The sequence below is a fragment of the Pelophylax lessonae genome (assembly GCF_965119305.1).
Source record: "Pelophylax lessonae genome assembly, chromosome: 6".
Taxonomy (NCBI): Eukaryota; Metazoa; Chordata; class Amphibia; order Anura; family Ranidae; genus Pelophylax; species Pelophylax lessonae.
In genome coordinates this window covers 155,514,911-155,586,999 of record NC_138773.1, presented here as the reverse complement: position 1 = coordinate 155,586,999, position 72,089 = coordinate 155,514,911, and positions in this window count along the sequence as shown.

Genomic DNA, 72,089 nt, shown 5'->3' with positions numbered 1-72,089 from the left:
GTTAGAAAAGCATTGTCTGTCTAAACACTGTATGTCAAAGTAAAATATGCACACGTACAGATACAGACTAGGCCGCAATTTAATATTTTTTCCCTAAATGGGTGTTTATTGAATAGCGGAATAGAACAACAGTATACAACGGGTGTATCTCACACGTACAGATACAGACTAGGCCACAATTTTCTTTTTCCTAAATGGGTGTTTATTTGATAGCGGAATACAACAACAGTATAGATGGGGTGTATCTCACAGTAAAATATGCAGACAGGGCCGCAATTTTTTTTTTTCCCCTAAATGAGTTTGTATTGCAAAGCGGAATACAACAGTATGCAATGGGTGTATCTCACTGTAACATATGCAGACAGGGCCGCAATTAACTTTTTATCCCCTAAATGGGTTTTTATTGCAAAGCGGAATACAACAATATGCAATGGGTGTATCTCACTGTACCATATGCAGACAGGGCCGCAATTAACTTTTTATCCCCTAAATGGGTTTTTATTGCAAAGTGGAATACAACAGTATGCATTGGGTGTATCTCACTGTAACATATGCATACAGGGCCGCAATTAACTTTTTATCCCCTAAATGGGTTTTATTGCAAAGTGGAATACAACAGTATGCAATGGGTGTATCTCACCGTACCATATGCAGACAGGGCCGCAAATAACTTTTTATCCCCTAAATGGGTTTTTATTGCTAAGCGGAATAAAACAGTATGCAATGGGTGTATCTCGCTGTACTATATGCAGACAGGGCCACAATTAACTTTTTATCCCCTAAATGGGTTTTTATTGCAAAGCGGAATACAACAGTATGCATTGGGTGTATCTCACTGTAACATATGCATACAGGGCCGCAATTAGCTTTTTATCCCCTAAATGGGTTTTTATTGCAAAGCGGAATACAACAACAGTATGGAATGGGTGTATCGCACTGTAACGTATGAATGAAAATCTGAAAAATAATTGTCCCCTTAATTGGTGCTTGTTGAATAGCAGATTTGAAATGCAGTGTCTAAACGCTGTAAGTCACAGTAAAATATGAAGGAAAAAAGTTTTTTTCTTTTTTAAATGCAGATTAAGCAGACACATATGCACCTAGCTTGCATGAAATGGCCACTACACACCGCACGCCTAACAGGTTGGATACTGTTGTTGTTCTATTCCGCTATTGAATAAAAAAAACCCATTTGAATGAAAAACTGAAAAAAAAATTTTCCTCTAAATACTGAAAAATAATTATTTTCCCCTTACATTGGTGCTTTTTGAAGAGCAGGTTAGAAAAGCATTGTCTGTCTAAACACTGTATGTCAAAGTAAAATATGCACACGTACAGATACAGACTAGGCCGCAATTTAATATTTTTTCCCTAAATGGGTGTTTATTGAATAGCGGAATAGAACAACAGTATACAACGGGTGTATCTCACACGTACAGATACAGACTAGGCCACAATTTTCTTTTTCCTAAATGGGTGTTTATTTGATAGCGGAATACAACAACAGTATAGATAGGGTGTATCTCACAGTAAAATATGCAGACAGGGCCGCAATTTATTTTTTTTCCCCTAAATGAGTTTGTATTGCAAAGCGGAATACAACAGTATGCAATGGGTGTATCTCACTGTAACATATGCAGACAGGGCCGCAATTAACTTTTTATCCCCTAAATGGGTTTTTATTGCAAAGCGGAATACAACAGTATGCAATGGGTGTATCTCACTGTACCATATGCAGACAGGGCCGCAATTAACTTTTTATCCCCTAAATGGGTTTTTATTGCAAAGTGGAATACAACAGTATGCATTGGGTGTATCTCACTGTAACATATGCATACAGGGCCGCAATTAACTTTTTATCCCCTAAATGGGTTTTATTGCAAAGTGGAATACAACAGTATGCAATGGGTGTATCTCACCGTACCATATGCAGACAGGGCCGCAAATAACTTTTTATCCCCTAAATGGGTTTTTATTGCAAAGCGGAATACAACAGTATGCAATGGGTGTATCTCACTGTACCATATGCAGACAGGGCCGCAAATAACTTTTTATCCCCTAAATGGGTTTTTATTGCTAAGCGGAATAAAACAGTATACAATGGGTGTATCTCACTGTAACATATGCATACAGGGCCGCAATTAACTTTTTATCCCCTAAATGGGTTTTATTGCAAAGTGGAATACAACAGTATGCAATGGGTGTATCTCACCGTACCATATGCAGACAGGGCCGCAAATAACTTTTTATCCCCTAAATGGGTTTTATTGCAAAGTGGAATACAACAGTATGCAATGGGTGTATCTCACCGTACCATATGCAGACAGGGCCGCAAATAACTTTTTATCCCCTAAATGGGTTTTTATTGCTAAGCGGAATAAAACAGTATACAATGGGTGTATCTCACTGTAACATATGCAGACAGGACCGCAATTAGCTTTTTATCCCCTAAATGGGTTTTTATTGCAAAGCGGAATACAACAACAGTATGGAATTGGTGTATCGCACTGTAAAGTATGAATGAAAATCTGAAAAATAATTGTCCCCTTAATTGGTGCTTGTTGAATAGCAGATTTGAAATGCAGTGTCTAAATGCTGTAAGTCACAGTAAAATATGAAGGAAAAAAGTTTTTTTCTTTTTTAAATGCAGATTAAGCAGACACATATGCACCCAGCTTGCATGAAATGGCCACTACACACCGCACGCCTAACAGATTGGATACTGTTGTTGTTCTATTCTGCTATTGAATAATAAAAACCCATTTGAATGAAAAACTGAATTTTTTTTCCCCTAAATACTGAAAAATAATTATTTTCTCCTTACATTGGTGCTTTTTGAAGAGCAGGTTGGAAAAGCAGTGTCTGTCTAAACAATGTATGTCAAAGAAAAATATGAAGGAACATTTTGTTTTGTTTTTTAAATACAGATTAAGCAGACACATATGCACTGAGCTTGCATTAAATGTGCAGCACCGCACGCCGCCCACCTAACAGACTGATAAAAGTTTTTTTTTTCTCCTCCTCATAACTGGGCTCAGGTCAGGGCATAAAGATTGTGCACTGCACCCCCACACAATACAATCAATGTAGATCGCTGTCTGATTAAAGAAGATTCTTCCTATTCTTTCCCTCAAAGCAATCTCCAGCCTGACCTTACAATAATCTCCTATCTTTCCCTCCAGGGAAAAAGATCGTGCACTGCACCCCCACACAATCAAATCAATGTAGATCGCTGTCTGATTAAAGAAGATTCTTCCTATGCTTTTCCTCATAGCAATCTCCAGCCTGACCCTACAGTAATCTCCTATCTCTCCCTCAGCAAAAGTATCAGGAACCTCTCCCTAGTATATTTTGAGCAGAGTGACACGCGGCGCTATGTGACTCCAGCTTATATAGACTCTGGGTCACATGCTGCACTGGCCAATCATAGCCATGCCATTAGTAGGCATGGCTGTGATGGCTTCTAGGGCACACTAGTTAAACGCTTGCTGATTGGCTGTCTTGCACCTGTTGAAACCGTGTCATTAAAACTGCGCCAAAACATCAAATAACATTACCGAATAATAGACAGTACCCAAACATACAGTGAAATGTTCGGGTCCGTGTCCGGGTACCGAATACCCAAAAGTCCGGTACAAACCCAAACAATATAGTCTGGGTTAACTCAACCCTATGACAAACACATCCAGGAAAGTGACTGTGTGGGGATCAAAGGTCATGGTGAATGTAAGATTGTAAAAGTTGGACTTCATGGACCTGAGACAAAGATGTAATAGATCAACAGGGCCATCCCATAAAATAAAAATATCATCTATGTAACAGAGCCATAAAAGAATGTGCTCTGAAAACATTAACCTCCCTGGCGGTATGATTCTTTTGGATTTTAGGTGCTGAAAGCGGTACCATTATTTTAGGTGCTGAAAGCATGTAATTCTTGTGAATGAGCAGCCCAAACCAACTGTATACATTTATTATACATATTATATATATATATATATATATATATATATATATGTATGTATACATATATTATGTATACATATATTATATATATATTATATATATATATATATATATATATATATATATATATATATATAATGTATACAGTTGGTTTGGGCTGCTCATTCACAAGAATTACGTGTATATATATATATATATATATATATATATATATATATATATATATATATATATATATATAAATATACATATATATGTATATATATATAATGTGTGTGTGTGTGTGTGTGTGTATATATATATATGTGTATATATATATACGCATATATATATATATATATATATATATATATACTGTATATATATGTATATATATATATATACATATATTTACATAAAAAGTACAGTAAAACTGCAGGAAAGGGCACTGGGGGGTAATGTAATGTGATTTTATTTTATTTTGAACGATATCAGTGTGTTTGGTGCATTTTACATTCGAATTTGCCGCCGGTTCCACCCCCCGGCGGACGTCACGTCGCCGGAGACGGAAGCCGGGGCTCGAAGACGATCGGGAGAGAGCTCCGCCGCCGCACACCGCTCGCAGTCTGCGCTGGATCCCGGAGAAAAGGTAAGTAAAACCTCCTCCAGCATCCAGCGATCTTCTTAGCGCTACCCCGAGTGTGACTCGGGGTTACCGCTTTTGGCACTAAAATCTTACCCCGAGTCACACTCGGGAATACCGCTAGGAAGGTTAAATGATCATAGGGCAGCAAAAAAAGATGTTCCCATTTTCCCAGGTACAAATTTGCATAGAATGGGGCACAGCATATCCCCATCGCTATGCCCTGTACCTGGAGGAAAAAGGGAATAGCTGTTGGAGAAGGATGACGAATAGGAGAAGAAAACCTATTGATGATGTATGGTCTAAGGAGAGAAACATGAAAACATTGGGGATTTTTAGATGTGATGGGAGACAGGATCAGTGTCATTACGTGGGTCACCTGCTGGTGGCACTGCTGTTCCTGGAACTGAAGGGCGCAGTTCCAAGGCCCACCAGTGGGTGTCTCTCAGCAGCTGAACTGTACTTGTAATTAGGCTGCACCTGATAAGGACTGCTGAGGCAATATAAACCCGCCCTTCACTGAGGTTCAGTGCTTCAGTATTTTCTCTGCTAGTCGTGTCCCTGTCTGAGCTTGATCCTGAAACCTGCATCCTGAAACCTGTATTCTGATCCTGTTCCCTGTATCCTGCTTCCTTTACCTGGCTCCCTGCTTTCCTTGTCTCCTGTCCCTGTCCTGTCCTGCTATTGTTTGCTCCATCCTTTTGTATATAGTTTGTTAGGTTCTATTGGGGTTTTGTACTGTTTTCATTTATATTTTGTTTACTTGGTTATGGTCTACTGGTGTTGGTATTGGAGTGTGTCATTTTGCTTAATAAACGTATTTACACCTTTATCCGTGCCCGCTACTCAGACTGTTGTTCCAGTGCCTGCTGTTCCATTGCTTGCTGTTCCATTGCCTGCTGTTCCAGTGCCTGCTACTCGGCCTGCTGTTCCAGTGCCTGCTGTTCCGGTGCCTGCTATTCCAGTGCCTGCTGATCCAGTGCCTGCTACTCAGCCTGCTGTTCCATTGCCCCCTGTTCCGGTGCCCGCTGTTCCATTGCCTGCTGCTCCATTGCCTGCTACTCGGTCTGCTGTTTCGTTGCCTGCTGTTCCAGTGCCTGCTGATCCGGTGCCTGACACTCATTCTGCTGTTCCAGTGCCTGCTACTTGGCCCGCTGTTCCAGTGCCCGATTTTCCAGTGCCCGCTATTCCAGTGCCTGCTACTCAGCCTGATGTTCCAGTGCCTGCTGTTCCAGTGCCTGCTACTCAGCCTGCTGTTCTGGTGCTCGCTGTTCCAATGCCCGCTGTTCCAGTGCCCACTGTTTTGGTGCCTGCTACTCAGCCTGCTGTTCCAGTGCCTGCTGTTCCATTGCCTGCTACTCGGCCTGCTGTTCCGGTGCCTGCTGTTCCAGTGCCTGCTGTTCCGGTGCATGCTATTCCAGTGCCTGCAGATCCAGTGTCTGCTACTTAGCCTGCTGTTCCGGTGCCTGCTGTTCCATTGCCCGCTGATCCAGTGCCTGCTACTCAGCCTGCTGTTCCAGTGCCTGCTGTTCCAGTGCCTGCTGTTCCAGTGCCTGCTGTTCCAGTGCCTGCTGTTCCAGTGCCTGCTGTTCCAGTGCCTGCTGTTCCAGTGCCTGCTGTTCCAGTGCCCGCTGTTCCGGTGCCCGCTGTTCCATTGCCTGCTGCTCCATTGCCTGCTACTCGGTCTGCTGTTTCGTTGCCTGCTGTTCCAGTGCCTGCTGATCCGGTGCCTGACACTCATTCTGCTGTTCCAGTGCCTGCTACTTGGCCCGCTGTTCCAGTGACCGATTTTCCAGTGCCCGCTATTCCAGTGCCTGCTACTCAGCCTGATGTTCCAGTGCCTGCTGTTCCAGTGCCTGCTACTCAGCCTGCTGTTCTGGTGCTCGCTGTTCCAATGCCCGCTGTTCCAGTGCCCACTGTTTCGGTGCCTGCTACTCAGCCTGCTGTTCCAGTGCCTGCTGTTCCAGTGCCTGCTTCTCGTCCCGCTGTTCTGGTGCCTGCTGTTCCGGTGCCTGCTGTTCCTTTGCCTGCTGATCCGTTGCCTACGGTTTCAGTGCCTGCTGATCCCATGCCTGCTACTCAGCACGCTGTTCCACTGCCCGCTGTTCCAGTGCCTGCTGTTCTGTATTTTATTTTCCCTTGTTTTTTTTTTCTTCTTGTGGTTGCTCCTTAACCATCCCCCCCCCCCCCGGGTCCTCTATGTCCTATTGGCAGCACCCGACATGCATAGCCCCTTTGTCACTTTGGCAGTAAACTGGGTAATTTTTTTGCCCTGTTCTCTGCACTCAGGAACTCTATGCTGACTACAGCATTTGTGTTTCCGGGGTTTACACGTTTCCGGGCCACTCTCCATTTTCGCCTTTTTCCAACATGGCGGTATGGCCGCTTCCATTTCTGGAAGTCACATTTTAGTCAGTGCCTGGCTGCATTTGTTTACATTGCCGTGTGCGCTCGTCGCACCGGCTGTGATGTCATGCACGACCTGGGCAAGCATACCGAGATGTCGGCGGGGGGAATCATGGAGACTCTGGGTCTCCTCCGGCAGGGAGGAAATCCTATTGAATTACAGGTGTGATTGATTGCCCTTATAATTGGATTGGTCATCTCATTCCCATTTGATCTTTTGGCACAGCAATATATATCTGCCTCTAGATACCTCTGCTTTGTCAGGCTCTGGTTAACTGCAGGTATGGCTCTGCTAATCAATTATATTATCCTTTTTTTTTTTACCTATATGTTAATTTATATTTTTTATTAAGGCTTTTTCCCATCTTTGATAATAAAAATAAATATTGCTAAATATAAAGTTGCGCTCAACCAAAGTACACTAAATAGATAAACCAGAAAATAGTATAATAAATATAAAGTGCATAAGTGAAAATAAATTAAATAAAGTAAAATTGCAAATATGAATGCAAATAAATATATGTGACTTATGCAAATATGTGATCCACAATAAATATAAATAAAAAATGACAGTCCACAGTATATATATATGTGACTTATACACATGTGTGATCCACGGTGAATGTGAATAATTATGACAGTCCACAGATTCTATTAATTCAGTAGATGACAATCCATGGGATGAAATCCTATACTGGGTATTATGGATTGATCATAGCAACAAAAACACCAACTCTTGATGTGGATCTCCAACACCTCCACTAGAAAACCAAAAACACCCAGTGCACACTAGAGGCTTACCAGATGGAGCAGACCCCTTGGTTATAGGGGATCAGTTCAGCCAGGGAATAACAGACCATCGATACCAGGTTCAAATTGGCACCTCCTATACACCTCCAGATATGCCTCCTTATCGCCGATGATAGATTTATATGGAAGACTTGTTTCAAGCATGTGAAATGCAAAGCCGCGGTCTCCGAGTGAAAACGCCGCTTCCGCGTTCCACCTGCGTTTCACCAGGACCAGGAAGTGACGAGGTAGCGTGATTGCAGTCCAACGTCCTGGCGCGTTTCGTCAGCACGTAACTGACGTCATCAGGCCATGTGACCGCAATCACGTCTAGAATATTTATGCTACCAAGCCTCGATTTAGTAACCAATCGGCCTCCATTGCACAAACACCTCCCACCTGGAAGTAGATGCCGATGCTTAAAACCTTTTGCCAGTACAGAGATAGAGTAATAATATATAAACTCCTGGCATAATTCAAAAAATATTTATGCGGCTTAAACCCAATTATATATTAGCATACAAAGGAGGGCAAAGGACCAGTTTAAAATTGGAGGCTTGAAACATTACACCATAAATTATCAAAAATGAATCGGTATTACAAACATATCATAATTATACTAAAATAAAAATAAAAAATATTTAATTCAAATAAATGTTAAAAAGTTGTAAAAAATTATTAGTAAGAACACATTTTTAATCATAAATAAATGAGTTAATAAATACTAATTATTATATTAATAATGTTTGCTTTTTGCCTAAAATTAGAAAAAAAAATGTTATTATTAAAATTAAAATTGGGGGATTAAAGCGGAGTTCCACAATGGGAATACTTTTTTTAATAAAAATACCCCCGGGACAGTCAGGGCTAGTACATTCCACAATGGCTAGCCTCTGATCTGTCCCGGGTTGCACTTACCTTTTAGAAGAAATACTTACCTTGAAAAAGTATTGTCCAGCGCTGCCATCTCAGGTGTGGGCAACTTGAAGCCAGCGTGATCCTCTTCTGTGTCCTCTTCCATCTTCTTCGGTCCCACGATGCACTGCACCAACCCCGCCATCACTTCCGGTGTCGCAGCGTCATCCCTGCACAGCTTCTGGGCATGCCCAGAAGCTGTTTAGCAAGGTATGATGGCGCCTGGCCTGGAAACTGACGTCGGGGCCGGTGCAGGCGCATTGATTCCTGGGAGCGATGACGTTCAGCTCCCAGGAATCATTGCAAAGCCAGGAAGTGACAAATCGCCGTGGCCGCCGAGGGGAGGAAGAGGAAGTAAGGTGAGTATATTCCCGGACTTTTTCCGAACTTTACCCGGACACCGAACCCCATTGAAGTCAATGGGGACCCAAACCTTCAGGCACTAAAATGGCCCTAAAACACCAAAGGAAAGGGCTAGAGTGCTGAAAATGGCAGCAAAACATAGTTAAGAGCATGGCAAGTGATCTGCAAACAAATGTGGATAGGGAAATAACTTAAAACAAAAAAAAACTGAAAAATAAAACAATGTTCTTCATCTGTGAAGGACGAGGCCCATATGGAGTAGGAGGGAGGTTGAGGTGGTGGTGGATGTGGCGGCGTCATAGGCGTGCGCACAGGGTGTGCCGGGTGTGCCTGTGCACACCCTAATAACCTAGGGCACATTAGCATTATCGCTCTGTTTGCCAGTGAGGAGATGGGAAAGATTTCCCTCGGACCTGCTCTGCCATAAGAGAAGTGCCACACACTTCTATTTCACTTTGCCAGCAGGGAGAGTAATGTATCGGGGCCATGTACATGTAGGCAAACACATGCATGTGTATTTAAACTTTGGGGTGCACACCCTAATGCAATAGGCTGCGCACACCTATGGGCGGTGTAGGTGGAAGCGGCGGTGGAGGAGGACGAGGTAGACAACACTGCTTTTTTTCAGTCATTTTAAATGAGGGTACACCCCAAAAGAGTGAGAAAGAGCAAAAATAGAACAATGGCTGGGTAAGGTCGGTATCCATCTCTATTCTGCACAAGGTACGGAAAAGTCCCGTGGGATCCATGCCTGGTTCATTTTAATGAACGTGAGCTTGTCCACATTGTCTCTGGACAGGCGGCTGCGCTTGTCTGTGATAACGCCCCCTGCCGTGCTAAATACCCGTTCAGATAATACACTGGCTGCAGGGCACGCCAGCACCTCCAAGGCGTAAAGGGCAAGCTCAGGCCATGTGCCCAATTTGGAGACCCAGAAGTTGAAGGGGGCAGACCCGTCATTCACTACATGTAGGTGTGTGCACACATACTGCTCCACCATGTTGGTGAAATGCTGCCTCCTGCTAAGACGTTCCATATGAACTGCTGGTGCTGCTGTTTGTTGTGGCGTGCTGACAAAGCTTTTCCACATTTCGGCCATGCTAACCCTGCCTTCTGAGGTGCTGGCGGTGCCCTGGTTGCGTTGGCGACCTCTTCCTCCTCCTCCTCCTCCTCTGCCTTGTGCTTCCACTGTGGCCCCGCTGTCAGGTGGGAATGCCAGCAGCATCGCGTCTACCAGCGTGCGCTTGTACTCGAGCATCTTGCGATCGCGCTCCAATGAGTGAATTAAGGACGGTACGTTGTCCTTGTAACGGGGATCCAGCAGCGTGGCCACCCAGTAATCAGCACAAGTTAGAATTAGGGATGATCGAACGGTTCGGGTCCACCATCGGTTCGGCCCGAACATTGGGTGTTCGAGGTTCGGCCGAATTTAGAACTTTTTGCCCAAAAAGTTCGGAATTCGGCAACCAGAACCGCCCAAAATGCAATGCTTCAGGAAATGGGCTTTAAAAGCCCGTGATTGGACCAGAACCATTAGCAAAAGCCAATTGAGGGGACAGGAGAATGCTAGGAATGTGATTGGAGTGACTAGGGGGTCCCTAGACCAATCATTAGTGAATACGCCCCCCAGTATATAAGATCGCCCCCGCCATATTCCCAGCATTGTTATACTGGACATGGAAGAGAGTGGAAGCAGTTCTGTTAATTTTACTTTAAAAGTGTCATTTAGCTATTTTTAGTGTGAGGAAAGGGATATCTAGTGTAGTTAGAGTGCTCCTTTACACTTAAGTTAGCTTCAAAAATTTAGTTTCTGTAGGGAAAGTGTTAAGTGTCAGGGGACCGTAGTGTAGTGTAGGGTTAACTGACAGTGACTGCTATGGCAGGGTGACAAAACCCTTCCATAGCAGGGTGACCGCTATAGAGAAATGATCATTTCTCTGAGTTGCTTCGGGACAGGCATGTGGCTTCTCACCAGCAAGCATTTTTTATGCTGCAGGGGCTGCCACTGCCAGTGCTTTTTTGAGGACATGTTTGATGTCAGACATGACATCTGAATATGTGTATAGGGGGAATATATAGACATATATGTCTGAATATATACCCCTAGACATATATAGGTGTGATAGTAGCAGAAATAAATGCTTGCGCTAATGAAATCATTTACAGTAATATATTTCTGCTACTATCACACCTATATATGTCTAGGGGTATATATTCAGACATATATGCCTATATATACCCCCTATACACATGTTCAGATGTTTTGCCTGCCTCAAAAGAACCCCAAAAAATGCCAAAAAAACGCTAGCGTCAAAAAAAAAAGATGCCCAGGTGTGTTTTTGCTGGCATTTTTTGGGGGGTTTTGGAGGCAGGCAAAACATCAGAACTTGTGCACAGTACCACTATACACAAGTTCAGATGTTTTGCCTGCCTCAAAAGAACCCCAAAAAATGCCAAAAAAACGCTAGCGTCAAAAAAAAAAAATGCCCAGGTGTGTTTTTGCTGGCATTTTTTGGGGGGTTTTGGAGGCAGGCAAAACATCAGAACTTGTGCACAGTACCACTATACACAAGTTCAGATGTTTTGCCTGCCTCAAAAGAACCCCAAAAAATGCCAAAAAAAACGCTAGCGTCAAAAAAAAAAAATGCCCAGGTGTGTTTTTGCTGGCATTTTTTGGGGGGTTTTGGAGGCAGGCAAAACATCAGAACTTGTGCACAGTACCACTATACACAAGTTCAGATGTTTTTCCTGACTGCAAAGAACCCAAAAAAATGCCTGCTATTAAACCGGCAAGGTGTTACAGCAGAGAAGCCATATTCCTGTGCTTAAAGTTTTCTAATACAAACGAACTTTTTTTTTTATGGTTCTGGACATGCTACAGAGCTGAAACTTCACATGTGCACTTTTTAGACCCCCCAGATACTAAATCCAAAGTAAAAATCAAAAAATCTCTTTTTTTTTTTTTTTTAATTTTTCAATAATTGGCTTTTTTATCAAAAATGACAATTTTTAAGAACTTTTTTTGTGTGATTTTGTGTCTGGGGGGTCTAAAATGTGTACCTGTGAAGTTTCAGCTCTGTAGCATGTCCAGAACCAGAAAAAAAGATCATATAGGTGTTAAAGTTAAAGGAGGGTCCCGACCCACATCCCTGTTCTACTGAAAATTTATCTTTTTTTTTTCATGGTTCTGGACATGCTACAGAGCTGAAACTTCACATGCACACCTTTTAGACCCCCCAGATACTAAATCCAAAGTAAAAATCAAAAAAATCTCTTTTTTTTTTTTTAAATTTTTCAATAATTGGCTTTTTTTTATCAAAAATGACAATTTTTAAGAACTTTTTTTGTGTGATTAATAGTTAATGGGGCATGACCCAGAACCCTAGGCACTTTTTAGGGGCATTTATTGGGTTTTAGGGCTTAAAAATGGTGTTTTTTGATTACAGAAGTTCGGGTCCCATTGATTTCAATGGGGTTCTGAAATCCGGGCCGAACTTTCGTGAAGTTCGGGTGTTCTGGTCGAACCGAACTTTTCAAAAGTTTGATCATCCCTAGTTAGAATGTGGGCAACTCATCGGTCGTTGTGGAGACACTGCAGCATGTAATCGCTCATGTGTGCCAGGCTGCCCAGAGGCAACGAAAGGCTGTCCTCTGTGGGAGGTGTATCGTCTGTGTCCTCTGTATCCCCCCAGCCACGCACAAGTGATGGCCATGAGCTGGCCTGGGTGCCACCCTGCTGTGAACATGGTTCCATCTCCTCCTCCTCATCTTCCTCATCCTCCAGAACTGTGCCCCTGCTGGACAATTGTTACCCTGGCGTTTGTGTGTGCAGGAACCCACCCTCGGAGCCCCTTGCGAATGACTGCCCTGAAAGCCTTGGAAATGTTACCTCTTCATCCTCCTCCTCCTCATCCTGTGCCACATCCTCTTCCATCATCGCCCGAATTGTTTTTTGAAGGAGGCATAGAAGTGGGATAGTTAAGCTGACAACGGCGTCATCGGCACTGGCCATGTTGGTGGAGTACTCAAAACAGCGCAACAAGGCACACAGGTCTCGCATGGAGGCCCAGTTATTGGTGGTGAAGTGGTGCTGTTCCGCAGAGCGACTCACGCGTGCGTGCTGCAGCTGAAACTCCACTATGGCCTGCTGCTGCTCGCACAGCCTTTCCAGCATGTGCAAGGTGGAGTTCCACCTTGTGGGCACGTCACATATGAGGCGGTGAACGGGAAGGCCGAAGTTACGCTGCAGCGCTGACAGGCGAGCAGCAGCAGGGTGAGAACGCCGAAAGTGCGCACAGACGGCCCACACTTTCTGCAGCAGCTCTGACATATTGGGGTAATTTTTAAGGAACCTCTGCACCACCAAATTCAGCACATGCGCCAGGCAAGAGATGTGCGTCAAACGGGCTAGGCCCAGAGCTGCTATGAGATTTTGCCCGTTATCGCACACCACCAGGCCGGGCTTGAGGCTCGCTGGCAGCAACCACTCATTTGTCTGCTGTTCCATGCTCCTCCACAACTCCTGCGCAGTGTGTGGTTTTTCCCCAAACAGGCAAGTTTTAAAACTGCCTGCTGTCGTTTACCCCTGGCCGTGCTGAAGTTGGTGGTGAAGGTGTTACGCTGACCGGATGAGGAGGCGGTAGAGGATGAGGAAGCAGAGTAGGAGGAGTTAGGAACAGGAGGCAAACTGAAGCGCCCTGCAATCCTCGGTGGTGGAAGGACATGCGCCAAATTGCTATCCGCCTCAGGCCCATCCGCCACTGCATTTACCCAGTGTGCCGTTAGGGAGATATAACGCCCCTGACCGTGCTTACTGGTCCACGTATCAGTAGTTAGGTGGACCTTGCCACAGATGGCGTTGCGCAGTGCACACCTGATTTTTTCCCCCACTTGGTTGTGCAGGGAAGGGATGGCTTGCCTGGAAAAGTAGTGGCGGCTGGGCACGACGTACTGTGGGACAGCCACCGACATAAGGTTTTTAAAACTGTGCGTCTCCACCAGACGGAATGACAGCATTTCAAAGGCCAAGAATTTTGAAATGCTGGCATTCAGGGCCAGGGATCGCGGGTGGGTAGGGGGGTACTTCCTCTTCCTCTCAAGTGTTTGGGAGATGGAAAGCTGAACGCTTCCACGGGACATTGTGGAGATGGTTGGTGACCCAGGTGGTGGTGTTGCTGACAGATCGTCTGTTTGCGGGGTGGCAGGTGCCGGTATCACTACAGATGTGGATGGAGAGGCCGAGACAGCAGCAGAAGAGGAAGCAGGATGAGCCAGAGACGTTTCTTGGTTTTGAAGGTGTCTACTCCACTGCAGCTCGTGCTTTGCACTTAGATGCCTGATCATGCAGGTTGTGCTCAGGTTGAGAAGGTTTATGCCTCGCTTCAGGCTCTGATTGCACAGGGAGCAAACCACTAGTGTCCTGTCATCAGCACATTTTCTGAAGAACTTCCACGCTAGAGAACTCCTTTGAGCTGGCTTTGCTGCGCTCGTTCCCTTGCTGCATTGGGCAGTAGCAGGCGTAGTGTCTATGGCACGCCCGCTCCGCTTCTTCACCCTGCTCCCTCTTCTGCTGTGCTGGTGGCTCTGTGTGATCACCGCCTCTTCCTCCAAACTACTCAGGTCACCTACATGACCTTCATTCCATGTGGGGTCGAGGACCTCATCGTCCTCCACATCATCTTCCACCCAGTCTTCACCCCTGCCCTCCTTGTTGGTCTCCACAATTCTGAATGCCGCAGCAGTTGGCACCTGCGTTTCGTCATCATCGGAGATGTGCTGCGATGGTCCTTGCATGTACTCATCTTGAGAAATAATTGGTTGGGCATTGCTGCTCTCAATCTCTTCCACTTCTGGGGCAGGGCTAGGTGGATGGCCCTGTGAAACCCTGCTGACAGAGTCCTCAAAAAGAAGAAGAGACTGCTGTATGACTTGGGGCTCAGACTGCTTGCCTGATTTGCAAGGGGGTGAGGTGAAAGACGGTTGGACATTGGCTGCAGGTGCCAACTCTGACCTTTCTGCGGTAGACTGGGTGGGAGACAATGTGAAGGAACTGGAGGCACTGTCAGCAGCAAACCAATCTACTATTGCCTCTACTTGTTCTGGCCTCATCACTTCTAGAGGCGTATGATGCCCTACCAAATACTGCTGCAGGTTCTGTCGCCTACTCACACTTGAGGAAGGTGTTTCACTTGTGCGTGTAGCTGGCACAGATCGACCACGTCCTCTCCTTGCAACAGGAGCTCTACCAGCAGCACCACGACCCAGGCCACGGCCCCTATTTGATGGTCTCCTCGTATTTCTGTAATTTATGATCTTGCCCTAGAAAGGTGTTTATTGAATAGCGGAACAAAACAACAACAGTATCGCACGGGTGTATCTCACAGTCAAATATGCAAACTATGCCGCAATTTAATTTTTTTACCCCAAAAGGGTGTATATTGAATAGCGGAATAGGAAAAATGATAAAAAACGGTGTATCTCACATGTATAAACACAGACTAGGCCCCGATTAAATTTTGTACCCTAAAGGGAGGATGAGGAAGAGGAGTAGGAGGAGTTCGGAACAGGAGGCAAACTGAAGCGCCCTGCAATCCTTGGCGGTGGAAGGAGATGCGCCAAACAAATTTAAAAGGTGTATCTCACACGTACCGATACAGACTATGCCGTAATTTCGTTTTTTACACTCCAAAAGGGTGTATATTGAATAGCGGAATAGGAAAAATTTTATAATACGGTGTATCTCACACGTACAAACACAGACTAGGCCCGGATTACAATTTTTTGTACCCTAAAGGCAGGAGGAGGAAGAGGAGCTGGGGGAGGAGCTGTGAAGGAGTGAGTGTATATATATAGAGACATACTCATTAGCTGGCCTAATTCATTAGCTGCAAGTACTCCATTCAAGTACAACATTTTAAGTACAGTGAAGAGATATTGCAGGAGATAGTCAGGAGGTAGGGTGGAAGGTGGAAAAAAGAAAAAAAAAAAAGGTAAGATTTGTTTGACTTAAATTTACAAATTTTTTTTTCTCCTCTTTAAAATGGCAGACTTGGTTCAGTGCAGGAATTGTTGTGCATTTATTTCATGTTCCACTCTTTGGAGATTTGGATGCTGTCAGATCTGTAGACAATTCTCCTTACTGCAGCAGGAAATTGCATTTTTGAAATCAGAGATATTTAAATTATCTGTTAAACAAACTCCAGCTGGGACTGCTGCAATGCCACTCCCACAGAGGACCCCAGAAATGGCAGATGGGTTACTGTAGGTTCTGGAAGACTTAGAGTGGTGGATAGAAGACATGTCCCACAGTCGGTGGTTCTCCAAAATTCATTTGCAGCACTCTCAGAATGTAAGGACAACATGGATATGGACTCAAGCACAGAGGGTGAGAAACCATCGACTCCTATGTCTAATGTATGCAAGACTGCAGCCAAGGACAAAAAAGATAAAGTGAAGTCTCAAAGGAAGCAGCTGTTGCTGGGTGATTCAATCATAAGAAGTGTGGAGCTTAAAGAAAATGGTTTTGTGAGATGTCTCCCTGGTGCTACTGCTAGACAAGATAGAAGACGTATTATTAATATTGTTAAGCAAGCAAAGCAGGAAGGGGACGTGGATGTTCTGGTCCATCTAGGGACAAATGACCTGGCTTGCAATGAAGTGTCAGAGGTGAAAAAATCTTTTATCACACTTGGTAATGACGTACAGGATTTTGCATCCACCATTTCATTTTCTGAAGTTCTGCCTGTGCATAATGTTCAGAATGATAGGCAGAGGCGCATAAAGGAGTTCAACATATGGCTTAGTAAATGGTGTCAAGAGCAAGGATTTGGCTTTGTTTCTCATGATAGCTCTACTTGGAATAGAAAGGAACTGTACAAAAAATATGGTTTGCATCTTTCTCTCAAAGGAACAAATGTACTTAGTGAACAACTCCAAGAATTTGCAAAAGAGTATTTAAACTAGGAGGGGGGGGGGCAAAAGAGTGGAAATACAAGAGTCCAATTGCCCCCCGAAACAATGCCAGAACAGGTCAGAAGCACAGAGGTTAAGAAATTATAAGCTCAGAGTCCTGTCTACAAATGCTCGCAGTTTAGGTAAAAAAATCAATGAACTTGGGTCAATAATGGCATCTGAGAATGTAGATTTAGTGGCTGTTACGGAGACATGGTTTAATGAAAGAAATGACTGGGACATAACCATACCAGGGTACTCTTTATACAGAAGAGACAGAGAAGGCAAGAAAGGAGGAGGAGTGGCCCTGTATGTGAAAGATAGCATTAAATCTAACCTAATACAAGTTGGTGAGGCCAACATAGAGTCAGTTTGGGTTACGTTGCAGTTTGCTAATCATGCAGTAAAACGTGTAGGTGTGATATATAGACCACCTGGTCAAGTTAAAGAACTAGATGATCTACTAGTTGAAGAAATAGCTAAATTGACAATGAAAGGAGAAGTTATCATTATGGGAGATTTCAATCTTCCAGATATAAACTGGAAAACCAAAATAGCAAGTTCTACCAGGAGTACAGATATTCTAAATTCCCTACTGGGGTTGTCTCTGCAACAAGTGGTTGAGGAGCCAACCCGGAGGGAGGCCATTTTGGATTTGGTATTCACAAATGGGGATTCGGTATATGATGTCATCGTAGGCGAAACCTTGGGATCTAGTGATCACCAGTCAGTGTGGTTTAATATAAGAACTGTGAAAGAGTCACACCACACAAAAACAAAAGTTTTAGATTTTAGAAAAACAGACTTTTCAAAAATGAAATTAGTCATAAATGAGTCCTTATCAGACTGGAACGGATTACATGGAGTCCAGGAGAAATGGGACTACTTAAAAGGTGCATTATTGAAGGCAACAGAAAATTGCATTAGACTTGTCAGTAAAAGCAAAAAAAGCAAGAGACCACTGTGGTACTCAGCAGGAGTGGCCCAAATCATTAAAAATAAAAAGCTAGCATTTTGTAATTATAAAAAAACCCAGAGCAATGAAGATAAGGAAATCTACAAGATTAGGCAGAAAGAGGCCAAGCAAGAACTTCTAAAGCGCAGGCAGAAGAAAAACTAGCTCAGTCTGTGAAAAAGGGGGATAAGACATTCTTCAGATATATAAATGAAAAAAGGAAATTAAAACAAGGAATAACTTAATTAAAAACAAAGGACGGAAGGTATGTAGAAGAGAATAAAGGGCTAGCCGACTGCCTTAATGAATACTTCTGTTCAGTTTTTACAGAAGAAAAAGGAGAAGGACCTCCACTTGAAAGTATGACTAATGAATCGTTTGATGCATGTGTCTTTACAGAGGAAGATGTTCTAAGATTGCTGTCTAAAGTGAAGACAAATAAGTCACAGGGTCCTAATGAGATACACCCAAAATTATTAAAAGAGCTTAGTGGTGAGCTGGCAAAACCATTAACAGATTTATTTAACCAATCTTTAGTAACAGGAGTCGTCCCGGAAGATTGGAAATTGGCAAATGTCGTGCCCATTCACAAGAAAGGTAATAGGGAGGAATCGAGCAACTATAGACCAGTGAGTCTGACATCAATAGTAGGCAAATTAATGGAAACCCTATTAAAGGATAGGATTGTAGAACATCTTAAATCCCATGGATTGCAAGATGAAAAACAACATGGGTTTACTTCAGGGAGATCATGTCAAACAAATCTTATAGATTTTTTTGACTGGGTGACTAAAATAATAGACGGTGGAGGTGCAGTAGACATTGCATATCTAGATTTTAGTAAGGCTTTTGACACTGTCCCACATAGAAGACTTATCAATAAACTGCAGTCATTGAGCATGGACTCCCATATTGTTGAGTGGATTAGGCAGTGGCTGAGTGACAGACAACAGAGGGTTGTAGTCAATGGAGAACATTCAGAACAAGGTCATGTTACCAGTGGGGTACCTCAGGGATCTGTACTGGGACCAATTTTGTTTAATATCTTCATAAGTTATATTGTAAAAGGCCTCGATGGTAAGGTTTGTCTTTTTGCTGATGACACAAAGATATGTAACAGGGTTGATGTTCCTGGAGGGAAACGCCAAATGGAAAAGGATTTAGGAAAACTAGAAGAATGGTCAGAACTCTGGCAACTGAAATTTAATGTGGATAAGTGCAAGATAATGCACCTGGGGCGTAAAAACCCAAGGGCAGAATATAGAATATTTGACACAGTCCTGACCTCAGTATCTGAGGAAAGGGATTTAGGAGTAATTATTTCAGAAGACTTAAAGGTGGGAAGACAATGTAATAGAGCAGCACGAAATGCCAGCAGAATGCTTGGATGTATAGGGAGAGGTATAAGCAGTAGAAAGAGAGAAGTGCTTATGCCGCTATACAGAACACTGGTGAGACCTCACTTGGAGTATTGTGCGCAGTACTGGAGGCCATATCTCCAGAAGGATATAGATACTCTAGAGAGAGTTCAGAGAAGAGCTACTAAACTAGTACATGGATTGCAGGAAAAAACTTACCAGGAAAGGTTAAAGGACCTTAACATGTATAGCTTGGAAGAAAGAAGAGACAGAGGGGATATGATAGAAACTTTTAAATACATAAAGGGAATCAACTCGGTAAAGGAGGAGAGCATATTTAAAAGAAGAAAAACTACCACAAGAGGACACAGTTTTAAATTAGAGGGGCAAAGGTTTAAAAGTAATATGAGGAAGTGTTATTTTACTGAGAGAGTAGTGGATGCATGGAATAACCTTCCTGCAGAAGTGGTAGCTGCAAATACAGTGAAGGAGTTTAAGCATGCATGGGATAGGCATAAGGATATCCTTCATATAAGATAGGGCCAGGGACTATTCATACGATTCAGATATATTGGGCAGACTAGATGGGCCAAATGGTTCTTATCTGCTGACACATTCTATGTTTCTATGAGTAGGAGGAGTTGGGAACAGGAGGCAAACTGAAGCGCCCTGCAATCCTCGGCGGTGGAAGGAGATGCGCCAAACAAATTTAAAAAGGTGTATCTCACATGTACCGATACAGACAATGCCGTAATTTAATTTTTTACACTCAAACAGGGTGTATATTGAATAGCGGAATAGGAAAAATTTTACAAAACGGTGGTGTATCTCACACGTACAAACCCAGACTAGGCCCTGATTACTATTTTTTGTACGCACAAAGGCAGGATGAGGAGTAGGAGGAGTTCGGAACAGGCAGGAGGCACACTGAAGCACCCTGCAATCCTCGGCAGTATGAGATGCGCCCCAAAAATTGGAAAGGAGTATCTCACACGTACCGACGCAGACTATCCCGCAATTTAATTGTTTTTACTCCAAAGGTGTAGATTGAATAGCGGAATAGAAAATATGATATCAAAAGGTGTATGTATCTCACACGTACCGACACAGACTATCCCGCAATTTAATTGTTTTTACCCCAAAGGTGTAGATTAAATAGCGGAATAGAAAATATTATCAAAAGGTGTATGTATCTCACACGTACAGAACCAGACTAGGCCGCGATTACTATTTTTTGTACCCCCAAAGGCAGGATGAGGAGTAGGAGGAGTTCGGAACAGGCAGGAGGCACACTGAAGCACCCTCAAATCCTCGGCAGTATGAGATGCGCCCCAAAAATTGGAAAGGTGTATCTCACACGTACCGACACAGACTATCCCGCAATTAAATTGTTTTTACCCAAAGGTGTAGATTAAATAGCGGAATAGAAAATATTATCAAAAAAAAAGGTGTATGTATCTCACACTTACAGAACCAGACTAGGCCCCGATTACTATTTTTTGTACCCCCAAAGGCAGGATGAGGAGTAGGAGGAGTTCGGAACAGGCAGGAGGCACACTGAAGCACCCTCAAATCCTCGGCAGTATGAGATGCGCCCCAAAAATTGGAAAGGTGGATCTCACACGTACCGACACAGACTATCACGCAATTTAATTGTTTTTACCCAAAGGTGTAGATTGAATAGCGGAATAGAAAATATGATATCAAAAGGTGTATGTATCTCACACGTAGAGACACAGACTAGGCCCAAATTACTATTTTTTGTACCCCCAAAGGCAGGATGAGGAGTAGGAGGAGTTCGGTACAGGCAGGAGGCACACTGAAGCACCCTCAAATCCTCGGCAGTATGAGATGCGCCCCAAAAATTGGAAAGGTGTATCTCACACGTACGGATACAGACTATCCCGCAATTTAATTGTTTTTACCCAAAGGTGTAGATTGAATAGCGGAATAGAAAATATGATATCAAAAGGTGTATGTATCTCACACGTAGAGACCCAGACTAGGCCCAAATTACTATTTTTTGTACCCCCAAAGGCAGGATGAGGAGTAGGAGGATTTCAGAACAGGCAGGAGGCACACTGAAGCACCCTCAAATCCTCGGCAGTATGAGATGCGCCCCAAAAATTGGAAAGGTGTATCTCACACGTACCGACACAGACTATCCCGCAATTTAATTGTTTTTACCCAAAGGTGTAGATTAAATAGCGGAATAGAAAATATTATCAAAAAAAGGTGTATGTATCTCACATGTACAGAACCAGACTAGGCCCCGATTACTATTTTTTGTACCCCCAAAGGCAGGATGAGGAGTAGGAGGAGTTCAGAACAGGCAGGAGACACACTGAAGCACCCTGCAATCCTCGGCAGTATGAGATGCGCCCCAAAAATTGGAAAGGTGTATCTCACACGTACCGACACAGACTATCCCGCAATTTAATTGTTTTTACCCAAAGGTGTAGATTGAATAGCGGAATAGAAAATATGATATCAAAAAGTGTATGTATCTCACACGTAGAGACACAGACTAGGCCCCGATTACTATTTTTGTACCCCCAAAGGCACGATGAGGAGTAGGAGGAGTTCGGAACAGTCAGGAGGCCCACTGAAGCACCCTCAAATCCTCTGCAGTATGAGATGCACCCCAAAAATTGGAAAGGTGTATCTCACACGTACCGACACAGACTATCCCGCAATTTAATTGTTTTTACCCAAAGGTGTAGATTGAATAGCGGAATAGAAAATATGATATCAAAAGGTGTATGTATCTCACACGTAGAGACCCAGACTAGGCCCAAATTACTATTTTTTGTACCCCCAAAGGCAGGTTTAGGAGTAGGAGGAGTTCGGAACAGGCAGGAGGCACACTGAAGCACCCTCAAATCCTCGGCAGTATGAGATGCGCCCCAGAAATTGGAAAGGTGTATCTCACACGTACCGACACAGACTATCCCGCAATTTTATTGTTTTTACCCAAAGGTGTAGATTGAATAGCGGAATAGAAAATATGATATCAAAAGGTGTATATATCTCACACGTAGAGACACAGACTAGGCCCAAATTACTATTTTTTGTACCCCCAAAGGCAGAATGAGGAGTAGGAGGAGTTTGGTACAAGCAGGAGGCACACTGAAGCACCCTCAAATCCTCGGCAGTATGAGATGCGCCCCAAAAATTGGAAAGGTGTATCTCACACGTACCGACACAGACTATCCCGCAATTTAATTGTTTTTACACCAAAGGTGTAGATTGAATAGCGGAATAGAAAATATGATATCAAAAGGTGTATGTATCTCACACGTACAAAACCAGACTAGGCCGCGATTACTATTTTTTGTACCCCCAAAGGCAGGATGAGGAGTAGGAGGAGTTCGGAACAGGCAGGAGGCACACTGAAGCACCCTAAAATCCTCGGCAGTATGAGATGCGCCCCAAAAATTGGAAAGGTGTATCTCACACGTACCGACACAGACTATCCCGCAATTTAATTGTTTTTACCCAAAGATGTAGATTGAATAGCGGAATAGAAAATATGATATCAAAAGGTGTATGTATCTCACATGTAGAGACACAGACTAGGCCCAAATTACTATTTTCTGTACCCCCAAATGCAGGATGAGGAGGAGGAGGAGTTCGGTACAGGCAGGAGGCACACTGAAGCACCCTCAAATCCTCGGCAGTATGAGATGCGCCCCAAAAATTGGAAAGGTGTATCTCACACGTACCGATACAGACTATCCCGCAATTTAATAATTTTTACCCAAAGGTGTAGATTGAATAGCGGAATAGAAAATATGATATCAAAAGGTGTATGTATCTCACACGTAGAGACCCAGACTAGGCCCAAATTACTATTTTTTGTACCCCCAAAGGCAGGATGAGGAGTAGGAGGAGTTCGGAACAGGCAGGAGGCACACTGAAGCACCCTCAAATCCTCGGCAGTATGAGATGCGCCCCAAAAATTGGAAAGGTGTATCTCACACGTACCGACACAGACTATCCCGCAATTTAATTGTTTTTACTCCAAAGGTGTAGATTGAATAGCGGAATAGAAAATATGATATCAAAAGGTGTATGTATCTCACACGTACAGATCCAGACTAGGCCGCGATTACTATTTTTTGTACCCCCAAAGGCAGGATGAGGAGTAGGAGGAGTTCGGAACAGGCAGGAGGCACACTGAAGCACCCTCAAATCCTCGGCAGTATGAGATGCGCCCCAAAAATTGGAAAGGTGTATCTCACACGTACCGACACAGACTATCTCGCAATTTAATTGTTTTTACCCAAAGGTGTAGATTAAATAGCGGAATAGAAAATATTATCAAAAAAAAGGTGTATGTATCTCACACGTACAGAACCAGACAAGGCCGCAATTACTATTTTTTGTACCCCCAAAGGCAGGATGAGGAGTAGGAGGAGTTCGGAACAGGCAGGAGGCACACTGAAGCACCCTCAAATCCTCGGCAGTATGAAATGCGCCCCAAAAATTGGAAAGGTGTATCTCACACGTACCGACACAGACTATCCCGCAATTTAATTGTTTTTACCCAAAGGTGTAGATTAAATAGCGGAATAGAAAATATTATCAAAAAAAAGGTGTATGTATCTCACACGTACAGAACCAGACTAGGCCCCGATTACTATTTTTTGTACCCCCAAAGGCATGATGAGGAGTAGGAGGAGTTCGGAACAGGCAGGAGGCACACTGAAGCACCCCCAAATCCTCGGCAGTATGAGAAGCGCCCCAAAAATTGGAAAGGTGTATCTCACACGTACCGACACAGACTATCCCGCAATTTAATTGTTTTTACCCAAAGGTGTAGATTGAATAGCAGAATAGAAAATATTATATCAAAAGGTGTATGTATCTCACACGTAGAGACACAGACTAGGCCCAAATTACTATTTTTTGTACCCCCAAAGGCAGGATGAGGAGTAGGAGGAGTTCGGTACAAGCAGGAGGAACACTGAAGCACCCTCAAATCCTCGGCAGTATGAGATGCGCCCCAAAAATTGGAAAGGTGTATCTCACACGTACCAATACAGACTATCCTGCAATTTAATTGTTTTTACCCAAAGGTGTAGATTGAACAGCGGAATAGAAAATATGATATCAAAAGGTGTATGTATCTCACACGTAGAGACCCAGACTAGGCCCAAATTACTATTTTTTGTACCACCAAAGGCAGGATGAGGAGTTGGAGGAGTTCGGAACAGGCAGGAGGCACACTGAAGCACCCTCAAATCCTCGGCAGTATGAGATGCGCCCCAAAAATTGGAAAGGTGTATCTCACACGTACCGACACAGACTATCCCGCAATTTAATTGTTTTTACCCAAAGGTGTAGATTGAATAGCGGAATAGAAAATATGATATCAAAAGGTGTATGTATCTCACACGTAGAGACACAGACTAGGCCCAAATTACTATTTTTTGTACCCCCAAAGGCAGGATGAGGAGTAGGAGGAGTTCGGTACAGGCAGGAGGCACACTGAAGCACCCTCAAATCCTCGGCAGTATGAGATGCGCCCCAAAAATTGGAAAGGTGTATCTCACACGTACGGATACAGACTATCCCGCAATTTATTTGTTTTTACCCAAAGGTGTAGATTGAATAGCGGAATAGAAAATATGATATCAAAAGGTGTATGTATCTCACACGTAGAGACCCAGACTAGGCCCAAATTACTATTTTTTGTACCCCCAAAGGCAGGATGAGGAGTAGGAGGATTTCAGAACAGGCAGGAGGCACACTGAAGCACCCTCAAATCCTCGGCAGTATGAGATGCGCCCCAAAAATTGGAAAGGTGTATCTCACACGTACCGACACAGACTATCCCGCAATTTAATTGTTTTTACCCAAAGGTGTAGATTAAATAGCGGAATAGAAAATATTATCAAAAAAAGGTTTATGTATCTCACATGTACAGAACCAGACTAGGCCCCGATTACTATTTTTTGTACCCCCAAAGGCAGGATGAGGAGTAGGAGGAGTTCAGAACAGGCAGGAGACACACTGAAGCACCCTGCAATCCTCGGCAGTATGAGATGCCCCCAAAAATTGGAAAGGTGTATCTCACACGTACCGACACAGACTATCCCGCAATTTAATTGTTTTTACCCAAAGGTGTAGATTGAATAGCGGAATAGAAAATATGATATCAAAAAGTGTATGTATCTCACACGTAGAGACACAGACTAGGCCCCGATTACTATTTTTGTACCCCCAAAGGCACGATGAGGAGTAGGAGGAGTTCGGAACAGTCAGGAGGCCCACTGAAGCACCCTCAAATCCTCTGCAGTATGAGATGCACCCCAAAAATTGGAAAGGTGTATCTCACACGTACCGACACAGACTATCCCGCAATTTAATTGTTTTTACCCAAAGGTGTAGATTGAATAGCGGAATAGAAAATATGATATCAAAAGGTGTATGTATCTCACACGTAGAGACCCAGACTAGGCCCAAATTACTATTTTTTGTACCCCCAAAGGCAGGTTTAGGAGTAGGAGGAGTTCGGAACAGGCAGGAGGCACACTGAAGCACCCTCAAATCCTCGGCAGTATGAGATGCGCCCCAAAAATTGGAAAGGTGTATCTCACACGTACCGACACAGACTATCCCGCAATTTAATTGTTTTTACCCAAAGGTGTAGATTGAATAGCGGAATAGAAAATATGATATCAAAAGGTGTATGTATCTCACACGTAGAGACCCAGACTAGGCCCAAATTACTATTTTTTGTACCCCCAAAGGCAGGTTGAGTAGTAGGAGGAGTTCGGAACAGGCAGGAGGCACACTGAAGCACCCTCAAATCCTCGGCAGTATGAGATGCGCCCCAGAAATTGGAAAGGTGTATCTCACACGTACCGACACAGACTATCCCGCAATTTTATTGTTTTTACCCAAAGGTGTAGATTGAATAGCGGAATAGAAAATATGATATCAAAAGGTGTATATATCTCACACGTAGAGACACAGACTAGGCCCAAATTACTATTTTTTGTACCCCCAAAGGCAGAATGAGGAGTAGGAGGAGTTTGGTACAAGCAGGAGGCACACTGAAGCACCCTCAAATCCTCGGCAGTATGAGATGCGCCCCAAAAATTGGAAAGGTGTATCTCACACGTACCGACACAGACTATCCCGCAATTTAATTGTTTTTACACCAAAGGTGTAGATTGAATAGCGGAATAGAAAATATGATATCAAAAGGTGTATGTATCTCACACGTACAAAACCAGACTAGGCCGCGATTACTATTTTTTGTACCCCCAAAGGCAGGATGAGGAGTAGGAGGAGTTCGGAACAGGCAGGAGGCACACTGAAGCACCCTAAAATCCTCGGCAGTATGAGATGCGCCCCAAAAATTGGAAAGGTGTATCTCACACGTACCGACACAGACTATCCCGCAATTTAATTGTTTTTACCCAAAGATGTAGATTGAATAGCGGAATAGAAAATATGATATCAAAAGGTGTATGTATCTCACATGTAGAGACACAGACTAGGCCCAAATTACTATTTTCTGTACCCCCAAATGCAGGATGAGGAGGAGGAGGAGTTCGGTACAGGCAGGAGGCACACTGAAGCACCCTCAAATCCTCGGCAGTATGAGATGCGCCCCAAAAATTGGAAAGGTGTATCTCACACGTACCGATACAGACTATCCCGCAATTTAATAATTTTTACCCAAAGGTGTAGATTGAATAGCGGAATAGAAAATATGATATCAAAAGGTGTATGTATCTCACACGTAGAGACCCAGACTAGGCCCAAATTACTATTTTTTGTACCCCCAAAGGCAGGATGAGGAGTAGGAGGAGTTCGGAACAGGCAGGAGGCACACTGAAGCACCCTCAAATCCTCGGCAGTATGAGATGCGCCCCAAAAATTGGAAAGGTGTATCTCACACGTACCGACACAGACTATCCCGCAATTTAATTGTTTTTACTCCAAAGGTGTAGATTGAATAGCGGAATAGAAAATATGATATCAAAAGGTGTATGTATCTCACACGTACAGATCCAGACTAGGCCGCGATTACTATTTTTTGTACCCCCAAAGGCAGGATGAGGAGTAGGAGGAGTTCGGAACAGGCAGGAGGCACACTGAAGCACCCTCAAATCCTCGGCAGTATGAGATGCGCCCCAAAAATTGGAAAGGTGTATCTCACACGTACCGACACAGACTATCTCGCAATTTAATTGTTTTTACCCAAAGGTGTAGATTAAATAGCGGAATAGAAAATATTATCAAAAAAAAGGTGTATGTATCTCACACGTACAGAACCAGACAAGGCCGCAATTACTATTTTTTGTACCCCCAAAGGCAGGATGAGGAGTAGGAGGAGTTCGGAACAGGCAGGAGGCACACTGAAGCACCCTCAAATCCTCGGCAGTATGAAATGCGCCCCAAAAATTGGAAAGGTGTATCTCACACGTACCGACACAGACTATCCCGCAATTTAATTGTTTTTACCCAAAGGTGTAGATTAAATAGCGGAATAGAAAATATTATCAAAAAAAAGGTGTATGTATCTCACACGTACAGAACCAGACTAGGCCCCGATTACTATTTTTTGTACCCCCAAAGGCATGATGAGGAGTAGGAGGAGTTCGGAACAGGCAGGAGGCACACTGAAGCACCACCAAATCCTCGGCAGTATGAGAAGCGCCCCAAAAATTGGAAAGGTGTATCTCACACGTACCGACACAGACTATCCCGCAATTTAATTGTTTTTACCCAAAGGTGTAGATTGAATAGCAGAATAGAAAATATTATATCAAAAGGTGTATGTATCTCACACGTAGAGACACAGACTAGGCCCAAATTACTATTTTTTGTACCCCCAAAGGCAGGATGAGGAGTAGGAGGAGTTCGGTACAAGCAGGAGGAACACTGAAGCACCCTCAAATCCTCGGCAGTATGAGATGCGCCCCAAAAATTGGAAAGGTGTATCTCACACGTACCAATACAGACTATCCTGCAATTTAATTGTTTTTACCCAAAGGTGTAGATTGAACAGCGGAATAGAAAATATGATATCAAAAGGTGTATGTATCTCACACGTAGAGACCCAGACTAGGCCCAAATTACTATTTTTTGTACCACCAAAGGCAGGATGAGGAGTTGGAGGAGTTCGGAACAGGCAGGAGGCACACTGAAGCACCCTCAAATCCTCGGCAGTATGAGATGCGCCCCAAAAATTGGAAAGGTGTATCTCACACGTACCGACACAGACTATCCCGCAATTTAATTGTTTTTACCCAAAGGTGTAGATTAAATAGCGGAATAGAAAATATTATCAAAAAAAAGGTGTATGTATCTCACACGTACAGAACCAGACTAGGCCCCGATTACTATTTTTTGTACCCCCAAAGGCAGGATTAGGAGTAGGAGGAGTTCGGAACAGGCAGGAGGCACACTGAAGCACCCTCAAATCCTCGGCAGTATGAGATGCGCCCCAAAAATTGGAAAGGTGTATCTCACACGTACCGACACAGACTATCCCGCAATTTAATTGTTTTTACCCAAAGGTGTAGATTAAATAGCGGAATAGAAAATATTATCAAAAAAAAGGTGTATGTATCTCACACGTACAGAACCAGACTAGAACCCCTATTACTATTTTTTGTACCCCCAAAGGCAGGATGAGGAGTAGGAGGAGTTCGGAACAGGCAGGAGGCACACTGAAGCACCCTCAAATCCTCGGCAGTATGAAATGCGCCCCAAAAATTGGAAAGGTGTATCTCACACATACCGACACAGACTATCCCGCAATTTAATTGTTTTTACCCAAAGGTGTAGATTAAATAGCGGAATAGAAAATATTATCAAAAAAAAGGTGTATGTATTTCACACGTACAGAACCAGACTAGAACCCCTATTACTATTTTTTGTACCCCCAAAGGCAGGATGAGGAGTAGGAGGAGTTCGGAAAAGGCAGGAGGCACACTGAAGCACCCTCAAATCCTCGGCAGTATGAGAAGCGCCCCAAAAATTTAAAAGGTGTATCTCACACGTACCGACACAGACTATCCCGCAATTTAATTGTTTTTACCCAAAGGTGTAAATTGAATAGCAGAATAGAAAATATGATATCAAAAGGTGTATGTATCTCACACGTAGAGACACAGACTAGGCCCAAATTACTATTTTTTGTACCCCCAAAGGCAGGATGAGGAGTAGGAGGAGTTCGGTACAGGCAGGAGGCACACTGAAGCACCCTCAAATCCTCGGCAGTATGAGATGCGCCCCAAAAATTGGAAAGGTGTATCTCACACGTACCGATACAGACTATCCTGCAATTTAATGGTTTTTACCCAAAGGTGTAGATTGAACAGCGGAATAGAAAATATGATATCAAAAGGTGTATGTATCTCACACGTAGAGACCCAGACTAGGCCCAAATTACTATTTTTTGTACCACCAAAGGCAGGATGAGGAGTAGGAGGAGTTCGGAACAGGCAGGAGGCACACTGAAGCACCCTCAAATCCTCGGCAGTATGAGATGCGCCCCAAAAATTGGAAAAGTTTATCTCACACGTACCGACACAGACTATCCCGCAATTTAATTGTTTTTACCCAAAGGTGTAGATTAAATAGCGGAATAGAAGATATTATAAAAAAAAAGGTGTATGTATCTCACACGTACAGAACCAGACTAGGCCCCGATTACTATTTTTTTTACATCCAAAGGCAGGATGAGGAGTAGGAGGAGTTCGGAACAGGCAGGAGGCACACTGAAGCACCCTCAAATCCTCGGCAGTATGAGATGCGCCCCAAAAATTGGAAAGGTGTATCTCACACGTACCGACACAGACTATCCCGCAATTTAATTGTTTTTACCCAAAGGTGTAGATTGAATAGCGGAATAGAAAATATGATATCAAAAGGTGTATGTATCCCACACGTAGAGACACAGACTAGGCCCAAATTACTATTTTTTGTACCCCCAAAGGCAGGATGAGGAGTAGGAGGAGTTCGGAACAGGCAGGAGGCACGCTGAAGCACCCTCAAATCCTCGGCAGTATGAGATGCGCCCCAAAAATTGGAAAGGTGTATCTCACACGTACCGACACAGACTATCCCGCAATTTAATTGTTTTTACCCAAAGGTGTAGATTGAATAGCGGAATAGAAAATATTATAAAAAAAAAGGTGTATGTATCTCACACGTACAGAACCAGACTAGGCCCCGATTACTATTTTTTGTACCCCCAAAGGCAGGATGAGGAGTAGGAGGAGTTCGGAACAGGCAGGAGGCACACTGAAGCACCCTCAAATCCTCGGCAGTATAAGATGCGCCCCAAAAATGGGAAAGGTGTATCTCACACGTACCGACACAGACTATCCCGCAATTTAATTGTTTTTACCCAAAGGTGTAGATTGAATAGCGGAATAGAAAATATGATATCAAAAGGTGTATGTATCTCACACGTAGAGACACAGACTAGGCCCCGATTACTATTTTTGTACCCCCAAAGGCACGATGAGGAGTAGGAGGAGTTCGGAACAGTCAGGAGGCACACTGAAGCACCCTCAAATCCTCTGCAGTATGAGATGCACCCCAAAAATTGGAAAGGTGTATCTCACACGTACCGACACAGACTATCCCGCAATTTAATTGTTTTTACCCAAAGGTGTAGATTGAATAGCGGAATAGAAAATATGATATCAAAAGGTGTATGTATCTCACACGTAGAGACCCAGACTAGGCCCAAATTACTATTTTTTGTACCCCCAAAGGCAGAATGAGGAGTAGGAGGAGTTTGGTACAGGCAGGAGGCACACTGAAGCACCCTCAAATCCTCTGCAGTATGAGATGCACCCCAAAAATTGGAAAGGTGTATCTCACACGTACCGACACAGACTATCCCGCAATTTAATTGTTTTTACCCAAAGGTGTAGATTGAATAGCGGAATAGAAAATATGATATCAAAAGGTGTATGTATCTCACACGTAGAGATACAGACTAGGCCCAAATTACTATTTTTTGTACCCCCAAAGGCAGGATGAGGAGTAGGAGGAGTTCGGTACAGGCAGGAGGCACACTGAAGCACCCTCAAATCCTTGACAGTATGAGATGCGCCCCAAAAATTGGAAAGGTGTATCTCACACGTACCGATACAGACTATCCCGCAATTTAATTGTTTTTACCCAAAGGTGTAGATTGAATAGCGGAATAGAAAATATGATATCAAAAGGTGTATGTATCTCACACGTAGAGACCCAGACTAGGCCCAAATTACTATTTTTTGTACCCCCAAAGGCAGGTTTAGGAGTAGGAGGAGTTCGGAACAGGCAGGAGGCACACTGAAGCACCCTCAAATCCTCGGCAGTATGAGATGCGCCCCAAAAATTGGAAAGGTGTATCTCACACGTACCGACACAGACTATCCCGCAATTTTATTGTTTTTACCCAAAGGTGTAGATTGAATAGCGGAATAGAAAATATGATATCAAAAGGTGTATATATCTCACACGTAGAGACACAGACTAGGCCCAAATTACTATTTTTTGTACCCCCAAAGGCAGAATGAGGAGTAGGAGGAGTTTGGTACAAGCAGGAGGCACACTGAAGCACCCTCAAATCCTCGGCAGTATGAGATGCGCCCCAAAAATTGGAAAGGTGTATCTCACACGTACCGACACAGACTATCCCGCAATTTAATTGTTTTTACACCAAAGGTGTAGATTGAATAGCGGAATAGAAAATATGATATCAAAAGGTGTATGTATCTCACACGTACAAAACCAGACTAGGCCGCGATTACTATTTTTTGTACCCCCAAAGGCAGGATGAGGAGTAGGAGGAGTTCGGAACAGGCAGGAGGCACACTGAAGCACCCTAAAATCCTCGGCAGTATGAGATGCGCCCCAAAAATTGGAAAGGTGTATCTCACACGTACCGACACAGACTATCCCGCAATTTAATTGTTTTTACCCAAAGATGTAGATTGAATAGCGGAATAGAAAATATGATATCAAAAGGTGTATGTATCTCACATGTAGAGACACAGACTAGGCCCAAATTACTATTTTCTGTACCCCCAAATGCAGGATGAGGAGGAGGAGGAGTTCGGTACAGGCAGGAGGCACACTGAAGCACCCTCAAATCCTCGGCAGTATGAGATGCGCCCCAAAAATTGGAAAGGTGTATCTCACACGTACCGATACAGACTATCCCGCAATTTAATTGTTTTTACCCAAAGGTGTAGATTGAATAGCGGAATAGAAAATATGATATCAAAACGTGTATGTATCTCACACGTAGAGACCCAGACTAGGCCCAAATTACTATTTTTTGTACCCCCAAAGGCAGGATGAGGAGTAGGAGGAGTTCGGAACAGGCAGGAGGCACACTGAAGCACCCTCAAATCCTCGGCAGTATGAGATGCGCCCCAAAAATTGAAAAGGTGTATCTCACACGTACCGACACAGACTATCCCGCAATTTAATTGTTTTTACTCCAAAGGTGTAGATTGAATAGCGGAATAGAAAATATGATATCAAAAGGTGTATGTATCTCACACGTACAGATCCAGACTAGGCCGCGATTACTATTTTTTGTACCCCCAAAGGCAGGATGAGGAGTAGGAGGAGTTCGGAACAGGCAGGAGGCACACTGAAGCACCCTCAAATCCTCGGCAGTATGAGAAGCGCCCCAAAAATTTAAAAGATGTATCTCACACGTACCGACACAGACTATCCCGCAATTTAATTGTTTTTACCCAAAGGTGTAGATTGAATAGCAGAATAGAAAATATGATATCAAAAGGTATATGTATCTCACACGTAGAGACACAGACTAGGCCCAAATTACTATTTTTTGTACCCCCAAAGGCAGGATGAGGAGTAGGAGGAGTTCGGTACAGGCAGGAGGCACACTGAAGCACCCTCAAATCCTCGGCAGTATGAGATGCGCCCCAAAAATTGAAAAGGTGTATCTCACACGTACCGACACAGACTATCCCGCAATTTAATTGTTTTTACTCCAAAGGTGTAGATTGAATAGCGGAATAGAAAATATGATATCAAAAGGTGTATGTATCTCACACGTACAGATCCAGACTAGGCCGCGATTACTATTTTTTGTACCCCCAAAGGCAGGATGAGGAGTAGGAGGAGTTCGGAACAGGCAGGAGGCACACTGAAGCACCCTCAAATCCTCGGCAGTATGAGAAGCGCCCCAAAAATTTAAAAGATGTATCTCACACGTACCGACACAGACTATCCCGCAATTTAATTGTTTTTACCCAAAGGTGTAGATTGAATAGCAGAATAGAAAATATGATATCAAAAGGTATATGTATCTCACACGTAGAGACACAGACTAGGCCCAAATTACTATTTTTTGTACCCCCAAAGGCAGGATGAGGAGTAGGAGGAGTTCGGTACAGGCAGGAGGCACACTGAAGCACCCTCAAATCCTCGGCAGTATGAGATGCGCCCCAAAAATTGGAAAGGTGTATCTCACACGTACCGATACAGACTATCCTGCAATTTAATGGTTTTTACCCAAAGGTGTAGATTGAACAGCGGAATAGAAAATATGATATCAAAAGGTGTATGTATCTCACACGTAGAGACCCAGACTAGGCCCAAATTACTATTTTTTGTACCACCAAAGGCAGGATGAGGAGTAGGAGGAGTTCGGAACAGGCAGGAGGCACACTGAAGCACCCTCAAATCCTCGGCAGTATGAGATGCGCCCCAAAAATTGGAAAAGTTTATCTCACACGTACCGACACAGACTATCCCGCAATTTAATTATTTTTACCCAAAGGTGTAGATTAAATAGCGGAATAGAAGATATTATAAAAAAAAAGGTGTATGTATCTCACACGTACAGAACCAGACTAGGCCTCGATTACTATTTTTTTTACATCCAAAGGCAGGATGAGGAGTAGGAGGAGTTCGGAACAGGCAGGAGGCACACTGAAGCACCCTCAAATCCTCGGCAGTATGAGATGCGCCCCAAAAATTGGAAAGGTGTATCTCACACGTACCGACACAGACTATCCCGCAATTTAATTGTTTTTACCCAAAGGTGTAGATTGAATAGCGGAATAGAAAATATGATATCAAAAGGTGTATGTATCCCACACGTAGAGACACAGACTAGGCCCAAATTACTATTTTTTGTACCCCCAAAGGCAGGATGAGGAGTAGGAGGAGTTCGGAACAGGCAGGAGGCACGCTGAAGCACCCTCAAATCCTCGGCAGTATGAGATGCGCCCCAAAAATTGGAAAGGTGTATCTCACACGTACCGACACAGACTATCCCGCAATTTAATTGTTTTTACCCAAAGGTGTAGATTGAATAGCGGAATAGAAAATATTATAAAAAAAAGGTGTATGTATCTCACACGTACAGAACCAGACTAGGCCCCGATTACTATTTCTTGTACCCCCAAAGGCAGGATGAGGAGTAGGAGGAGTTCGGAACAGTCAGGAGGCACACTGAAGCACCCTCAAATCCTCTGCAGTATGAGATGCACCCCAAAAATTGGAAAGGTGTATCTCACACGTACCGACACAGACTATCCCGCAATTTAATTGTTTTTACCCAAAGGTGTAGATTGAATAGCGGAATAGAAAATATGATATCAAAAGGTGTATGTATCTCACACGTAGAGACCCAGACTAGGCCCAAATTACTATTTTTTGTACCCCCAAAGGCAGAATGAGGAGTAGGAGGAGTTTGGTACAGGCAGGAGGCACACTGAAGCACCCTCAAATCCTCTGCAGTATGAGATGCACCCCAAAAATTGGAAAGGTGTATCTCACACGTACCGACACAGACTATCCCGCAATTTAATTGTTTTTACCCAAAGGTGTAGATTGAATAGCGGAATAGAAAATATGATATCAAAAGGTGTATGTATCTCACACGTAGAGATACAGACTAGGCCCAAATTACTATTTTTTGTACCCCCAAAGGCAGGATGAGGAGTAGGAGGAGTTCGGTACAAGCAGGAGGAACACTGAAGCACCCTCAAATCCTCGGCAGTATGAGATGCGCCCCAAAAATTGGAAAGGTGTATCTCACACGTACCGATACAGACTATCCTGCAATTTAATTGTTTTTACCCAAAGGTGTAGATTGAACAGCGGAATAGAAAATATGATATCAAAAGGTGTATGTATCTCACACGTAGAGACCCAGACTAGGCCCAAATTACTATTTTTTGTACCACCAAAGGCAGTATGAGGAGTAGGAGGAGTTCGGAACAGGCAGGAGGCACACTGAAGCACCCTCAAATCCTCGGCAGTATGAGATGCGCCCCAAAAATTGGAAAGGTGTATCTCACACGTACCGACACAGACTATCCCGCAATTTAATTGTTTTTACTCCAAAGGTGTAGATTGAATAGCGGAATAGAAAATATGATATCAAAAGGTGTATGTATCTCACACGTACAGAACCAGACTAGGCCGCGATTACTATTTTTTGTACCCCCAAAGGCAGGATGAGGAGTAGGAGGAGTTCGGAACAGGCAGGAGGCACACTGAAGCACCCTCAAATCCTCGGCAGTATTAGATGCGCCCCAAAAATTGGAAAGGTGTATCTCACACGTACCGACACAGACTATCCCGCAATTTAATTGTTTTTACCCAAAGGTGTAGATTAAATAGCGGAATAGAAAATATTATCAAAAAAAAGGTGTATGTATCTCACACGTACAGAACCAGACTAGGCCCCGATTACTATTTTTTGTACCCCCAAAGGCAGGATGAGGAGTAGGAGGAGTTCGGAACAGGCAGGAGGCACACTGAAGCACCCTCAAATCCTCGGCAGTATGAAATGCGCCCCAAAAATTGGAAAGGTGTATCTCACACATACCGACACAGACTATCCCGCAATTTAATTGTTTTTACCCAAAGGTGTAGATTAAATAGCGGAATAGAAAATATTATCAAAAAAAAGGTGTATGTATTTCACACGTACAGAACCAGACTAGAACCCCTATTACTATTTTTTGTACCCCCAAAGGCAGGATGAGGAGTAGGAGGAGTTCGGAAAAGGCAGGAGGCACACTGAAGCACCCTCAAATCCTCGGCAGTATGAGAAGCGCCCCAAAAATTGGAAAGGTGTATCTCACACGTACCGATACAGACTATCCCGCAATTTAATTGTTTTTACCCAAAGGTGTAGATTGAACAGCGGAATAGAAAATATGATATCAAAAGGTGTATGTATCTCACACGTAGAGACACAGACTAGGCCCAAATTACTATTTTTTGTACCCCCAAAGGCAGGATGAGGAGTAGGAGGAGTTCGGTACAGGCAGGAGGCACACTGAAGCACCCTCAAATCCTCGGCAGTATGAGATGCGCCCCAAAAATTGGAAAGGTGTATCTCACACGTACCGATACAGACTATCCCGCAATTTAATTGTTTTTACCCAAAGGTGTAGATTGAACAGCGGAATAGAAAATATGATATCAAAAGGTGTATGTATCTCACACGTAGAGACCCAGACTAGGCCCAAATTACTATTTTTTGTACCACCAAAGGCAGGATGAGGAGTAGGAGGAGTTCGGAACAGGCAGGAGGCACACTGAAGCACCCTCAAATCCTCGGCAGTATGAGATGCGCCCCAAAAATTGGAAAGGTGTATCTCACACGTACCGACACAGACTATCCCGCAATTTAATTGTTTTTACCCAAAGGTGTAGATTAAATAGCGGAATAGAAAATATTATCAAAAAAAAGGTGTATGTATCTCACACGTACAGAACCAGACTAGGCCCCGATTACTATTTTTTGTACCCCCAAAGGCAGGATGAGGAGTAGGAGGAGTTCGGAACAGGCAGGAGGCACACTGAAGCACCCTCAAATCCTCGGCAGTATGAGAAGCGCCCCAAAAATTGAAAAGGTGTATCTCACACGTACCGACACAGACTATCCCGCAATTTAATTGTTTTTACCCAAAGGTGTAGATTGAATAGCAGAATAGAAAATATGATATCAAAAGGTGTATGTATCTCACACGTAGAGACACAGACTAGGCCCAAATTACTATTTTTTGCACCCCCAAAGGCAGGATGAGGAGTAGGAGGAGTTCGGTACAGGCAGGAGGCACACTGAAGCACCCTCAAATCCTCGGCAGTATGAGATGTGCCCCAAAAATTGGAAAGGTGTATCTCACACGTACCGACACAGACTATCCCACAATTTAATTGTTTTTACCCAAAGGTGTAGATTAAATAGCGGAATAGAAGATATTATAAAAAAAAAGGTGTATGTATCTCACACGTACAGAACCAGACTAGGCCCCGATTACTATTTTTTTTACATCCAAAGGCAGGATGAGGAGTAGGAGGAGTTCGGAACAGGCAGGAGGCACACTGAAGCACCCTCAAATCCTCGGCAGTATGAGATGCGCCCCAAAAATTGGAAAGGTGTATCTCACACGTACCGACACAGACTATCCCGCAATTTAATTGTTTTTACCCAAAGGTGTAGATTGAATAGCGGAATAGAAAATATGATATCAAAAGGTGTATGTATCCCACACGTAGAGACACAGACTAGGCCCAAATTACTATTTTTTGTACCCCCAAAGGCAGGATGAGGAGTAGGAGGAGTTCGGAACAGGCAGGAGGCACGCTGAAGCACCCTCAAATCCTCGGCAGTATGAGATGCGCCCCAAAAATTGGAAAGGTGTATCTCACACGTACCGACACAGACTATCCCGCTTTTTAATTGTTTTTACCCAAAGGTGTAGATTGAATAGCGGAATAGAAAATATTATAAAAAAAAAGGTGTATGTATCTCACACGTACAGAACCAGACTAGGCCCCGATTACTATTTTTTGTACCCCCAAAGGCAGGATGAGGAGTAGGAGGAGTTCGGAACAGGCAGGAGGCACACTGAAGCACCCTCAAATCCTCGGCAGTATGAGATGCGCCCCAAAAATTGGAAAGGTGTATCTCACACGTACCGACACAGACTATCCCGCAATTTAATTGTTTTTACCCAAAGGTGTAGATTGAATAGCGGAATAGAAAATATGATATCAAAAGGTGTATGTATCTCACACGTAGAGACCCAGACTAGGCCCAAATTACCATTTTTTGTACCCCCAAAAGCAGGTTGAGGAGTAGGAGGAGTTCGGAACAGGCAGGAGGCACACTGAAGCACCCTCAAATCCTCAGCAGTATGAGATGCGCCCCAAAAATTGGAAAGGTGTATCTCACACGTACCGACACAGACTATCCCGCAATTTAATTGTTTTTACCCAAAGGTGTAGATTGAATAGCGGAATAGAAAATATGATATCAAAAGGTGTATGTATCTCACACGTAGAGATACAGACTAGGCCCAAATTACTATGTTTTGTACCCCCAAAGGCAGGATGAGGAGTAGGAGGAGTTCGGTACAGGCAGGAGGCACACTGAAGCACCCTCAAATCCTCGGCAGTATGAGATGCGCCCCAAAAATTGGAAAGGTGTATCTCACACGTACCGACACAGACTATCCCGCAATTTTATTGTTTTTACCCAAAGGTGTAGATTGAATAGCGGAATAGAAAATATGATATCAAAAGGTGTATGTATCTCACACGTAGAGACCCAGACTAGGCCCAAATTACTATTTTTTGTACCCCCAAAGGCAGGTTTAGGAGTAGGAGGAGTTCGGAACAGGCAGGAGGCACACTGAAGCACCCTCAAATCCTCGGCAGTATGAGATGCCTCCCAAAAATTGGAAAGGTGTATCTCAAACGTACCGACACAGACTATCCTGCAATTTAATATTTTTTACCCAAAGGTGTAGATTAAATAGCGGAATAGAAAATATTATAAAAAAAAAGGTGTATGTATCTCACACGTACAGAACCAGACTAGGCCCCGATTACTATTTTTTGTACCCCCAAAGGCAGGATGAGGAGTAGGAGGAGTTCGGAACAGGCAGGAGGCACACTGAAGCACCCTCAAATCCTCGGCAGTATGAGATGCGCCCCAAAAATTGGAAAGGTGTATCTCACACGTACCGACACAGACTATCCCGCAATTTAATTGTTTTTACCCAAAGGTGTAGATTGAATAGCGGAATAGAAAATATGATATCAAAAGGTGTATGTATCTCACACGTAGAGACCCAGACTAGGCCCAAATTACCATTTTTTGTACCCCCAAAAGCAGGTTGAGGAGTAGGAGGAGTTCGGAACAGGCAGGAGGCACACTGAAGCACCCTCAAATCCTCAGCAGTATGAGATGCGCCCCAAAAATTGGAAAGGTGTATCTCACACGTACCGACACAGACTATCCCGCAATTTAATTGTTTTTACCCAAAGGTGTAGATTGAATAGCGGAATAGAAAATATGATATCAAAAGGTGTATGTATCTCACACGTAGAGATACAGACTAGGCCCAAATTACTATGTTTTGTACCCCCAAAGGCAGGATGAGGAGTAGGAGGAGTTCGGTACAGGCAGGAGGCACACTGAAGCACCCTCAAATCCTCGGCAGTATGAGATGCGCCCCAAAAATTGGAAAGGTGTATCTCACACGTACCGACACAGACTATCCCGCAATTTTATTGTTTTTACCCAAAGGTGTAGATTGAATAGCGGAATAGAAAATATGATAACAAAAGGTGTATGTATCTCACACGTAGAGACACAGACTAGGCCCAAATTACTATTTTTTGTACCCCCAAAGGCAGGATGAGGAGTAGGAGGAGTTCGGAACAGGCAGGAGGCACGCTGAAGCACCCTCAAATCCTCGGCAGTATGAGATGCGCCCCAAAAATTGGAAAGGTGTATCTCACACGTACCGACACAGACTATCCCGCAATTTAATTGTATTTACCCAAAGGTATAGATTAAATAGCGGAATAGAAAATATTATAAAAAAAATAGGTGTATGTATCTCACACGTACAGAACCAGACTAGGCCCCGATTACTATTTTTGTACCCCCAAAGGCAGGATGAGGAGTAGGAGGAGTTCGGAACAGGCAGGAGGCACACTGAAGCACCCTCAAATCCTCGGCAGTATGAGATGCGCCCCAAAAATTGGAAAGGTGTATCTCACACGTACCGACACAGACTATCCCGCAATTTAATTGTTTTTACCCAAAGGTGTAGATTGAATAGCGGAATAGAAAATATGATATCAAAAGGTGTATGTATCTCACACGTAGAGACCCAGACTAGGCCCAAATTACTATTTTTTGTACCCCCAAAGGCAGGTTTAGGAGTAGGAGGAGTTCGGAACAGGCAGGAGGCACACTGAAGCACCCTCAAATCCTCGGCAGTATGAGATGCGCCCCAAAAATTGGAAAGGTGTATCTCACACGTACCGACACAGACTATCCCGCAATTTAATTGTTTTTACCCAAAGGTGTAGATTGAATAGCGGAATAGAAAATATGATATCAAAAGGTGTATGTATCTCACACGTAGAGACCCAGACTAGGCCCAAATTACTATTTTTTGTACCCCCAAAGGCAGGATGAGGAGTAGGAGGAGTTCGGTACAGGCAGGAGGCACACTGAAGCACCCTCAAATCCTCGGCAGTATGAGATGCGCCCCTAAAATTGGAAAGGTGTATCTCACACGTATCGATACAGACTATCCCGCAATTTAATTGTTTTTACCCAAAGGTGTAGATTGAATAGCGGAATAGAAAATATGATATCAAAAGGTGTATGTATCTCACACGTAGAGACCCAGACTAGGCCCAAATTACTATTTTTTGTACCCCCAAAGGCAGGTTGAGTAGTAGGAGGAGTTCGGAACAGGCAGGAGGCACACTGAAGCACCCTCAAATCCTCGGCAGTATGAGATGCGCCCCAGAAATTGGAAAGGTGTATCTCACACGTACCGACACAGACAATCCGGCAATTTTATTGTTTTTACCCAAAGGTGTAGATTGAATAGCGGAATAGAAAATATGATATCAAAAGGTGTATGTATCTCACACGTAGAGACACAGACTAGGCCCAAATTACTATTTTTTGTACCCCCAAAGGCAGGATGAGGAGTAGGAGGAGTTCGGAACAGGCAGGAGGCACGCTGAAGCACCCTCAAATCCTCGTCAGTATGTGATGCGCCCCAAAAATTGGAAAGGTGTATCTCACACGTACCGACACAGACTATCCCGCAATTTAATTGTTTTATAACCAAAGGTGTAGATTAAATAGCGGAATAGAAAATATTATAAAAAAAAAGGTGTATGTATCTCACACGTACAGAACCAGACTAGGCCCCGATTACTATTTTTTGTACCCCCAAAGGCAGGATGAGGAGTAGGAGGAGTTCGGAACAGGCAGGAGGAACACTGAAGCACCCTCAAATCCTCAAAAGTATGAGATGGGCCCCAAAATTTGGAAAGGTGTATCTCACACGTACCGACACAGACTATCCCGCAATTTAATTGTTTTTACCCAAAGGTGTAGATTGAATAGCGGAATAGAAAATATGATATCAAAAGGTGTATGTATCTCACACGTAGAGACCCAGACTAGGCCCAAATTACTATTTTTTGTACCCCCAAAGGCAGGTTTAGGAGTAGGAGGAGTTCGGAACAGGCAGGAGGCACACTGAAGCACCCTCAAATCCTCGGCAGTATGAGATGCGCCCCAAAAATTGGAAAGGTGTACCTCACACGTACCGACACAGACTATCCTGCAATTTAATTGTTTTTACCCAAAGGTGTAGATTGAATAGCGGAATAGAAAATATGATATCAAAAGGTGTATGTATCTCACACGTAGAGACCCAGACTAGGCCCAAATTACTATTTTTTGTACCCCCAAAGGCAGGATGAGGAGTAGGAGGAGTTCGGTACAGGCAGGAGGCACACTGAAGCACCCTCAAATCCTCGGCAGTATGAGATGCGCCCCAGAAATTGGAAAGGTGTATCTCACACGTACCGACACAGACAATCCCGCAATTTTATTGTTTTTACCCAAAGGTGTAGATTGAATAGCGGAATAGAAAATATGATATCAAAAGGTGTATGTATCTCACACGTAGAGACCCAGACTAGGCCCAAATTACTATTTTTTGTACCCCCAAAGGCAGAATGAGGAGTAGGAGGAGTTTGGTACAGGCAGGAGGCACACTGAAGCACCCTCAAATCCTCTGCAGTATGAGATGCACCCCAAAAATTGGAAAGGTGTATCTCACACGTACCGACACAGACTATCCCGCAATTTAATTGTTTTTACCCAAAGGTGTAGATTGAATAGCGGAATAGAAAATATGATATCAAAAGGTGTATGTATCTCACACGTAGAGATACAGACTAGGCCCAAATTACTATTTTTTGTACCCCCAAAGGCAGGATGAGGAGTAGGAGGAGTTCGGTACAGGCAGGAGGCACACTGAAGCACCCTCAAATCCTCGGCAGTATGAGATGCGCCCCAAAAATTGGAAAGGTGTATCTCACACGTACCGATACAGACTATCCCGCAATTTAATTGTTTTTACCCAAAGGTGTAGATTGAATAGCGGAATAGAAAATATGATATCAAAAGGTGTATGTATCTCACACGTAGAGACCCAGACTAGGCCCAAATTACTATATTTTGTACCCCCAAAGGCAGGTTTAGGAGTAGGAGGAGTTCGGAACAGGCAGGAGGCACACTGAAGCACCCTCAAATCCTCGGCAGTATGAGATGCGCCCCAAAAATTGGAAAGGTGTATCTCACACGTACCGACACAGACTATCCCGCAATTTAATTGTTTTTACCCAAAGGTGTAGATTGAATAGCGGAATAGAAATTATGATATCAAAAGGTGTATGTATCTCACACGTAGAGACCCAGACTAGGCCCAAATTACTATTTTTTGTACCCCCAAAGGCAGGTTCAGTAGTAGGAGGAGTTCGGAACAGGCAGGAGGCACACTGAAGCACCCTCAAATCCTCGGCAGTATGAGATGCGCCCCAGAAATTGGAAAGGTGTATCTCACACGTACCGACACAGACTATCCCGCAATTTTATTGTTTTTACCCAAAGGTGTAGATTGAATAGCGGAATAGAAAATATGATATCAAAAGGTGTATGTATCTCACACGTAGAGACCCAGACTAGGCCCAAATTACTATTTTTTGTACCCCCAAAGGCAGGTTGAGGAGTAGGAGGAGTTCGGAACAGGCAGGAGGCACACTGAAGCACCCTCAAATCCTCGGCAGTATGAGATGCGCCCCAGAAATTGGAAAGGTGTATCTCACACGTACCGACACAGACTATCCCGCAATTTTATTGTTTTTACCCAAAGGTGTAGATTGAATAGCGGAATAGAAAATATGATATCAAAAGGTGTATATATCTCACACGTAGAGACACAGACTAGGCCCAAATTACTATTTTTTGTACCCCCAAAGGCAGAATGAGGAGTAGGAGGAGTTTGGTACAAGCAGGAGGCACACTGAAGCACCCTCAAATCCTCGGCAGTATGAGATGCGCCCCAAAAATTGGAAAGGTGTATCTCACACGTACCGACACAGACTATCCCGCAATTTAATTGTTTTTACACCAAAGGTGTAGATTGAATAGCGGAATAGAAAATATGATATCAAAAGGTGTATGTATCTCACACGTACAAAACCAGACTAGGCCGCGATTACTATTTTTTGTACCCCCAAAGGCAGGATGAGGAGTAGGAGGAGTTCGGAACAGGCAGGAGGCACACTGAAGCACCCTCAAATCCTCGGCAGTATGAAATGCGCCCCAAAAATTGGAAAGGTGTATCTCACACGTACCGACACAGACTATCCCGCAATTTAATTGTTTTTACCCAAAGGTGTAGATTAAATAGCGGAATAGAAAATATTATCAAAAAAAAGGTGTATGTATCTCACACGTACAGAACCAGACTAGGCCCCGATTACTATTTTTTGTACCCCCAAAGGCATGATGAGGAGTAGGAGGAGTTCAGAACAGGCAGGAGGCACACTGAAGCACCCCCAAATCCTCAGCAGTATGAGAAGCGCCCCAAAAATTGGAAAGGTGTATCTCACACGTACCGACACAGACTATCCCGCAATTTAATTGTTTTTACCCAAAGGTGTAGATTGAATAGCAGAATAGAAAATATTATATCAAAAGGTGTATGTATCTCACACGTAGAGACACAGACTAGGCCCAAATTACTATTTTTTGTACCCCCAAAGGCAGGATGAGGAGTAGGAGGAGTTCGGTATAAGCAGGAGGAACACTGAAGCACCCTCAAATCCTCGGCAGTATGAGATGCGCCCCAAAAATTGGAAAGGTGTATCTCACACGTACCGATACAGACTATCCTGCAATTTAATTGTTTTTACCCAAAGGTGTAGATTGAACAGCGGAATAGAAAATATGATATCAAAAGGTGTATGTATCTCACACGTAGAGACCCAGACTAGGCCCAAATTACTATTTTTTGTACCACCAAAGGCAGTATGAGGAGTAGGAGGAGTTCGGAACAGGCAGGAGGCACACTGAAGCACCCTCAAATCCTCGGCAGTATGAGATGCGCCCCAAAAATTGGAAAGGTGTATCTCACACGTACCGACACAGACTATCCCGCAATTTAATTGTTTTTACTCCAAAGGTGTAGATTGAATAGCGGAATAGAAAATATGATATCAAAAGGTGTATGTATCTCACACGTACAGAACCAGACTAGGCCGCGATTACTATTTTTTGTACCCCCAAAGGCAGGATGAGGAGTAGGAGGAGTTCGGAACAGGCAGGAGGCACACTGAAGCACCCTCAAATCCTCGGCAGTATGAGATGCGCCCCAAAAATTGGAAAGGTGTATCTCACACGTACCGACACAGACTATCCCGCAATTTAATTGTTTTTACCCAAAGGTGTAGATTAAATAGCGGAATAGAAAATATTATCAAAAAAAAGGTGTATGTATCTCACACGTACAGAACCAGACAAGGCCGCAATTACTATTTTTTGTACCCCCAAAGGCAGGATGAGGAGTAGGAGGAGTTCGGAACAGGCAGGAGGCACACTGAAGCACCCTCAAATCCTCGGCAGTATGAAATGCGCCCCAAAAATTGGAAAGGTGTATCTCACACGTACCGACACAGACTATCCCGCAATTTAATTGTTTTTACCCAAAGGTGTAGATTAAATAGCGGAATAGAAAATATTATCAAAAAAAAGGTGTATGTATCTCACACGTACAGAACCAGACTAGGCCCCGATTACTATTTTTTGTACCCCCAAAGGCATGATGAGGAGTAGGAGGAGTTCGGAACAGGCAGGAGGCACACTGAAGCACCCCCAAATCCTCGGCAGTATGAGAAGCGCCCCAAAAATTGGAAAGGTGTATCTCACACGTACCGACACAGACTATCCCGCAATTTAATTGTTTTTACCCAAAGGTGTAGATTGAATAGCAGAATAGAAAATATTATATCAAAAGGTGTATGTATCTCACACGTAGAGACACAGACTAGGCCCAAATTACTATTTTTTGTACCCCCAAAGGCAGGATGAGGAGTAGGAGGAGTTCGGTACAAGCAGGAGGAACACTGAAGCACCCTCAAATCCTCGGCAGTATGAGATGCGCCCCAAAAATTGGAAAGGTGTATCTCACACGTACCAATACAGACTATCCTGCAATTTAATTGTTTTTACCCAAAGGTGTAGATTGAACAGCGGAATAGAAAATATGATATCAAAAGGTGTATGTATCTCACACGTAGAGACCCAGACTAGGCCCAAATTACTATTTTTTGTACCACCAAAGGCAGGATGAGGAGTTGGAGGAGTTCGGAACAGGCAGGAGGCACACTGAAGCACCCTCAAATCCTCGGCAGTATGAGATGCGCCCCAAAAATTGGAAAGGTGTATCTCACACGTACCGACACAGACTATCCCGCAATTTAATTGTTTTTACCCAAAGGTGTAGATTAAATAGCGGAATAGAAAATATTATCAAAAAAAAGGTGTATGTATCTCACACGTACAGAACCAGACTAGGCCCCGATTACTATTTTTTGTACCCCCAAAGGCAGGATGAGGAGTAGGAGGAGTTCGGAACAGGCAGGAGGCACACTGAAGCACCCTCAAATCCTCGGCAGTATGAGATGCGCCCCAAAAATTGGAAAGGTGTATCTCACACGTACCGACACAGACTATCCCGCAATTTAATTGTTTTTACCCAAAGGTGTAGATTAAATAGCGGAATAGAAAATATTATCAAAAAAAAGGTGTATGTATCTCACACGTACAGAACCAGACTAGAACCCCTATTACTATTTTTTGTACCCCCAAAGGCAGGATGAGGAGTAGGAGGAGTTCGGAACAGGCAGGAGGCACACTGAAGCACCCTCAAATCCTCGGCAGTATGAAATGCGCCCCAAAAATTGGAAAGGTGTATCTCACACATACCGACACAGACTATCCCGCAATTTAATTGTTTTTACCCAAAGGTGTAGATTAAATAGCGGAATAGAAAATATTATCAAAAAAAAGGTGTATGTATTTCACACGTACAGAACCAGACTAGAACCCCTATTACTATTTTTTGTACCCCCAAAGGCAGGATGAGGAGTAGGAGGAGTTCGGAAAAGGCAGGAGGCACACTGAAGCACCCTCAAATCCTCGGCAGTATGAGAAGCGCCCCAAAAATTTAAAAGGTGTATCTCACACGTACCGACACAGACTATCCCGCAATTTAATTGTTTTTACCCAAAGGTGTAGATTGAATAGCAGAATAGAAAATATGATATCAAAAGGTGTATGTATCTCACACGTAGAGACACAGACTAGGCCCAAATTACTATTTTTTGTACCCCCAAAGGCAGGATGAGGAGTAGGAGGAGTTCGGTACAGGCAGGAGGCACACTGAAGCACCCTCAAATCCTCGGCAGTATGAGATGCGCCCCAAAAATTGGAAAGGTGTATCTCACACGTACCGATACAGACTATCCTGCAATTTAATGGTTTTTACCCAAAGGTGTAGATTGAACAGCGGAATAGAAAATATGATATCAAAAGGTGTATGTATCTCACACGTAGAGACCCAGACTAGGCCCAAATTACTATTTTTTGTACCACCAAAGGCAGGATGAGGAGTAGGAGGAGTTCGGAACAGGCAGGAGGCACACTGAAGCACCCTCAAATCCTCGGCAGTATGAGATGCGCCCCAAAAATTGGAAAAGTTTATCTCACACGTACCGACACAGACTATCCCGCAATTTAATTGTTTTTACCCAAAGGTGTAGATTAAATAGCGGAATAGAAGATATTATAAAAAAAAAGGTGTATGTATCTCACACGTACAGAACCAGACTAGGCCCCGATTACTATTTTTTTTACATCCAAAGGCAGGATGAGGAGTAGGAGGAGTTCGGAACAGGCAGGAGGCACACTGAAGCACCCTCAAATCCTCGGCAGTATGAGATGCGCCCCAAAAATTGGAAAGGTGTATCTCACACGTACCGACACAGACTATCCCGCAATTTAATTGTTTTTACCCAAAGGTGTAGATTGAATAGCGGAATAGAAAATATGATATCAAAAGGTGTATGTATCCCACACGTAGAGACACAGACTAGGCCCAAATTACTATTTTTTGTACCCCCAAAGGCAGGATGAGGAGTAGGAGGAGTTCGGAACAGGCAGGAGGCACGCTGAAGCACCCTCAAATCCTCGGCAGTATGAGATGCGCCCCAAAAATTGGAAAGGTGTATCTCACACGTACCGACACAGACTATCCCGCAATTTAATTGTTTTTACCCAAAGGTGTAGATTGAATAGCGGAATAGAAAATATTATAAAAAAAAAGGTGTATGTATCTCACACGTACAGAACCAGACTAGGCCCCGATTACTATTTTTTGTACCCCCAAAGGCAGGATGAGGAGTAGGAGGAGTTCGGAACAGGCAGGAGGCACACTGAAGCACCCTCAAATCCTCGGCAGTATAAGATGCGCCCCAAAAATGGGAAAGGTGTATCTCACACGTACCGACACAGACTATCCCGCAATTTAATTGTTTTTACCCAAAGGTGTAGATTGAATAGCGGAATAGAAAATATGATATCAAAAGGTGTATGTATCTCACACGTAGAGACACAGACTAGGCCCCGATTACTATTTTTGTACCCCCAAAGGCACGATGAGGAGTAGGAGGAGTTCGGAACAGTCAGGAGGCACACTGAAGCACCCTCAAATCCTCTGCAGTATGAGATGCACCCCAAAAATTGGAAAGGTGTATCTCACACGTACCGACACAGACTATCCCGCAATTTAATTGTTTTTACCCAAAGGTGTAGATTGAATAGCGGAATAGAAAATATGATATCAAAAGGTGTATGTATCTCACACGTAGAGACCCAGACTAGGCCCAAATTACTATTTTTTGTACCCCCAAAGGCAGAATGAGGAGTAGGAGGAGTTTGGTACAGGCAGGAGGCACACTGAAGCACCCTCAAATCCTCTGCAGTATGAGATGCACCCCAAAAATTGGAAAGGTGTATCTCACACGTACCGACACAGACTATCCCGCAATTTAATTGTTTTTACCCAAAGGTGTAGATTGAATAGCGGAATAGAAAATATGATATCAAAAGGTGTATGTATCTCACACGTAGAGATACAGACTAGGCCCAAATTACTATTTTTTGTACCCCCAAAGGCAGGATGAGGAGTAGGAGGAGTTCGGTACAGGCAGGAGGCACACTGAAGCACCCTCAAATCCTTGACAGTATGAGATGCGCCCCAAAAATTGGAAAGGTGTATCTCACACGTACCGATACAGACTATCCCGCAATTTAATTGTTTTTACCCAAAGGTGTAGATTGAATAGCGGAATAGAAAATATGATATCAAAAGGTGTATGTATCTCACACGTAGAGACCCAGACTAGGCCCAAATTACTATTTTTTGTACCCCCAAAGGCAGGTTTAGGAGTAGGAGGAGTTCGGAACAGGCAGGAGGCACACTGAAGCACCCTCAAATCCTCGGCAGTATGAGATGCGCCCCAAAAATTGGAAAGGTGTATCTCACACGTACCGACACAGACTATCCCGCTATTTTATTGTTTTTACCCAAAGGTGTAGATTGAATAGCGGAATAGAAAATATGATATCAAAAGGTGTATATATCTCACACGTAGAGACACAGACTAGGCCCAAATTACTATTTTTTGTACCCCCAAAGGCAGAATGAGGAGTAGGAGGAGTTTGGTACAAGCAGGAGGCACACTGAAGCACCCTCAAATCCTCGGCAGTATGAGATGCGCCCCAAAAATTGGAAAGGTGTATCTCACACGTACCGACACAGACTATCCCGCAATTTAATTGTTTTTACACCAAAGGTGTAGATTGAATAGCGGAATAGAAAATATGATATCAAAAGGTGTATGTATCTCACACGTACAAAACCAGACTAGGCCGCGATTACTATTTTTTGTACCCCCAAAGGCAGGATGAGGAGTAGGAGGAGTTCGGAACAGGCAGGAGGCACACTGAAGCACCCTAAAATCCTCGGCAGTATGAGATGCGCCCCAAAAATTGGAAAGGTGTATCTCACACGTACCGACACAGACTATCCCGCAATTTAATTGTTTTTACCCAAAGATGTAGATTGAATAGCGGAATAGAAAATATGATATCAAAAGGTGTATGTATCTCACATGTAGAGACACAGACTAGGCCCAAATTACTATTTTCTGTACCCCCAAATGCAGGATGAGGAGGAGGAGGAGTTCGGTACAGGCAGGAGGCACACTGAAGCACCCTCAAATCCTCGGCAGTATGAGATGCGCCCCAAAAATTGGAAAGGTGTATCTCACACGTACCGATACAGACTATCCCGCAATTTAATTGTTTTTACCCAAAGGTGTAGATTGAATAGCGGAATAGAAAATATGATATCAAAACGTGTATGTATCTCACACGTAGAGACCCAGACTAGGCCCAAATTACTATTTTTTGTACCCCCAAAGGCAGGATGAGGAGTAGGAGGAGTTCGGAACAGGCAGGAGGCACACTGAAGCACCCTCAAATCCTCGGCAGTATGAGATGCGCCCCAAAAATTGAAAAGGTGTATCTCACACGTACCGACACAGACTATCCCGCAATTTAATTGTTTTTACTCCAAAGGTGTAGATTGAATAGCGGAATAGAAAATATGATATCAAAAGGTGTATGTATCTCACACGTACAGATCCAGACTAGGCCGCGATTACTATTTTTTGTACCCCCAAAGGCAGGATGAGGAGTAGGAGGAGTTCGGAACAGGCAGGAGGCACACTGAAGCACCCTCAAATCCTCGGCAGTATGAGAAGCGCCCCAAAAATTTAAAAGATGTATCTCACACGTACCGACACAGACTATCCCGCAATTTAATTGTTTTTACCCAAAGGTGTAGATTGAATAGCAGAATAGAAAATATGATATCAAAAGGTATATGTATCTCACACGTAGAGACACAGACTAGGCCCAAATTACTATTTTTTGTACCCCCAAAGGCAGGATGAGGAGTAGGAGGAGTTCGGTACAGGCAGGAGGCACACTGAAGCACCCTAAAATCCTCGGCAGTATGAGATGCGCCCCAAAAATTGGAAAGGTGTATCTCACACGTACCGATACAGACTATCCTGCAATTTAATGGTTTTTACCCAAAGGTGTAGATTGAACAGCGGAATAGAAAATATGATATCAAAAGGTGTATGTATCCCACACGTAGAGACACAGACTAGGCCCAAATTACTATTTTTTGTACCCCCAAAGGCAGGATGAGGAGTAGGAGGAGTTCGGAACAGGCAGGAGGCACGCTGAAGCACCCTCAAATCCTCGGCAGTATGAGATGCGCCCCAAAAATTGGAAAGGTGTATCTCACACGTACCGACACAGACTATCCCGCAATTTAATTGTTTTTACCCAAAGGTGTAGATTGAATAGCGGAATAGAAAATATTATAAAAAAAAGGTGTATGTATCTCACACGTACAGAACCAGACTAGGCCCCGATTACTATTTCTTGTACCCCCAAAGGCAGGATGAGGAGTCGGAGGAGTTCGGAACAGGCAGGAGGCACACTGAAGCACCCTCAAATCCTCGGCAGTATGAGATGCGCCCCAAAAATTGGAAAGGTGTATCTCACACGTACCGACACAGACTATCCCGCAATTTAATTGTTTTTACCCAAAGGTGTAGATTGAATAGCGGAATAGAAAATATGATATCAAAAGGTGTATGTATCCCACACGTAGAGACACAGACTAGGCCCAAATTACTATTTTTTGTACCCCCAAAGGCAGGATGAGGAGTAGGAGGAGTTCGGAACAGGCAGGAGGCACGCTGAAGCACCCTCAAATCCTCGGCAGTATGAGATGCGCCCCAAAAATTGGAAAGGTGTATCTCACACGTACCGACACAGACTATCCCGCAATTTAATTGTTTTTACCCAAAGGTGTAGATTGAATAGCGGAATAGAAAATATTATAAAAAAAAGGTGTATGTATCTCACACGTACAGAACCAGACTAGGCCCCGATTACTATTTCTTGTACCCCCAAAGGCAGGATGAGGAGTAGGAGGAGTTCGGAACAGTCAGGAGGCACACTGAAGCACCCTCAAATCCTCTGCAGTATGAGATGCACCCCAAAAATTGGAAAGGTGTATCTCACACGTACCGACACAGACTATCCCGCAATTTAATTGTTTTTACCCAAAGGTGTAGATTGAATAGCGGAATAGAAAATATGATATCAAAAGGTGTATGTATCTCACACGTAGAGACCCAGACTAGGCCCAAATTACTATTTTTTGTACCCCCAAAGGCAGAATGAGGAGTAGGAGGAGTTTGGTACAGGCAGGAGGCACACTGAAGCACCCTCAAATCCTCTGCAGTATGAGATGCACCCCAAAAATTGGAAAGGTGTATCTCACACGTACCGACACAGACTATCCCGCAATTTAATTGTTTTTACCCAAAGGTGTAGATTGAATAGCGGAATAGAAAATATGATATCAAAAGGTGTATGTATCTCACACGTAGAGATACAGACTAGGCCCAAATTACTATTTTTTGTACCCCCAAAGGCAGGATGAGGAGTAGGAGGAGTTCGGTACAAGCAGGAGGAACACTGAAGCACCCTCAAATCCTCGGCAGTATGAGATGCGCCCCAAAAATTGGAAAGGTGTATCTCACACGTACCGATACAGACTATCCTGCAATTTAATTGTTTTTACCCAAAGGTGTAGATTGAACAGCGGAATAGAAAATATGATATCAAAAGGTGTATGTATCTCACACGTAGAGACCCAGACTAGGCCCAAATTACTATTTTTTGTACCACCAAAGGCAGTATGAGGAGTAGGAGGAGTTCGGAACAGGCAGGAGGCACACTGAAGCACCCTCAAATCCTCGGCAGTATGAGATGCGCCCCAAAAATTGGAAAGGTGTATCTCACACGTACCGACACAGACTATCCCGCAATTTAATTGTTTTTACTCCAAAGGTGTAGATTGAATAGCGGAATAGAAAATATGATATCAAAAGGTGTATGTATCTCACACGTACAGAACCAGACTAGGCCGCGATTACTATTTTTTGTACCCCCAAAGGCAGGATGAGGAGTAGGAGGAGTTCGGAACAGGCAGGAGGCACACTGAAGCACCCTCAAATCCTCGGCAGTATTAGATGCGCCCCAAAAATTGGAAAGGTGTATCTCACACGTACCGACACAGACTATCCCGCAATTTAATTGTTTTTACCCAAAGGTGTAGATTAAATAGCGGAATAGAAAATATTATCAAAAAAAAGGTGTATGTATCTCACACGTACAGAACCAGACTAGGCCCCGATTACTATTTTTTGTACCCCCAAAGGCAGGATGAGGAGTAGGAGGAGTTCGGAACAGGCAGGAGGCACACTGAAGCACCCTCAAATCCTCGGCAGTATGAAATGCGCCCCAAAAATTGGAAAGGTGTATCTCACACATACCGACACAGACTATCCCGCAATTTAATTGTTTTTACCCAAAGGTGTAGATTAAATAGCGGAATAGAAAATATTATCAAAAAAAAGGTGTATGTATTTCACACGTACAGAACCAGACTAGAACCCCTATTACTATTTTTTGTACCCCCAAAGGCAGGATGAGGAGTAGGAGGAGTTCGGAAAAGGCAGGAGGCACACTGAAGCACCCTCAAATCCTCGGCAGTATGAGAAGCGCCCCAAAAATTGGAAAGGTGTATCTCACACGTACCGATACAGACTATCCCGCAATTTAATTGTTTTTACCCAAAGGTGTAGATTGAACAGCGGAATAGAAAATATGATATCAAAAGGTGTATGTATCTCACACGTAGAGACACAGACTAGGCCCAAATTACTATTTTTTGTACCCCCAAAGGCAGGATGAGGAGTAGGAGGAGTTCGGTACAGGCAGGAGGCACACTGAAGCACCCTCAAATCCTCGGCAGTATGAGATGCGCCCCAAAAATTGGAAAGGTGTATCTCACACGTACCGATACAGACTATCCCGCAATTTAATTGTTTTTACCCAAAGGTGTAGATTGAACAGCGGAATAGAAAATATGATATCAAAAGGTGTATGTATCTCACACGTAGAGACCCAGACTAGGCCCAAATTACTATTTTTTGTACCACCAAAGGCAGGATGAGGAGTAGGAGGAGTTCGGAACAGGCAGGAGGCACACTGAAGCACCCTCAAATCCTCGGCAGTATGAGATGCGCCCCAAAAATTGGAAAGGTGTATCTCACACGTACCGACACAGACTATCCCGCAATTTAATTGTTTTTACCCAAAGGTGTAGATTAAATAGCGGAATAGAAAATATTATCAAAAAAAAGGTGTATGTATCTCACACGTACAGAACCAGACTAGGCCCCGATTACTATTTTTTGTACCCCCAAAGGCAGGATGAGGAGTAGGAGGAGTTCGGAACAGGCAGGAGGCACACTGAAGCACCCTCAAATCCTCGGCAGTATGAGAAGCGCCCCAAAAATTGAAAAGGTGTATCTCACACGTACCGACACAGACTATCCCGCAATTTAATTGTTTTTACCCAAAGGTGTAGATTGAATAGCAGAATAGAAAATATGATATCAAAAGGTGTATGTATCTCACACGTAGAGACACAGACTAGGCCCAAATTACTATTTTTTGCACCCCCAAAGGCAGGATGAGGAGTAGGAGGAGTTCGGTACAGGCAGGAGGCACACTGAAGCACCCTCAAATCCTCGGCAGTATGAGATGCGCCCCAAAAATTGGAAAGGTGTATCTCACACGTACCGACACAGACTATCCCACAATTTAATTGTTTTTACCCAAAGGTGTAGATTAAATAGCGGAATAGAAGATATTATAAAAAAAAAGGTGTATGTATCTCACACGTACAGAACCAGACTAGGCCCCGATTACTATTTTTTTTACATCCAAAGGCAGGATGAGGAGTAGGAGGAGTTCGGAACAGGCAGGAGGCACACTGAAGCACCCTCAAATCCTCGGCAGTATGAGATGCGCCCCAAAAATTGGAAAGGTGTATCTCACACGTACCGACACAGACTATCCCGCAATTTAATTGTTTTTACCCAAAGGTGTAGATTGAATAGCGGAATAGAAAATATGATATCAAAAGGTGTATGTATCCCACACGTAGAGACACAGACTAGGCCCAAATTACTATTTTTTGTACCCCCAAAGGCAGGATGAGGAGTAGGAGGAGTTCGGAACAGGCAGGAGGCACGCTGAAGCACCCTCAAATCCTCGGCAGTATGAGATGCGCCCCAAAAATTGGAAAGGTGTATCTCACACGTACCGACACAGACTATCCCGCTTTTTAATTGTTTTTACCCAAAGGTGTAGATTGAATAGCGGAATAGAAAATATTATAAAAAAAAAGGTGTATGTATCTCACACGTACAGAACCAGACTAGGCCCCGATTACTATTTTTTGTACCCCCAAAGGCAGGATGAGGAGTAGGAGGAGTTCGGAACAGGCAGGAGGCACACTGAAGCACCCTCAAATCCTCGGCAGTATGAGATGCGCCCCAAAAATTGGAAAGGTGTATCTCACACGTACCGACACAGACTATCCCGCAATTTAATTGTTTTTACCCAAAGGTGTAGATTGAATAGCGGAATAGAAAATATGATATCAAAAGGTGTATGTATCTCACACGTAGAGACACAGACTAGGCCCAAATTACTATTTTTTGTACCCCCAAAGGCAGGATGAGGAGTAGGAGGAGTTCGGAACAGGCAGGAGGCACGCTGAAGCACCCTCAAATCCTCGTCAGTATGTGATGCGCCCCAAAAATTGGAAAGGTGTATCTCACACGTACCGACACAGACTATCCCGCAATTTAATTGTTTTTAACCAAAGGTGTAGATTAAATAGCGGAATAGAAAATATTATAAAAAAAAAGGTGTATGTATCTCACACGTACAGAACCAGACTAGGCCCCGATTACTATTTTTTGTACCCCCAAAGGCAGGATGAGGAGTAGGAGGAGTTCGGAACAGGCAGGAGGAACACTGAAGCACCCTCAAATCCTCAAAAGTATGAGATGGGCCCCAAAATTTGGAAAGGTGTATCTCACACGTACCGACACAGACTATCCCGCAATTTAATTGTTTTTACCCAAAGGTGTAGATTGAATAGCGGAATAGAAAATATGATATCAAAAGGTGTATGTATCTCACACGTAGAGACCCAGACTAGGCCCAAATTACTATTTTTTGTACCCCCAAAGGCAGGTTTAGGAGTAGGAGGAGTTCGGAACAGGCAGGAGGCACACTGAAGCACCCTCAAATCCTCGGCAGTATGAGATGCGCCCCAAAAATTGGAAAGGTGTACCTCACACGTACCGACACAGACTATCCTGCAATTTAATTGTTTTTACCCAAAGGTGTAGATTGAATAGCGGAATAGAAAATATGATATCAAAAGGTGTATGTATCTCACACGTAGAGACCCAGACTAGGCCCAAATTACTATTTTTTGTACCCCCAAAGGCAGGATGAGGAGTAGGAGGAGTTCGGTACAGGCAGGAGGCACACTGAAGCACCCTCAAATCCTCGGCAGTATGAGATGCGCCCCAGAAATTGGAAAGGTGTATCTCACACGTACCGACACAGACAATCCCGCAATTTTATTGTTTTTACCCAAAGGTGTAGATTGAATAGCGGAATAGAAAATATGATATCAAAAGGTGTATGTATCTCACACGTAGAGACCCAGACTAGGCCCAAATTACTATTTTTTGTACCCCCAAAGGCAGAATGAGGAGTAGGAGGAGTTTGGTACAGGCAGGAGGCACACTGAAGCACCCTCAAATCCTCTGCAGTATGAGATGCACCCCAAAAATTGGAAAGGTGTATCTCACACGTACCGACACAGACTATCCCGCAATTTAATTGTTTTTACCCAAAGGTGTAGATTGAATAGCGGAATAGAAAATATGATATCAAAAGGTGTATGTATCTCACACGTAGAGATACAGACTAGGCCCAAATTACTATTTTTTGTACCCCCAAAGGCAGGATGAGGAGTAGGAGGAGTTCGGTACAGGCAGGAGGCACACTGAAGCACCCTCAAATCCTCGGCAGTATGAGATGCGCCCCAAAAATTGGAAAGGTGTATCTCACACGTACCGATACAGACTATCCCGCAATTTAATTGTTTTTACCCAAAGGTGTAGATTGAATAGCGGAATAGAAAATATGATATCAAAAGGTGTATGTATCTCACACGTAGAGACCCAGACTAGGCCCAAATTACTATATTTTGTACCCCCAAAGGCAGGTTTAGGAGTAGGAGGAGTTCGGAACAGGCAGGAGGCACACTGAAGCACCCTCAAATCCTCGGCAGTATGAGATGCGCCCCAAAAATTGGAAAGGTGTATCTCACACGTACCGACACAGACTATCCCGCAATTTAATTGTTTTTACCCAAAGGTGTAGATTGAATAGCGGAATAGAAATTATGATATCAAAAGGTGTATGTATCTCACACGTAGAGACCCAGACTAGGCCCAAATTACTATTTTTTGTACCCCCAAAGGCAGGTTCAGTAGTAGGAGGAGTTCGGAACAGGCAGGAGGCACACTGAAGCACCCTCAAATCCTCGGCAGTATGAGATGCGCCCCAGAAATTGGAAAGGTGTATCTCACACGTACCGACACAGACTATCCCGCAATTTTATTGTTTTTACCCAAAGGTGTAGATTGAATAGCGGAATAGAAAATATGATATCAAAAGGTGTATGTATCTCACACGTAGAGACCCAGACTAGGCCCAAATTACTATTTTTTGTACCCCCAAAGGCAGGTTGAGGAGTAGGAGGAGTTCGGAACAGGCAGGAGGCACACTGAAGCACCCTCAAATCCTCGGCAGTATGAGATGCGCCCCAGAAATTGGAAAGGTGTATCTCACACGTACCGACACAGACTATCCCGCAATTTTATTGTTTTTACCCAAAGGTGTAGATTGAATAGCGGAATAGAAAATATGATATCAAAAGGTGTATATATCTCACACGTAGAGACACAGACTAGGCCCAAATTACTATTTTTTGTACCCCCAAAGGCAGAATGAGGAGTAGGAGGAGTTTGGTACAAGCAGGAGGCACACTGAAGCACCCTCAAATCCTCGGCAGTATGAGATGCGCCCCAAAAATTGGAAAGGTGTATCTCACACGTACCGACACAGACTATCCCGCAATTTAATTGTTTTTACACCAAAGGTGTAGATTGAATAGCGGAATAGAAAATATGATATCAAAAGGTGTATGTATCTCACACGTACAAAACCAGACTAGGCCGCGATTACTATTTTTGTACCCCCAAAGGCAGGATGAGGAGTAGGAGGAGTTCGGAACAGGCAGGAGGCACACTGAAGCACCCTCAAATCCTCGGCAGTATGAAATGCGCCCCAAAAATTGGAAAGGTGTATCTCACACGTACCGACACAGACTATCCCGCAATTTAATTGTTTTTACCCAAAGGTGTAGATTAAATAGCGGAATAGAAAATATTATCAAAAAAAAGGTGTATGTATCTCACACGTACAGAACCAGACTAGGCCCCGATTACTATTTTTTGTACCCCCAAAGGCATGATGAGGAGTAGGAGGAGTTCAGAACAGGCAGGAGGCACACTGAAGCACCCCCAAATCCTCAGCAGTATGAGAAGCGCCCCAAAAATTGGAAAGGTGTATCTCACACGTACCGACACAGACTATCCCGCAATTTAATTGTTTTTACCCAAAGGTGTAGATTGAATAGCAGAATAGAAAATATTATATCAAAAGGTGTATGTATCTCACACGTAGAGACACAGACTAGGCCCAAATTACTATTTTTTGTACCCCCAAAGGCAGGATGAGGAGTAGGAGGAGTTCGGTATAAGCAGGAGGAACACTGAAGCACCCTCAAATCCTCGGCAGTATGAGATGCGCCCCAAAAATTGGAAAGGTGTATCTCACACGTACCGATACAGACTATCCTGCAATTTAATTGTTTTTACCCAAAGGTGTAGATTGAACAGCGGAATAGAAAATATGATATCAAAAGGTGTATGTATCTCACACGTAGAGACCCAGACTAGGCCCAAATTACTATTTTTTGTACCACCAAAGGCAGTATGAGGAGTAGGAGGAGTTCGGAACAGGCAGGAGGCACACTGAAGCACCCTCAAATCCTCGGCAGTATGAGATGCGCCCCAAAAATTGGAAAGGTGTATCTCACACGTACCGACACAGACTATCCCGCAATTTAATTGTTTTTACTCCAAAGGTGTAGATTGAATAGCGGAATAGAAAATATGATATCAAAAGGTGTATGTATCTCACACGTACAGAACCAGACTAGGCCGCGATTACTATTTTTTGTACCCCCAAAGGCAGGATGAGGAGTAGGAGGAGTTCGGAACAGGCAGGAGGCACACTGAAGCACCCTCAAATCCTCGGCAGTATGAGATGCGCCCCAAAAATTGGAAAGGTGTATCTCACACGTACCGACACAGACTATCCCGCAATTTAATTGTTTTTACCCAAAGGTGTAGATTAAATAGCGGAATAGAAAATATTATCAAAAAAAAGGTGTATGTATCTCACACGTACAGAACCAGACTAGGCCCCGATTACTATTTTTTGTACCCCCAAAGGCAGGATGAGGAGTAGGAGGAGTTCGGAACAGGCAGGAGGCACACTGAAGCACCCTCAAATCCTCGGCAGTATGAAATGCGCCCCAAAAATTGGAAAGGTGTATCTCACACGTACCGACACAGACTATCCCGCAATTTAATTGTTTTTACCCAAAGGTGTAGATTGAATAGCGGAATAGAAATTATGATATCAAAAGGTGTATGTATCTCACACGTAGAGACCCAGACTAGGCCCAAATTACTATTTTTTGTACCCCCAAAGGCAGGTTCAGTAGTAGGAGGAGTTCGGAACAGGCAGGAGGCACACTGAAGCACCCTCAAATCCTCGGCAGTATGAGATGCGCCCCAGAAATTGGAAAGGTGTATCTCACACGTACCGACACAGACTATCCCGCAATTTTATTGTTTTTACCCAAAGGTGTAGATTGAATAGCGGAATAGAAAATATGATATCAAAAGGTGTATGTATCTCACACGTAGAGACCCAGACTAGGCCCAAATTACTATTTTTTGTACCCCCAAAGGCAGGTTGAGGAGTAGGAGGAGTTCGGAACAGGCAGGAGGCACACTGAAGCACCCTCAAATCCTCGGCAGTATGAGATGCGCCCCAGAAATTGGAAAGGTGTATCTCACACGTACCGACACAGACTATCCCGCAATTTTATTGTTTTTACCCAAAGGTGTAGATTGAATAGCGGAATAGAAAATATGATATCAAAAGGTGTATATATCTCACACGTAGAGACACAGACTAGGCCCAAATTACTATTTTTTGTACCCCCAAAGGCAGAATGAGGAGTAGGAGGAGTTTGGTACAAGCAGGAGGCACACTGAAGCACCCTCAAATCCTCGGCAGTATGAGATGCGCCCCAAAAATTGGAAAGGTGTATCTCACACGTACCGACACAGACTATCCCGCAATTTAATTGTTTTTACACCAAAGGTGTAGATTGAATAGCGGAATAGAAAATATGATATCAAAAGGTGTATGTATCTCACACGTACAAAACCAGACTAGGCCGCGATTACTATTTTTTGTACCCCCAAAGGCAGGATGAGGAGTAGGAGGAGTTCGGAACAGGCAGGAGGCACACTGAAGCACCCTCAAATCCTCGGCAGTATGAAATGCGCCCCAAAAATTGGAAAGGTGTATCTCACACGTACCGACACAGACTATCCCGCAATTTAATTGTTTTTACCCAAAGGTGTAGATTAAATAGCGGAATAGAAAATATTATCAAAAAAAAGGTGTATGTATCTCACACGTACAGAACCAGACTAGGCCCCGATTACTATTTTTTGTACCCCCAAAGGCATGATGAGGAGTAGGAGGAGTTCAGAACAGGCAGGAGGCACACTGAAGCACCCCCAAATCCTCGGCAGTATGAGAAGCGCCCCAAAAATTGGAAAGGTGTATCTCACACGTACCGACACAGACTATCCCGCAATTTAATTGTTTTTACCCAAAGGTGTAGATTGAATAGCAGAATAGAAAATATTATATCAAAAGGTGTATGTATCTCACACGTAGAGACACAGACTAGGCCCAAATTACTATTTTTTGTACCCCCAAAGGCAGGATGAGGAGTAGGAGGAGTTCGGTATAAGCAGGAGGAACACTGAAGCACCCTCAAATCCTCGGCAGTATGAGATGCGCCCCAAAAATTGGAAAGGTGTATCTCACACGTACCGATACAGACTATCCTGCAATTTAATTGTTTTTACCCAAAGGTGTAGATTGAACAGCGGAATAGAAAATATGATATCAAAAGGTGTATGTATCTCACACGTAGAGACCCAGACTAGGCCCAAATTACTATTTTTTGTACCACCAAAGGCAGTATGAGGAGTAGGAGGAGTTCGGAACAGGCAGGAGGCACACTGAAGCACCCTCAAATCCTCGGCAGTATGAGATGCGCCCCAAAAATTGGAAAGGTGTATCTCACACGTACCGACACAGACTATCCCGCAATTTAATTGTTTTTACTCCAAAGGTGTAGATTGAATAGCGGAATAGAAAATATGATATCAAAAGGTGTATGTATCTCACACGTACAGAACCAGACTAGGCCGCGATTACTATTTTTTGTACCCCCAAAGGCAGGATGAGGAGTAGGAGGAGTTCGGAACAGGCAGGAGGCACACTGAAGCACCCTCAAATCCTCGGCAGTATGAGATGCGCCCCAAAAATTGGAAAGGTGTATCTCACACGTACCGACACAGACTATCCCGCAATTTAATTGTTTTTACCCAAAGGTGTAGATTAAATAGCGGAATAGAAAATATTATCAAAAAAAAGGTGTATGTATCTCACACGTACAGAACCAGACTAGGCCCCGATTACTATTTTTTGTACCCCCAAAGGCAGGATGAGGAGTAGGAGGAGTTCGGAACAGGCAGGAGGCACACTGAAGCACCCTCAAATCCTCGGCAGTATGAAATGCGCCCCAAAAATTGGAAAGGTGTATCTCACACATACCGACACAGACTATCCCGCAATTTAATTGTTTTTACCCAAAGGTGTAGATTAAATAGCGGAATAGAAAATATTATCAAAAAAAAGGTGTATGTATTTCACACGTACAGAACCAGACTAGAACCCCTATTACTATTTTTTGTACCCCCAAAGGCAGGATGAGGAGTAGGAGGAGTTCGGAAAAGGCAGGAGGCACACTGAAGCACCCTCAAATCCTCGGCAGTATGAGAAGCGCCCCAAAAATTGGAAAGGTGTATCTCACACGTACCAATACAGACTATCCCGCAATTTAATTGTTTTTACCCAAAGGTGTAGATTGAACAGCGGAATAGAAAATATGATATCAAAAGGTGTATGTATCTCACACGTAGAGACACAGACTAGGCCCAAATTACTATTTTTTGTACCCCCAAAGGCAGGATGAGGAGTAGGAGGAGTTCGGTACAGGCAGGAGGCACACTGAAGCACCCTCAAATCCTCGGCAGTATGAGATGCGCCCCAAAAATTGGAAAGGTGTATCTCACACGTACCGATACAGACTATCCCGCAATTTAATTGTTTTTACCCAAAGGTGTAGATTGAACAGCGGAATAGAAAATATGATATCAAAAGGTGTATGTATCTCACACGTAGAGACCCAGACTAGGCCCAAATTACTATTTTTTGTACCACCAAAGGCAGGATGAGGAGTAGGAGGAGTTCGGAACAGGCAGGAGGCACACTGAAGCACCCTCAAATCCTCGGCAGTATGAGATGCGCCCCAAAAATTGGAAAGGTGTATCTCACACGTACCGACACAGACTATCCCGCAATTTAATTGTTTTTACCCAAAGGTGTAGATTAAATAGCGGAATAGAAAATATTATCAAAAAAAAGGTGTATGTATCTCACACGTACAGAACCAGACTAGGCCCCGATTACTATTTTTTGTACCCCCAAAGGCAGGATGAGGAGTAGGAGGAGTTCGGAACAGGCAGGAGGCACACTGAAGCACCCTCAAATCCTCGGCAGTATGAGAAGCGCCCCAAAAATTGAAAAGGTGTATCTCACACGTACCGACACAGACTATCCCGCAATTTAATTGTTTTTACCCAAAGGTGTAGATTGAATAGCAGAATAGAAAATATGATATCAAAAGGTGTATGTATCTCACACGTAGAGACACAGACTAGGCCCAAATTACTATTTTTTGCACCCCCAAAGGCAGGATGAGGAGTAGGAGGAGTTCGGTACAGGCAGGAGGCACACTGAAGCACCCTCAAATCCTCGGCAGTATGAGATGCGCCCCAAAAATTGGAAAGGTGTATCTCACACGTACCGACACAGACTATCCCACAATTTAATTGTTTTTACCCAAAGGTGTAGATTAAATAGCGGAATAGAAGATATTATAAAAAAAAAGGTGTATGTATCTCACACGTACAGAACCAGACTAGGCCCCGATTACTATTTTTTTTACATCCAAAGGCAGGATGAGGAGTAGGAGGAGTTCGGAACAGGCAGGAGGCACACTGAAGCACCCTCAAATCCTCGGCAGTATGAGATGCGCCCCAAAAATTGGAAAGGTGTATCTCACACGTACCGACACAGACTATCCCGCAATTTAATTGTTTTTACCCAAAGGTGTAGATTGAATAGCGGAATAGAAAATATGATATCAAAAGGTGTATGTATCCCACACGTAGAGACACAGACTAGGCCCAAATTACTATTTTTTGTACCCCCAAAGGCAGGATGAGGAGTAGGAGGAGTTCGGAACAGGCAGGAGGCACGCTGAAGCACCCTCAAATCCTCGGCAGTATGAGATGCGCCCCAAAAATTGGAAAGGTGTATCTCACACGTTCCGACACAGACTATCCCGCTTTTTAATTGTTTTTACCCAAAGGTGTAGATTGAATAGCGGAATAGAAAATATTATAAAAAAAAAGGTGTATGTATCTCACACGTACAGAACCAGACTAGGCCCCGATTACTATTTTTTGTACCCCCAAAGGCAGGATGAGGAGTAGGAGGAGTTCGGAACAGGCAGGAGGCACACTGAAGCACCCTCAAATCCTCGGCAGTATGAGATGCGCCCCAAAAATTGGAAAGGTGTATCTCACACGTACCGATACAGACTATCCCGCAATTTAATTGTTTTTACCCAAAGGTGTAGATTGAATAGCGGAATAGAAAATATGATATCAAAAGGTGTATGTATCTCACACGTAGAGACCCAGACTAGGCCCAAATTACTATTTTTTGTACCCCCAAAGGCAGGATGAGGAGTAGGAGGAGTTCGGAACAGGCAGGAGGCACACTGAAGCACCCTCAAATCCTCGGCAGTATGAGATGCGCCCCAAAAATTGGAAAGGTGTATCTCACACGTACCGACACAGACTATCCCGCAATTTAATTGTTTTTACTCCAAAGGTGTAGATTGAATAGCGGAATAGAAAATATGATATCAAAAGGTGTATGTATCTCACACGTACAGATCCAGACTAGGTCGCGATTACTATTTTTTGTACCCCCAAAGGCAGGATGAGGAGTAGGAGGAGTTCGGAACAGGCAGGAGGCACACTGAAGCACCCTCAAATCCTCGGCAGTATGAGATGCGCCCCAAAAATTGGAAAGGTTTATCTCACACGTACCGACACAGACTATCCCGCAATTTAATTGTTTTTACCCAAAGGTGTAGATTAAATAGCGGAATAGAAGATATTATAAAAAAAAAGGTGTATGTATCTCACACGTACAGAACCAGACTAGGCCCCGATTACTATTTTTTTTACATCCAAAGGCAGGATGAGGAGTAGGAGGAGTTCGGAACAGGCAGGAGGCACACTGATACAGATGGTGTATCTCACACGTACCGACACAGACTATCCCGCAATTTAATTGTTTTTACACCAAAGGTGTAGATTGAATAGCGGAATAGAAAATATGATATCAAAAGGTGTATGTATCTCACACGTACAAAACCAGACTAGGCCGCGATTACTATTTTTTGTACCCCCAAAGGCAGGATGAGGAGTAGGAGGAGTTCGGAACAGGCAGGAGGCACACTGAAGCACCCTCAAATCCTCGGCAGTATGAGATGCGCCCCAAAAATTGGAAAGGTGTATCTCACACGTACCGACACAGACTATCCCGCAATTTAATTGTTTTTACCCAAAGATGTAGATTGAATAGCGGAATAGAAAATATGATATCAAAAGGTGTATGTATCTCACACGTAGAGACCCAGACTAGGCCCAAATTACTATTTTTTGTACCCCCAAAGGCAGGTTTAGGAGTAGGAGGAGTTCGGAACAGGCAGGAGGCACACTGAAGCACCCTCAAATCCTCGGCAGTATGAGATGCGCCCCAAAAATTGGAAAGGTGTATCTCACACGTACCGACACAGACTATCCCGCAATTTAAAGGTGTAGATTGAATAGCGGAATAGAAAATATGATATCAAAAGGTGTATGTATCTCACACGTAGAGACCCAGACTATTCCCAAATTACTATTTTTTGTACCCCCAAAGGCAGGATGAGGAGTAGGAGGAGTTCGGTACAGGCAGGAGGCACACTGAAGCACCCTCAAATCCTCGGCAGTATGAGATGCGCCCCTAAAATTGGAAAGGTGTATCTCACACGTATCGATACAGACTATCCCGCAATTTAATTGTTTTTACCCAAAGGTGTAGATTGAATAGCGGAATAGAAAATATGATATCAAAAGGTGTATGTATCTCACACGTAGAGACCCAGACTAGGCCCAAATTACTATTTTTTGTACCCCCAAAGGCAGGTTTAGTAGTAGGAGGAGTTCGGAACAGGCAGGAGGCACACTGAAGCACCCTCAAATCCTCGGCAGTATGAGATGCGCCCCAGAAATTGGAAAGGTGTATCTCACACGTACCGACACAGACAATCCGGCAATTTTATTGTTTTTACCCAAAGGTGTAGATTGAATAGCGGAATAGAAAATATGATATCAAAAGGTGTATGTATCTCACACGTAGAGACACAGACTAGGCCCAAATTACTATTTTTTGTACCCCCAAAGGCAGGATGAGGAGTAGGAGGAGTTCGGAACAGGCAGGAGGCACGCTGAAGCACCCTCAAATCCTCGGCAGTATGTGATGCGCCCCAAAAATTGGAAAGGTGTATCTCACACGTACCGACACAGACTATCCCGCAATTTAATTGTTTTTACCCAAGGGTGTAGATTAAATAGCGGAATAGAAAATATTATAAAAAAAAGGTGTATGTATCTCACACGTACAGAACCAGACTAGGCCCCGATTACTATTTTTTGTACCCCCAAAGGCAGGATGAGGAGTAGGAGGAGTTCGGAACGGGCAGGAGGAACACTGAAGCACCCTCAAATCCTCGGCAGTATGAGATGCGCCCCAAAATTTGGAAAGGTGTATCTCACACGTACCGACACAGACTATCCCGCATTTTAATTGTTTTTACCCAAAGGTGTAGATTGAATAGCGGAATAGAAAATATGATATCAAAAGGTGTATGTATCTCACACGTAGAGACCCAGACTAGGCCCAAATTACTATTTTTTGTACCCCCAAAGGCAGGTTTAGGAGTAGGAGGAGTTCGGAACAGGCAGGAGGCACACTGAAGCACCCTCAAATCCTCGGCAGTATGAGATGCGCCCCAAAAATTGGAAAGGTGTATCTCACACGTACCGACACAGACTATCCCGCAATTTAATTGTTTTTACCCAAAGGTGTAGATTGAATAGCGGAATAGAAAATATGATATCAAAAGGTGTATGTATCTCACACGTAGAGACCCAGACTAGGCCCAAATTACTATTTTTTGTACCCCCAAAGGCAGGATGAGGAGTAGGAGGAGTTCGGTACAGGCAGGAGGCACACTGAAGCACCCTCAAATCCTCGGCAGTATGAGATGCGCCCCAAAAATTGGAAAGGTGTATCTCACACGTACCGATACAGACTATCCCGCAATTTAATTGTTTTTACCCAAAGGTGTAGATTGAATAGCGGAATAGAAAATATGATATCAAAAGGTGTATGTATCTCACACGTAGAGACCCAGACTAGGCCCAAATTACTATTTTTTGTACCCCCAAAGGCAGGTTGAGTAGTAGGAGGAGTTCGGAACAGGCAGGAGGCACACTGAAGCACCCTCAAATCCTCGGCAGTATGAGATGCGCCCCAGAAATTGGAAAGGTGTATCTCACACGTACCGACACAGACTATCCCGCAATTTTATTGTTTTTACCCAAAGGTGTAGATTGAATAGCGGAATAGAAAATATGATATCAAAAGGTGTATGTATCTCACACGTAGAGACCCAGACTAGGCCCAAATTACTATTTTTTTGTACCCCCAAAGGCAGGTTGAGGAGTAGGAGGAGTTCGGAACAGGCAGGAGGAACACTGAAGCACCCTCAAATCCTCGGCAGTATGAGATGCGCCCCAGAAATTGGAAAGGTGTATCTCACACGTACCGACACAGACTATCCCGCAATTTAATTGTTTTTACCCAAAGGTGTAGATTGAATAGCGGAATAGAAAATATGATATCAAAAGGTGTATGTATCTCACACGTAGAGACCCAGACTAGGCCCAAATTACTATTTTTTGTACCCCCAAAGGCAGGATGAGGAGTAGGAGGAGTTCGGTACAGGCAGGAGGCACACTGAAGCACCCTCAAATCCTCGGCAGTATGAGATGCGCCCCTAAAATTGGAAAGGTGTATCTCACACGTACCGATACAGACTATCCCGCAATTTAATTGTTTTTACCCAAAGGTGTAGATTGAATAGCGGAATAGAAAATATGATATCAAAAGGTGTATGTATCTCACACGTAGAGACCCAGACTAGGCCCAAATTACTATTTTTTGTACCCCCAAAGGCAGGTTGAGTAGTAGGAGGAGTTCGGAACAGGCAGGAGGCACACTGAAGCACCCTCAAATCCTCGGCAGTATGAGATGCGCCCCAGAAATTGGAAAGGTGTATCTCACACGTACCGACACAGACAATCCCGCAATTTTATTGTTTTTACCCAAAGGTGTAGATTGAATAGCGGAATAGAAAATATGATATCAAAAGGTGTATGTATCTCACACGTAGAGACCCAGACTAGGCCCAAATTACTATTTTTTGTACCCCCAAAGGCAGGTTGAGAAGTAGGAGGAGTTCGGAACAGGCAGGAGGCACACTGAAGCACCCTCAAATCCTCGGCAGTATGAGATGCGCCCCAAAAATTGGAAAGGTGTATCTCACACGTACCGACACAGACTATCCCGCAATTTTATTGTTTTTACCCAAAGGTGTAGATTGAATAGCGGAATAGAAAATATGATATCAAAAGGTGTATGTATCTCACACGTAGAGATACAGACTAGGCCCAAATTACTATTTTTTGTACCCCCAAAGGCAGGATGAGGAGTAGGAGGAGTTCGGTACAGGCAGGAGGAACACTGAAGCACCCTCAAATCCTCGGCAGTATGAGATGCGCCCCAGAAATTGGAAAGGTGTATCTCACACGTACCGACACAGACTATCCCGCAATTTAATTGTTTTTACCCAAAGGTGTAGATTAAATAGCGGAATAGAAAATATTATCAAAAAAAGGTGTATGTATCTCACACGTACAGAACCAGACTAGGCCCCGATTACTATCTTTTGTACCCCCAAAGGCAGGATGAGGAGTAGGAGGAGTTCGGAACGGGCAGGAGGCACACTGAAGCACCCTGCAATCCTCGGCAGTATGAGATGCACCCCAAAAATTGGAAAGGTGTATCTCACACGTACCGACACAGACTATCCCGCAATTTAATTGTTTTTACCCAAAGGTGTAGATTGAATAGCGGAATAGAAAATATGATATCAAAAGGTGTATGTGTCTCACACGTAGAGACCCAGACTAGGCCCCGATTACTATTTTTTTTACCCCCAAAGGCACGATGAGGAGTAGGAGGAGTTCGGAACAGTGTAAGATTCCGGTACCTCCAGTACCCTTAATCACCACTTTCCTCTGTAATGCGTCCCACCTTTCTCTTCAGGTGGTACGCATATACCTTTAAGAACGATGATGTCACTGCTGAGCGCCGCAGAGCGGCTATTTCAACCGCCGGCGGTCTCACTCACATTGTTCGTTCAACCTGCCTTGTTATCCACATGCTTTCAAGCCTGTCTCTCGTTTGGAACCTCCAGCCATTCCCTCTACCTGGAGCAGACCGGAACCTCGCTACTGATCCCTGTATCTCGCTACCGGATCATTCCTTATCTACTGGACCTCTCTAAACTACTAACATTACAAGGGATAAGTACCCCGCAGGGGAACCCTCCATAACCTTATTGCACTATCTACCTATGCACATTAAGGACTGTTACTACCTATCTATACTATCCTATCATCTGCACTGTTACATAGATTGCTAGCTCTTCAGCCTACTACCATCTATCATCTGCACTGCTGCATAGATTGCTAGCTCTCCTGTCTACTACTATCTATCCTTGCACTGGGTTAGTCTATCCTGTATTTGTCATCTGCTGTCCTCACCACCTGTTAGCATACTCGATACTAACCTATCTGCATTCCTAAATACCATCTTGAACTCTTCTATACAAAACCTATCAAGTGATTACCATCCTTGTCACTGTTCACACCTGTCCCTTCAGCACATCACCTTCATACTATCATATACATCCTATCACTCCAGGAACATCTCATTGAGGGTGTATATATCTGTATGTTGAAGCTGACAGGCCCACGGTGATGAGTCCTGGAGAGTTGGATCTGGTATTCAACACATCTCTACATGACTACTGAGTGGAGATTTTGCAGCTGCAAATCCAGCCTATAATAAAAACGCAGGAGCGTTACAGATTGAACGAACCATAAAAATGGATTCAGCAGAATTACCCACTCAAGTGACACAATTAACACAACAAGTAAAAGCGTTAATACTTGCTCTGACTGACGTACAAGAAAAGAATCAGACTCTGACACAGCAGGTAACCCAGCTCTCACGGCTTACTGCTGTTCAGCCTCCTGAACCTAAAATAAACCCTCCTCTAGTGTTTATAGGTGATCAGAAAAAATTTTGTGAATTTAAAAACGCATGTCAATTGCTTTTTTTTGTTAAAACCTCGTACATACCCCACTGATCAAATAAAAGTCTGTACCGTTATTTCATACTTGACGGGTGATCCACGGGCCTGGGCAGACTCTCTCTTTCAGAATAATGATCAGATTCTCAACACCTATTCCTTATTCCTAGCGGAACTCGCTAGTTTATACGATGACCCCAATAGGCAGAGTACTGCTGATATTCAGTTGAGGGCCTTATAACAAGGAAGGAGACCTGTAGAAGACTTTGTATCTGAGTTCAAAAGATGGACCCTTGATTCAGGGTGGAATGACACATCTTTGCGAACTCAATTCAGACTCGGGTTATCGGAAGCTGTTAAAGACGAGCTCGCCCGAGCGGATTTACCTGGCACCTTGGAGGCCTTGATACAACTTAGTATCAACATCGACAGACGACTGCGAGAAAGAAGGGCTGAAAAGATGGGAATGCCATTGTCTAGTCCTTCTCAGATTTCGGCTGTTGACCCTACTCCCATGGATGTAGGAACCATACGCCCACCTTTAACGACTACTGAACGAGCTAGAATAACATCCAGAAATCTCTGCATGTACTGCGCATCCTCGGATCATTTGATAAACACCTGTCTCCTTGTCCGCAAAAAAGAGGGTGAGTGTTCACATGTCTTGCTGGGAGGATTAACGACTTCCTTTTCTAACCCCTATCTTTTTGTTCATTTAATATTACAGTGGGACCAAACTAGGATCACCACCAAGGCTATGGTCGACACTGGATCTTGTGGAAACTATATTGATACACGCTTTGTTACCTTAAATAAAATACCTATTATTTCAAAATCTAAGCCTGTTTCTGTTAGTTTCATTAATTGTATTCCACTGTCTTCTGGTCCAATCACCAACCAGACTCAGGCACTCCTTGCCACTACCAACGAATCACATGTGGAGACCATCACCTTTGACATACTATCCTCACCCCATTTTCCTATTATTTTGGGACTTCCCTGGTTACACACACACCAACCAATCATAGATTGGAAAAAACGGACTTTGGTTTTCCCTTCTCACTATTGTGAGAATACGTGTAACCTCCCATCTTATGGGAAGATTCTGTCTGTGGTGTCAGAGGAAATTGCACCACTATGCTATCAGGATCTGTCCGAAGTGTTCCTTGAGAAAAATGCTCAAGTGTTGCCTCCCCATAGGGATTACGATTGCACTATCGATCTACTCCCTAACAGCAAATTGCCTTTCGGTCATGTTTATCCCCTTTCACAGGATGAACTTTCTCATCTCAAGGAATACCTGGATGAGAATTTGACAAAAGGGTTCATTAGACCCTCTACTTCTTCCACTGCTGCAGGACTTTTCTTTGTCCGCAATAAGGATGCCAGTCTCAGGCCTATTATCGATTATAGGCAATTAAACACGATTACGATAAAGGATCGCTATCCTTTGCCGCTCATCCCTGAACTTATTGAACAGGTGCGTGGGGCTACTTATTTCACCAAATTAGACCTGAAAGGGGCATACAACCTAATCCGAATCCGTGACGGGGATGAGTGGAAAACAGCATTCAGAACCAGATACGGACTATTCTAATACCTTGTGATGCCATTCGGGCTAAGTAATGCTCCCGCAGCTTTCCGAAGATTCATAAACGACATCTTTAGAGACTTACTTGATGTCTGTGTTGTAGTATACCTAGACGATATACTTATTTATTCTCGATCTATGCCTGAACACATAAAACATGTAAGACTTGTGTTGTCCAGACTGCTCTCACACAGACTATATGTGAAATTAAAAAAATGTCTATTTCATAAAGAAGAAATATTATTTCTAGGATACTTCATATCCAAAACTGGAATTAAGATGGATATGAGTAAGATATCCTGTATTCTAGACTGGCCTATACCAACAACTCGTAAGGCCCTATAGCGATTCCTTGGATTCTCGAACTTCTATAGGAAGTTCATCAAGAACTTTTCCGCTATTGTGAGACCTCTCACACAACTGACAAGTATAAAAAAAACATTCAAATGGTCAGAAGAAGCAAATCAAGATTTCTGCTTGTTAAAATCAAGCTTTACTTCTGCTCCCA